The sequence below is a fragment of the Anarhichas minor genome, unplaced genomic scaffold (assembly GCF_050575085.1).
Source record: "Anarhichas minor isolate MPS153535 unplaced genomic scaffold, ASM5057508v1 ptg000059l, whole genome shotgun sequence".
Classification (NCBI taxonomy): Eukaryota; Metazoa; Chordata; class Actinopteri; order Perciformes; family Anarhichadidae; genus Anarhichas; species Anarhichas minor.
In genome coordinates, this window is record NW_027466505.1 from 645,503 (window position 1) to 717,591 (window position 72,089).

General features: G+C 41.2%; 2 protein-coding genes across 2 annotated transcripts; one reads left to right on the plus strand and one right to left on the minus strand.

Moving 5' to 3' along the window:
- Positions 1 to 14,143: 14,143 nt before the first annotated feature.
- On the minus strand, positions 14,144 to 19,014 carry inhbab (inhibin subunit beta Ab). The gene is made up of 2 exons (XM_076077485.1): positions 18,597 to 19,014; positions 14,144 to 14,919 (listed from the first exon to the last, which is right to left on the minus strand). The coding sequence occupies exons 1-2, from the start codon at positions 19,012 to 19,014 to the stop codon at positions 14,144 to 14,146; spliced, it is 1,194 nt and encodes a 397-aa protein (XP_075933600.1).
- An 8,264-nt stretch (positions 19,015 to 27,278) lies between these two features.
- Positions 27,279 to 53,822, plus strand: amph (amphiphysin). The gene is made up of 23 exons (XM_076077468.1): positions 27,279 to 27,361; positions 29,636 to 29,716; positions 30,712 to 30,766; positions 30,872 to 30,966; positions 32,106 to 32,201; positions 32,295 to 32,402; positions 32,719 to 32,804; positions 39,657 to 39,732; positions 39,907 to 39,989; positions 40,598 to 40,736; positions 43,729 to 43,848; positions 43,984 to 44,067; positions 44,580 to 44,606; positions 44,876 to 44,899; positions 45,709 to 45,877; positions 45,935 to 45,993; positions 48,650 to 48,679; positions 49,211 to 49,252; positions 50,996 to 51,445; positions 51,709 to 51,759; positions 52,138 to 52,326; positions 52,477 to 52,578; positions 52,703 to 53,822. Exons 1-23 carry the CDS (start codon positions 27,293 to 27,295, stop codon positions 52,805 to 52,807), a joined length of 2,340 nt encoding a protein of 779 aa, XP_075933583.1. The 5' UTR covers positions 27,279 to 27,292; the 3' UTR covers positions 52,808 to 53,822.
- The last annotated feature ends 18,267 nt before the right edge of the window (positions 53,823 to 72,089 follow it).

The window sequence follows — 72,089 nt, forward strand, 5'->3', positions numbered from 1 at the left end:
CGTTAACTGACACATGGTTTAGTTAATTTACTCACAGTTCGTTAACTGACACATCTTTAGTTGATTTACTCACAGCTCGTTAACTAACACATCGTTTAGTTAATTTACTCACAGTTCGTTAACTGACACATGGTCTAGTTGATTTACTCACAGCTCGTTAACTAACACATGATTTAGTTAATTTACTCACAGTTCGTTAACTGACACATGGTTTACTCACAGTTCGTTAACTGACACATGGTTTAGTTGATTTACTCACAGCTCGTTAACTGACAAATCTTTAGTTGATTTACTCACAGCTCGTTAACTAACACATCGTTTAGTTAATTTACTCACAGTTCGTTAACTGACAGATGGTCTAGTTGATTTACTCACAGCTCGTTAACTAACAAATGATTTAGTTAATTTACTCACAGTTCGTTAACTGACACATGGTTTACTCACAGTTCGTTAACTGACACATGGTTTAGTTGATTTACTCACAGCTCGTTAACTAACACATCGTTTAGTTAATTTACTAACAGCTCGCTAACTGACACATCGTTTAGTTGATTTACTCACAGCTCGTTAACTGACACATCGTTTAATAAATTTACTCATAGCTCGTTAACTGACACATCGTTTAGTTAATTTGCTCACAGCTCGTTAACTGACACATCGTTTAGTTGATTTACTCACAGCTCGTTAACTGACACATCGTTTAGTTGATTTACTCACAGCTCATTAACTGACACATTGTTTAATTAATTTACTCACAGCTCGTTAACTGACACATCGTTTAGTTAATTTACTGACATTTCGTTAACTGACACATGGTTTAGTTAATTTACTCAGTTCGTTTACTGACACATCGTTTAGTTCATTTCCTCACAGCTCATTAACTGACACATGGTTTAGTTGATTTACTCAGTTCGTTAACTGACACATGGTTTAGATAATTTACTGACAGTTCGTTAACTGACACATGGTTTAGTTAATTTACTCAGTTTGTTAACTGACACATGGTCTAGTTGATTTACTCACAGCTCGTTAACTAACACATGATTTAGTTAATTTACTCACAGTTCGTTAACTGACACATGGTTTACTCACAGTTCGTTAACTGACACATGGTTTAGTTGATTTACTCACAGCTCGTTAACTAACACATGATTTAGTTAATTTACTCACAGTTCGTTAACTGACACATGGTTTACTCACAGTTCGTTAACTGACACATGGTTTAGTTAATTTACTCACAGCTCGCTAACTGACACATCGTTTAGTTAATTTACTCACAGCTCGTTAACTGACACATCGTTTCATTAATTTACTCACAGCTCGTTAACTGACACATCGTTTAGTTGATTTACTCACAGCTCGTTAACTGACAAATCTTTAGTTGATTTACTCACAGCTCGTTAACTAACACATCGTTTAGTTAATTTACTCACAGTTCGTTAACTGACAGATGGTCTAGTTGATTTACTCACAGCTCGTTAACTAACAAATGATTTAGTTAATTTACTCACAGTTCGTTAACTGACACATGGTTTACTCACAGTTCGTTAACTGACACATGGTTTAGTTGATTTACTCACAGCTCGTTAACTAACACATCGTTTAGTTAATTTACTAACAGCTCGCTAACTGACACATCGTTTAGTTGATTTACTCACAGCTCGTTAACTGACACATCGTTTAATAAATTTACTCATAGCTCGTTAACTGACACATCGTTTAGTTAATTTGCTCACAGCTCGTTAACTGACACATCGTTTAGTTGATTTACTCACAGCTCGTTAACTGACACATCGTTTAGTTGATTTACTCACAGCTCATTAACTGACACATTGTTTAATTAATTTACTCACAGCTCGTTAACTGACACATCGTTTAGTTAATTTACTGACATTTCGTTAACTGACACATGGTTTAGTTAATTTACTCAGTTCGTTTACTGACACATCGTTTAGTTCATTTCCTCACAGCTCATTAACTGACACATGGTTTAGTTGATTTACTCAGTTCGTTAACTGACACATGGTTTTGATAATTTACTGACAGTTCGTTAACTGACACATGGTTTAGTTAATTTACTCACAGTTCGTTAACTGACACATCTTTAGTTGATTTACTCACAGCTCGTTAACTAACACATCGTTTAGTTAATTTACTCACAGTTCGTTAACTGACACATGGTCTAGTTGATTTACTCACAGCTCGTTAACTAACACATGATTTAGTTAATTTACTCACAGTTCATTAACTGACACATGGTTTACTCACAGCTCGTTAACTGACACATCGTTTAATAAATTTACTCACAGCTCGTTAACTGACACATCGTTTAGTTAATTTGCTCACAGCTCGTTAACTGACACATCGTTTAGTTGATTTACTCACAGCTCATTAACTGACACATTGTTTAATTAATTTACTCACAGCTCGTTAACTGACACATCGTTTAGTTAATTTACTGACATTTCGTTAACTGACACATGGTTTAGTTAATTTACTCAGTTCGTTTACTGACACATCGTTTAGTTCATTTCCTCACAGCTCATTAACTGACACATGGTTTAGTTGATTTACTCAGTTCGTTAACTGACACATGGTTTAGATAATTTACTGACAGTTCGTTAACTGACACATGGTTTAGTTAATTTACTCAGTTTGTTAACTGACACATGGTCTAGTTGATTTACTCACAGCTCGTTAACTAACACATGATTTAGTTAATTTACTCACAGTTCGTTAACTGACACATGGTTTACTCACAGTTCGTTAACTGACACATGGTTTAGTTGATTTACTCACAGCTCGTTAACTAACACATGATTTAGTTAATTTACTCACAGTTCGTTAACGGACACATGGTTTACTCACAGTTCGTTAACTGACACATGGTTTAGTTAATTTACTCACAGCTCGCTAACTGACACATCGTTTAGTTCATTTACTCACAGCTCGCTAACTGACACATCGTTTAGTTCATTTACTCACAGCTCATTAACTGACACATGGTTTAGTTGATTTACTCAGTTCGTTAACTGACACATGGTTTTGATAATTTACTGACAGTTCGTTAACTGACACATGGTTTAGTTAATTTACTCACAGTTCGTTAACTGACACATCTTTAGTTGATTTACTCACAGCTCGTTAACTAACACATCGTTTAGTTAATTTACTCACAGTTCGTTAACTGACACATGGTCTAGTTGATTTACTCACAGCTCGTTAACTAACACATGATTTAGTTAATTTACTCACAGTTCGTTAACTGACACATGGTTTACTCACAGTTCGTTAACTGACACATGGTTTAGTTGATTTACTCACAGCTCGTTAACTAACACATCGTTTAGTTAATTTACTAACAGCTCGCTAACTGACACATCGTTTAGTTGATTTACTCACAGCTCGTTAACTGACACATCGTTTAATAAATTTACTCATAGCTCGTTAACTGACACATCGTTTAGTTAATTTGCTCACAGCTCGTTAACTGACACATCGTTTAGTTGATTTACTCACAGCTCGTTAACTGACACATCGTTTAGTTGATTTACTCACAGCTCATTAACTGACACATTGTTTAATTAATTTACTCACAGCTCGTTAACTGACACATCGTTTAGTTAATTTACTGACATTTCGTTAACTGACACATGGTTTAGTTAATTTACTCAGTTCGTTTACTGACACATCGTTTAGTTCATTTCCTCACAGCTCATTAACTGACACATGGTTTAGTTGATTTACTCAGTTCGTTAACTGACACATGGTTTTGATAATTTACTGACAGTTCGTTAACTGACACATGGTTTAGTTAATTTACTCACAGTTCGTTAACTGACACATCTTTAGTTGATTTACTCACAGCTCGTTAACTAACACATCGTTTAGTTAATTTACTCACAGTTCGTTAACTGACACATGGTCTAGTTGATTTACTCACAGCTCGTTAACTAACACATGATTTAGTTAATTTACTCACAGTTCGTTAACTGACACATGGTTTACTCACAGTTCGTTAACTGACACATGGTTTAGTTGATTTACTCACAGCTCGTTAACTAACACATGATTTAGTTAATTTACTCACAGTTCATTAACTGACACATGGTTTACTCACAGCTCGTTAACTGACACATCGTTTAATCAATTTACTCACAGCTCGTTAACTGACACATCGTTTAGTTAATTTGCTCACAGCTCGTTAACTGACACATCGTTTAGTTGATTTACTCACAGCTCGTTAACTGACACATCGTTTAGTTGATTTACTCACAGCTCATTAACTGACACATTGTTTAATTAATTTACTCACAGCTCGTTAACTGACACATCGTTTAGTTAATTTACTGACATTTCGTTAACTGACACATGGTTTAGTTAATTTACTCAGTTTGTTTACTGACACATCGTTTAGTTCATTTCCTCACAGCTCATTAACTGACACATGGTTTAGTTGATTTACTCAGTTCGTTAACTGACACATGGTTTAGATAATTTACTGACAGTTCGTTAACTGACACATGGTTTAGTTAATTTACTCAGTTTGTTAACTGACACATGGTCTAGTTGATTTACTCACAGCTCGTTAACTAACACATGATTTAGTTAATTTACTCACAGTTCGTTAACTGACACATGGTTTACTCACAGTTCGTTAACTGACACATGGTTTAGTTGATTTACTCACAGCTCGTTAACTAACACATGATTTAGTTAATTTACTCACAGTTCGTTAACTGACACATGGTTTACTCACAGTTCGTTAACTGACACATGGTTTAGTTAATTTACTCACAGCTCGCTAACTGACACATCGTTTAGTTAATTTACTCACAGCTCGTTAACTGACACATCGTTTCATTAATTTACTCACAGCTCGTTAACTGACACATCGTTTAGTTAATTTACTCACAGCTCGTTAACTGACACATCGTTTAGTTGATTTACTCACAGCTCGTTAACTAACACATCGTTTAGTTAATTTACTCACAGCTCGTTAACTGACACATGGTTTAGTTAATGTACTCACTGCTCGTTAACTGACACATCGTTTAGTTGATTTACTCACAGCTCGTTAACTGACACATTGTTTAATTAATTTACTCACAGTTCGTTAACTGACACATTGTTTAGTTAATTTACTCACAGTTCGTTAACTGACACATCGTTTAGTTAATTTACTCACAGCTCGTTAACTGACACATCGTTTAGTTAATTTACTCACAGCTCGTTAACTGACACATCGTTTAGTTGATTTACTCACAGCTCGTTAACTGACAAATCTTTAGTTGATTTACTCACAGCTCGTTAACTAACACATCGTTTAGTTAATTTACTCACAGTTCGTTAACTGACAGATGGTCTAGTTGATTTACTCACAGCTCGTTAACTAACAAATGATTTAGTTAATTTACTCACAGTTCGTTAACTGACACATGGTTTACTCACAGTTCGTTAACTGACACATGGTTTAGTTGATTTACTCACAGCTCGTTAACTAACACATCGTTTAGTTAATTTACTAACAGCTCGCTAACTGACACATCGTTTAGTTGATTTACTCACAGCTCGTTAACTGACACATCGTTTAATAAATTTACTCATAGCTCGTTAACTGACACATCGTTTAGTTAATTTGCTCACAGCTCGTTAACTGACACATCGTTTAGTTGATTTACTCACAGCTCGTTAACTGACACATCGTTTAGTTGATTTACTCACAGCTCATTAACTGACACATTGTTTAATTAATTTACTCACAGCTCGTTAACTGACACATCGTTTAGTTAATTTACTGACATTTCGTTAACTGACACATGGTTTAGTTAATTTACTCAGTTCGTTTACTGACACATGGTTTAGATAATTTACTGACAGTTCGTTAACTGACACATGGTTTAGTTAATTTACTCAGTTTGTTAACTGACACATGGTCTAGTTGATTTACTCACAGCTCGTTAACTAACACATGATTTAGTTAATTTACTCACAGTTCGTTAACTGACACATGGTTTACTCACAGTTCGTTAACTGACACATGGTTTAGTTGATTTACTCACAGCTCGTTAACTAACACATGATTTAGTTAATTTACTCACAGTTCGTTAACTGACACATGGTTTACTCACAGTTCGTTAACTGACACATGGTTTAGTTAATTTACTCACAGCTCGCTAACTGACACATCGTTTAGTTAATTTACTCACAGCTCGTTAACTGACACATCGTTTCATTAATTTACTCACAGCTCGTTAACTGACACATCGTTTAGTTGATTTACTCACAGCTCGTTAACTGACAAATCTTTAGTTGATTTACTCACAGCTCGTTAACTAACACATCGTTTAGTTAATTTACTCACAGTTCGTTAACTGACAGATGGTCTAGTTGATTTACTCACAGCTCGTTAACTAACAAATGATTTAGTTAATTTACTCACAGTTCGTTAACTGACACATGGTTTACTCACAGTTCGTTAACTGACACATGGTTTAGTTGATTTACTCACAGCTCGTTAACTAACACATCGTTTAGTTAATTTACTAACAGCTCGCTAACTGACACATCGTTTAGTTGATTTACTCACAGCTCGTTAACTGACACATCGTTTAATAAATTTACTCATAGCTCGTTAACTGACACATCGTTTAGTTAATTTGCTCACAGCTCGTTAACTGACACATCGTTTAGTTGATTTACTCACAGCTCGTTAACTGACACATCGTTTAGTTGATTTACTCACAGCTCATTAACTGACACATTGTTTAATTAATTTACTCACAGCTCGTTAACTGACACATCGTTTAGTTAATTTACTGACATTTCGTTAACTGACACATGGTTTAGTTAATTTACTCAGTTCGTTTACTGACACATCGTTTAGTTCATTTCCTCACAGCTCATTAACTGACACATGGTTTAGTTGATTTACTCAGTTCGTTAACTGACACATGGTTTTGATAATTTACTGACAGTTCGTTAACTGACACATGGTTTAGTTAATTTACTCACAGTTCGTTAACTGACACATCTTTAGTTGATTTACTCACAGCTCGTTAACTAACACATCGTTTAGTTAATTTACTCACAGTTCGTTAACTGACACATGGTCTAGTTGATTTACTCACAGCTCGTTAACTAACACATGATTTAGTTAATTTACTCACAGTTCATTAACTGACACATGGTTTACTCACAGCTCGTTAACTGACACATCGTTTAATAAATTTACTCACAGCTCGTTAACTGACACATCGTTTAGTTAATTTGCTCACAGCTCGTTAACTGACACATCGTTTAGTTGATTTACTCACAGCTCGTTAACTGACACATCGTTTAGTTGATTTACTCACAGCTCATTAACTGACACATTGTTTAATTAATTTACTCACAGCTCGTTAACTGACACATCGTTTAGTTAATTTACTGACATTTCGTTAACTGACACATGGTTTAGTTAATTTACTCAGTTCGTTTACTGACACATCGTTTAGTTCATTTCCTCACAGCTCATTAACTGACACATGGTTTAGTTGATTTACTCAGTTCGTTAACTGACACATGGTTTAGATAATTTACTGACAGTTCGTTAACTGACACATGGTTTAGTTAATTTACTCAGTTTGTTAACTGACACATGGTCTAGTTGATTTACTCACAGCTCGTTAACTAACACATGATTTAGTTAATTTACTCACAGTTCGTTAACTGACACATGGTTTACTCACAGTTCGTTAACTGACACATGGTTTAGTTGATTTACTCACAGCTCGTTAACTAACACATGATTTAGTTAATTTACTCACAGTTCGTTAACTGACACATGGTTTACTCACAGTTCGTTAACTGACACATGGTTTAGTTAATTTACTCACAGCTCGCTAACTGACACATCGTTTAGTTAATTTACTCACAGCTCGTTAACTGACACATCGTTTCATTAATTTACTCACAGCTCGTTAACTGACACATCGTTTAGTTAATTTACTCACAGCTCGTTAACTGACACATTGTTTAGTTGATTTACTCACAGCTCGTTAACTAACACATCGTTTAGTTAATTTACTCACAGCTCGTTAACTGACACATGGTTTAGTTAATGTACTCACTGCTCGTTAACTGACACATCGTTTAGTTGATTTACTCACAGCTCGTTAACTGACACATTGTTTAATTAATTTACTCACAGTTCGTTAACTGACACATTGTTTAGTTAATTTACTCACAGTTCGTTAACTGACACATCGTTTAGTTAATTTACTCACAGCTCGTTAACTGACACATCGTTTAGTTAATTTACTCACAGCTCGTTAACTGACACATCGTTTAGTTGATTTACTCACAGCTCGTTAACTGACAAATCGTTTAGTTAATTTACTCACAGCTCGTTAACTGACACATCGTTTAGTTAATTTACTCACAGCTCGTTAACTGACACATAGTTTAGTTAATTTACTCACAGCTCGTTAACTGACACATCGTTTAGTTGATTTACTCACAGCTCGTTAACTGACACATCGTTTAGTTGATTTACTCACAGCTCGTTAACTGACAAATCGTTTAGTTAATTTACTCACAGCTCGTTAACTGACACATGGTCTAATTTACTCACAGATCGCTAACTGACACGTCGTTTAGTTGATATATTCTAAGCTCGTTAACTGACACATCGTTTAGTTGATTTACTCACGGCTCGTTAACTGACACATTGTTTAATTGATTTACTCTCGGCTCGTTAACTGACACATCGTTTAGTTGTTTTACTCACAACTCGTTAACTGACACATTGTTTAATTAATTTACTCACAGTTCGTTAACTGACACATTGTTTAGTTAATTTACTCACAGTTCGTTAACTGACACATCGTTTAGTTAATTTACTCACAGCTCGTTAACTGACACATCGTTTAGTTAATTTACTGACATTTCGTTAACTGACACATGGTTTAGTTAATTTACTCAGTTCGTTTACTGACACATCGTTTAGTTCATTTCCTCACAGCTCATTAACTGACACATGGTTTAGTTGATTTACTCAGTTCGTTAACTGACACATGGTTTAGATAATTTACTGACAGTTCGTTAACTGACACATGGTTTACTCACAGTTCGTTAACTGACACATGGTTTAGTTGATTCACTCACAGCTCGTTAACTAACACATGATTTAGTTAATTTACTCACAGTTCGTTAACTGACACATGGTTTACTCACAGTTCGTTAACTGACACATGGTTTAGTTAATTTACTCACAGCTCGCTAACTGACACATCGTTTAGTTAATTTACTCACAGCTCGTTAACTGACACATCGTTTCATTAATTTACTCACAGCTCGTTAACTGACACATCGTTTAGTTAATTTACTCACAGCTCGTTAACTGACACATCGTTTAGTTGATTTACTCACAGCTCGTTAACTGACAAATCGTTTAGTTAATTTACTCACAGCTCGTTAACTGACACATGGTCTAATTTACTCACAGATCGCTAACTGACACGTCGTTTAGTTGATATATTCTAAGCTCGTTAACTGACATCGTTTAGTTGATTTACTCACGGCTCGTTAACTGACACATTGTTTAATTGATTTACTCTCGGCTCGTTAACTGACACATCGTTTAGTTGTTTTACTCACAACTCGTTAACTGACACATTGTTTAATTAATTTACTCACAGTTCGTTAACTGACACATTGTTTAGTTAATTTACTCACAGTTCGTTAACTGACACATCGTTTAGTTAATTTACTCACAGCTCGTTAACTGACACATCGTTTAGTTAATTTACTCACAGCTCGTTAACTGACACATCGTTTAGTTGATTTACTCACAGCTCGTTAACTGACAAATCGTTTAGTTAATTTACTCACAGCTCGTTAACTGACACATGGTCTAATTTACTCACAGCTCGTTAACTGACACATCGTTTAGTTAATTTACTCACAGCTCGTTAACTGACACATCGTTTAGTTAATTTACTCACAGCTCGTTAACTGACACATCGTTTAGTTAATTTACTCACAGCTCGTTAACTGACACATCGTTTAGTTGATTTACTCACAGCTCGTTAACTGACACATCGTTTAGTTAATTTACTCACAGCTCGTTAACTGACACATAGTTTAGTTAATTTACTCACAGCTCGTTAACTGACACATGGTCTAATTTACTCACAGCTCGTTAACTGACACATTGTTTAATTAATTTACTCACAGCTCGTTAACTGACACATGGTCTAATTTACTCACAGATCGCTAACTGACACGTCGTTTAGTTGATATATTCTAAGCTCGTTAACTGACACATCGTTTAGTTGATTTACTCACGGCTCGTTAACTGACACATCGTTCAGTTAATTTACTCTCAGCTCGTTAACTGACACATCGTTTCATTAATTTACTCACAGCTCGTTAACTGACACATCGTTTAGTTAATTTACTCACAGCTCGTTAACTGACACATTGTTTAGTTGATTTACTCACAGCTCGTTAACTAACACATCGTTTAGTTAATTTACTCACAGCTCGTTAACTGACACATGGTTTAGTTAATGTACTCACTGCTCGTTAACTGACACATCGTTTAGTTGATTTACTCACAGCTCGTTAACTGACACATTGTTTAATTAATTTACTCACAGTTCGTTAACTGACACATTGTTTAGTTAATTTACTCACAGTTCGTTAACTGACACATCGTTTAGTTAATTTACTCACAGCTCGTTAACTGACACATCGTTTAGTTAATTTACTCACAGCTCGTTAACTGACACATCGTTTAGTTGATTTACTCACAGCTCGTTAACTGACAAATCGTTTAGTTAATTTACTCACAGCTCGTTAACTGACACATCGTTTAGTTAATTTACTCACAGCTCGTTAACTGACACATAGTTTAGTTAATTTACTCACAGCTCGTTAACTGACACATCGTTTAGTTGATTTACTCACAGCTCGTTAACTGACACATCGTTTAGTTGATTTACTCACAGCTCGTTAACTGACAAATCGTTTAGTTAATTTACTCACAGCTCGTTAACTGACACATGGTCTAATTTACTCACAGATCGCTAACTGACACGTCGTTTAGTTGATATATTCTAAGCTCGTTAACTGACACATCGTTTAGTTGATTTACTCACGGCTCGTTAACTGACACATTGTTTAATTGATTTACTCTCGGCTCGTTAACTGACACATCGTTTAGTTGTTTTACTCACAACTCGTTAACTGACACATTGTTTAATTAATTTACTCACAGTTCGTTAACTGACACATTGTTTAGTTAATTTACTCACAGTTCGTTAACTGACACATCGTTTAGTTAATTTACTCACAGCTCGTTAACTGACACATCGTTTAGTTAATTTACTGACATTTCGTTAACTGACACATGGTTTAGTTAATTTACTCAGTTCGTTTACTGACACATCGTTTAGTTCATTTCCTCACAGCTCATTAACTGACACATGGTTTAGTTGATTTACTCAGTTCGTTAACTGACACATGGTTTAGATAATTTACTGACAGTTCGTTAACTGACACATGGTTTACTCACAGTTCGTTAACTGACACATGGTTTAGTTGATTTACTCACAGCTCGTTAACTAACACATGATTTAGTTAATTTACTCACAGTTCGTTAACTGACACATGGTTTACTCACAGTTCGTTAACTGACACATGGTTTAGTTAATTTACTCACAGCTCGCTAACTGACACATCGTTTAGTTAATTTACTCACAGCTCGTTAACTGACACATCGTTTCATTAATTTACTCACAGCTCGTTAACTGACACATCGTTTAGTTAATTTACTCACAGCTCGTTAACTGACACATCGTTTAGTTGATTTACTCACAGCTCGTTAACTAACACATCGTTTAGTTAATTTACTCACAGCTCGTTAACTGACACATGGTTTAGTTAATGTACTCACTGCTCGTTAACTGACACATCGTTTAGTTGATTTACTCACAGCTCGTTAACTGACACATTGTTTAATTGATTTACTCTCGGCTCGTTAACTGACACATCGTTTAGTTGATTTACTCACAACTCGTTAACTGACACATTGTTTAATTAATTTACTCACAGTTCGTTAACTGACACATTGTTTAGTTAATTTACTCACAGTTCGTTAACTGACACATCGTTTAGTTAATTTACTCACAGCTCGTTAACTGACACATCGTTTAGTTAATTTACTCACAGCTCGTTAACTGACACATCGTTTAGTTGATTTACTCACAGCTCGTTAACTGACACATAGTTTAGTTAATTTACTCACAGCTCGTTAACTGACACATAGTTTAGTTAATTTACTCACAGCTCGTTCACTGACACATCGTTTAGTTGATTTACTCACAGCTCGTTAACTGACACATCGTTTAGTTGATTTACTCACAGCTCGTTAACTGACAAATCGTTTAGTTAATTTACTCACAGCTCGTTAACTGACACATGGTCTAATTTACTCACAGATCGCTAACTGACACGTCGTTTAGTTGATATATTCTAAGCTCGTTAACTGACATCGTTTAGTTGATTTACTCACGGCTCGTTAACTGACACATTGTTTAATTGATTTACTCTCGGCTCGTTAACTGACACATCGTTTAGTTGTTTTACTCACAACTCGTTAACTGACACATTGTTTAATTAATTTACTCACAGTTCGTTAACTGACACATTGTTTAGTTAATTTACTCACAGTTCGTTAACTGACACATCGTTTAGTTAATTTACTCACAGCTCGTTAACTGACACATCGTTTAGTTAATTTACTCACAGCTCGTTAACTGACACATCGTTTAGTTGATTTACTCACAGCTCGTTAACTGACAAATCGTTTAGTTAATTTACTCACAGCTCGTTAACTGACACATGGTCTAATTTACTCACAGCTCGTTAACTGACACATCGTTTAGTTAATTTACTCACAGCTCGTTAACTGACACATCGTTTAGTTAATTTACTCACAGCTCGTTAACTGACACATCGTTTAGTTAATTTACTCACAGCTCGTTAACTGACACATCGTTTAGTTGATTTACTCACAGCTCGTTAACTGACACATCGTTTAGTTAATTTACTCACAGCTCGTTAACTGACACATAGTTTAGTTAATTTACTCACAGCTCGTTAACTGACACATGGTCTAATTTACTCACAGCTCGTTAACTGACACATTGTTTAATTAATTTACTCACAGCTCGTTAACTGACACATGGTCTAATTTACTCACAGATCGCTAACTGACACGTCGTTTAGTTGATATATTCTAAGCTCGTTAACTGACACATCGTTTAGTTGATTTACTCACGGCTCGTTAACTGACACATCGTTCAGTTAATTTACTCTCAGCTCGTTAACTGACACATCGTTTAGTTGATTTACTCACAGTTCGTTAACTGACACATGGTTTAGTTGATTTACTCACAGCTCGTTAACTAACACATCGTTTAGTTAATTTACTCACAGCTCGTTAACTGACACATTGTTTAGTTAATTTACTCACAGTTCGTTAACTGACACATCGTTTAGTTAATTTACTCACAGCTCGTTAACTGACACATCGTTTAGTTAATGTACTCACAGCTCGTTAACTGACACATGGTTTAGTTAATTTATTCACAGCTCGTTAACTGACACATGGTCTAGTTGATTCACTCACAGATCGTTAACTGACACATCGTCTCATTTATACTTCAGTGAACCAAACTTTCATCATCCGTGTCTTTGGCTTCCTTCTGAGTCTAAATATCTTCCAGGAATGTGTGGAACTATCAACATTCAACTTATATAACAATAATATCATAATGATAATCATAATGTTTGGCTCCAGCAGCCGGTTGAACACATTTCTTTCAAGTATCTCAACAGCATCAGAAATCTTTACACAGACTGAACCTTAAAAATAAAAAACAATAAACAAACACACATATAAATGTAGACGAATAAGGTTTGACTTTGCAGGAGCTGTTGCATAGTATTCTCAGGTCGTTCCAATGTGGAAAAGAGTCTCTCCCAATAAGAAATACAATGGTCACTAAACATAAATACTTTATCTTTACTGGGAAAGTGCCTGGACTGATATTTTTCCTGCAGTAAGCAGGAAGTGTTTCTAACGTATTTATGTTTACGAGCAGCCGCACTCGTCCACGATCATGTCCTGGATGTCTTTTTTGATGATCTTCTGCTCTTCGTTGTAGTACAGCATCGACATCGCACGCAGCCTCGTCGGCACGCAGCACGACTTAATGTTCTGAAACGGGCCGTAGCCCCTCATACGATAATGATTGATGACCGTCGAATGGAAGGACAGGGATGAGCCGCTGAAGCTCGCCATGTGGTTTGGACAGTCGCCCTCGCAGTAGTTTGCATGGTAACCAGACGGAGCGATAATCCAGTCGTTCCAGCCAATATCTTTGAAATTCACGTAAAACTGTCGTTTGCAGCAGACGCGTATTTTCCCGTCACACTCCAGACCTCGTTTCACTCTTCGCTGAGCCGCTTCTTCTTCGGCTCTCAATGCCACCATGAGGAACGGACGGTGAGACTGATCTCTCCCACCGGCCGGCATCAGGATGGGCGAGGCTCCGGCTTCAGTGCACAGTGGGCAGGAAACCCGCAGGCTGAGCGAGCTGCTGCTGCCGTCCAGCAGATTCTGAACACTGCGGGACACGGCCAGGGTGTGCCAGCCGCTACGACGAGTGTCCACCATCTTCTCTGAAACACACTCTTCCTTCTCATCATCATCCTCATGATGAAGCTGCAGCAGTCGCAGCGTCACTTTGCCTTTCACTCGGTTTGCCACGGACTTCTTCAGGAAGATCCAGACGTTCGCTTGTTCCACCACCGACGAGCCGCTACCCTCCTTCGAAATGTCAAAGGCCACCGTGTTCAGAGAGTCTCCTGCAGCAGAGAGACATGTTAGCATGTTAGCATGCAATCAGACAAATGCATCAGAATGAACAGATCAATAAAACATTCACATGAATGTTGACAGAAGGTGTCTGCTAGACTGTAGTGGTCTCTACTGGTTTCTACTGTTCTATCACCATTTATTATTGTACATCCTAAATAAAGTTTCATTTTGTATATGACCTCTGACCTGGTCCTGCTGTTAGAGAACAAGAAGTTTTCTGAAGTCAAACCTGATGAACAAACAGGAACCTTCAGACATCAGGAAAAATTAAAGATGATTAAGATCTTTAACGAAGGTTTGAACGAAGACATAAATAAAAACATTATTTGAACGAGCTGTTTTTGTCTGAAGTAAATGATCGGCAACATAAAGAAACTGTGACCCTGCTGTCTGAACAGCCCCCCCCCCCCTTCTGTTCCTGTCTTCCTGTCATTTCAATGAATGAACAAAGAAAATGTCATTGACAATAAATGCATGAATGGAGCCACCACTAAATACCTCTAAATATACTCAATATGAGCAGAGACACTAAAAAAAGAAAAGGCCTGTTGAAGGCCAAACGCACACATGCACACACACACTCTCTTTGTTTCCTGCTGCAAAATAATTACTGAGGCCTAGATTTGTCTGAATGAAGAGATTATTTACGGCCTGAGACCACTTGGTATGCCCCCCCCCCCCCCCCCCCCTCGTTACTGTCCTCTAATTTCGGGCGGCCTTTGAGGGACATTTTAAATTAAAGATTCCTCTCAAAGAGAGGACTATTTATAGCACGAAGCCATTCTGTACATTTATGTAAGCAAACAAGCAGCGGGACAATGCAGTCGGCCACGAGCTGGTTCACTTTCATCAACACAAAACTTCACCAACACATTTAATGAGTGGATCTTAAAAACTGTGACAGGCTGAGACTCATTTTAGAATCAGATCATTTGTCTGACGTTTAGTTAGAGTTCACAACGTCTGATTATTCACCTGATTGATCAACAATGTTTTAACTCCAACGTCTAGTCGCTCGCTCAGCTGCACCGATGTGCTGCAAAAAACAACATGACGGGATGAATGAATGAAAGAATGAATTAAAGAATGAATGAAAGAATTTATGGACAAATGAATGGAGCTCGACTTGATCATTATTTCATCTGTCAGTATGTGGAAGATAACATTCACTCAGACACTGAGGAGAATCAATAGAACCTGTCTGTGACTGTGAAATCTGTAAACAAACTTTGAACTTTTTGGATTTTTGTGAATGAGCTGATAACAGAGCACACAGACAGACAGACAGACAGACGTCTCTAATGGAGCTGATGGCCAGTAGACCTCAGTGGAGTCTGACTCTACTGACTTTATCATATTCAGGCTGTATGTAGATTATCAGTTTGTTTCTTGTCTTTACAGATTTGGGGTAAAATGTTATGTTCCTCATCAACCAATCAGATTGCTTTGTGGTGGGATTTGGGAGGCGCGAGCATCGACATAAAACAATAGTGATGTGTCATAATAAATTGGCATTTAGAGATCTTAACCCGGATCCAGAGGCTTATGTTGACTTTATGATCCGTTTCTATTCAAAATAATCAACTTAAGACAACTGAGTCTGACTAGAATGAACCAAAAAAACAAAGAGTCTGCTAGAATTTTGATTATTATAGCTCTCAATCATGAATATATTCTCATAATTGTGCTTTTATATTGCATAGAATTATTACATTTTTTTAATTTTGCCTGAACTTAATAAGTAAGAACTGTCTTTAGTATTCTCAGTAACTAATATACTTCATTAAGCAATACCTCTTATATAGAAATCATACATAGATTCAGAATGGCCTGTGGGCAGGAAATTACAATCACACCTGCTGTAATATATTGATATAGTTATTTATGTCATAAATAGATTTTTCCCCACAGTTTGTTTTGATGATGAGAAGTTGATATCTTTTCAAAATGAGGACTTGTTTTTGTTGATAGAGTAAGTTTTTAAAGTAAGTTTCATTCTCATTGTAAGGTAACGTGATAGTCATTAACTTTACTATGAAAATAATGAGAAATCGTAGGAAGTTTTGCAAAATTGCAATCTTGACCTGAACTGCTGAAGTTCTGCTTTCCTTGACTGGATTAGTTCACCTGATCAAGACATGGAAGATTTATTATTTGCTAAACTTACATTAAAATTGTGTAAAGGCATGAGGTAAGCTGACAACAAGTCATTTTAAAGGTGCAATATAAATGATTCAGAGCATTAATGATTGTGTATGTAAAGATACATGTCAACCTGAAGTCTATCTGTGTGTGTTGTAATACAAGTGCATGTGAGTGCATGTGAGTGCATGTGAGCCTCACTGGTTGTGCCACAGCTGTTAACGTTTCCCCACAGGTAAACACTATTAGCACTGTTAAATAAATAACGTATATTTTTACAATCAACATTTAAAATGATGAAGGCACTTGCAAATGAAATGGTAGTATACTTTTAGCACTGTTGGCACTGTTAGCTGTGAATACTGTTAGCACTGTTAGCTGTGAGCACTGTTAGCTGTTAGCACTGTTAGCTGTGAGCAGCGTTAGCTGTAACTGTTATTCTTAAACTTAAAAAAAACAAACTTAATTGTAGTCATTATGCATGAGGTACATATATAAGAAATCTAACTTCTGCATTTAACCCATCCCTAGCTGGCTGCTGAGAAGCGGTGAGGGGTTCAGTGTCTTGCTCATGGACACTTCGGCACAAGACACGAAGCAGCCGAGGCTCGAACCGCCAACCTTGAGATTACCAGACGACCCTCTCTACCCAATGAGCCACTGTGACCTCAACTGTAACTCTGTGACATTATAACTAAAACTCTCAAGCTATAACTTGATGATGTGATGACTGTAACTCTGTAACTCTGTAGCTCTCTAACTATATAACTCTAACTCTGTAACTCTCTAGCTCTCTAACTCTGTAAATCTGTAACTCTGTAACTCTCTAGCTCTCTAACTTTATAACTCTCTAACTTTATAACTCTCTAACTCTGTAACTCTCTGACTTTATAACTCTGTAACTCTCTAACTTTATAACTCTCTAACTCTCTGACTTTATAACTCTGTAACTCTGTAACTCTCTAACTCTGTAACTCTCTAACTCTGTAACTCTCTAACTCTCTAGCTCTCTAACTCTGTAACTCTAACTCTCTAGCTCTCTAACTCTGTAACTCTAACTCTCTAGCTCTCTAACTTTATAACTCTGTAACTCTCTAACTCTAACTCTGTAACTCTCTAGCTCTCTAACTTTATAACTCTGTAACTCTGTAAATCTGTAACTCTGTGATCTTTTAACTGTAACTCTGTAACTCTGTAACTCTGTGATCTTTTAACTGTAACTCTGTAACTCTGTAAAACCATAACCGTGTAACCTTGTAACTTTAATTCTGTAACTTTTTAACTGTAACTCTCTCACATTGTATCTGTAACTCTGTAACGCTCTAGCCTTGTAACTGTACATTTATTTAAAAAACTTAAAGTCATAACTTTAGGTTTTTTAAATTGTCACAAAGTATTCATATATATAATTCGACCTCTGCACAAGTATTTAGGAGCAGTGACTGAAACTCTCTTACTTACTAACTCCTAACTGTTCAAACTAAAAGTAAACCTGACATCTCTGATTGGTTGTCAGACTCACCTGGCTCTGCAAAGGTGATCATTTCAGATGGTGGTTCAGGTGGTGTTAGGGCCCAGGGCCCCCGGCCCTCCTCCTGGATCTCCACGCTGCCATCTTCAGCCACGCGGCCGACGTGCAGCTTTTTGATGGCATTGAGCAGCGCTGCTCGAGGGATCGGCTGCGTCACGTTGGGACGAGTGCTCAGGTGCAGCATGTTGAGAATGTGACATTTCACAGCTTCCACCATGTCGCTCTGTCCTCCTGATGAAGATGAATTGGTCCTCATCTGAAGCAGAGAGCAGGACGGACAGTCTGAAGACGGTGCCCCCTCCTGAAGTCGAGATGTTACATCAACCTCCAGAGCAGGAGAGACTGTCGGAAAGGCGTCGACGAGAAGGCCGACGGCCATGAAGAAGAGCACCGAAAACTGAGAGGACATGATGCTCCAACAGTATCTGAGTGAGAGACAATATCAATACAGTTTGTAGAGTATCTGAGTGAGAGACAGCCGGTCTACATTCAGAAACAGGAAGCAGCTGGTGAACAGTTCAAGATCCTTTCGTTCAAGGCCTCTGACTAAGTAGAGTCCAGCAGTAGTGTCTTTAGTGGTCTTTAGTGAGGAGAAGTAACAGAAACACGAAGAAGTCAGCAGCTCACGTTGAACTTCAAAAATCCTCACAGATCAGCAGAGTTCACAGAGGAGCAGCAGACTGGTGTTCTGGTCCTCAGACTGGTCTTTCAATCTCTAAGGTGTTCCAGACCTGGTCCTTATGTATCCTGATGGTTCTGGTCCTGATGGTTCTGGTCCTGATAGTTTGGTGGTCCGAGCTGAATGAACACCGTGTGCAGGGTCACTCTACTCTCCCTCTCTGCTCTGTTACTGTAATTATACCTCTCTCTGTTTAATCCCTCCCCCATCCACAGAGGTATTCCCTGTGATTCACACACTCACACACATACACACACACACACCACACACACACACACACGCGCACAAACTGTGAGTAAAGTCTCTCAGAATATCTCAGGACTCTTTGTGGTGTTTCCTCCTGAATGAACGTCACGACAGAAGAGGAGGAGGAAGGAGAGAGGAGTAGGAAGAGAGAGTGTCCCTGATTCATTCATACCACACACACACACACACACACACACACACACACACACACACACTCGTGACTCAGTACAGAATCATCATCACCTCACGTGGAGGAGAAACTCTGTTGGTGTAAAATACATTTTTAAAGAAGTTTGTTGTTATAGTCCTGCACACAGCAGATGGAGCAAGCTCAGAACAGACGTGTCACACACACACACACACACACACTGTGACATCAGCATGCCCTCTGCTGGTGGAAGACAGGTGTTACAGTATTCTCACCTGAGCCTCTAAAACACATTTTGTCTTCTTATCTGACCCAGAAACATAAAGACACTAACTGGTTCCTATTAAACTGATTGTCCTGATAACCCAAAATTGCAGATATATGATTAGGAAATAATATATTCATATATGTATATAAACACGCACACACATATATAAAGTCATCGTCAGACCTTTGTTTTCTATAATAACCAATTTTTTAACTATTTTGAACAGTCTATAACTTTGACCTTTAAATAGTGTGTTTGTTTGTCGGCATCTAATGGTGAAGTTACATTACATACATTACAGTCATTTAGCAGACGCTTTTATCCAAAGAGACTTACATTTCAGATTCTATCACATTCATACACCGTAGGCACAGGAAGGGAGACATTTTTTGGGGTCAAGGACACATCGATATCAGAATAGCAGAGCCAGAGCCGGGGATGGAACCACCGATCCTCTGATTGAAGGACGGCCCTGCTCGCCACTTAGCCACAGTTATTATTTTTAACTGGTCTGGTCTTAGTGATTAGTGATTAGTGTTCCTGAGGAGTGTGTTTGTGTCACAGAGCAGTGATATGCTGGTGATGTTTGTGGAACAGAGTTCAGGTGGTCCTGTTTACATGGTGAGTAAACTATTGTTCTGTCAGTTAGGTTGAAGAGCGGATTCCCTTTGGAGTTTATTGGGGGTTTGATAGTGTGGTAATGAAAGTGGTTGGAGCAGTTGTCTCGGGGGCATATTTGAGGCTGCAGGTGGGTTACCAGTTCATGGTTGCTTTACCGGGTCTGTGGATTTTAGTGCGTAAGTACCCACCACAAGTAGCCCCTGCGACTAGGGGGGAGCTTACTTAGTTCTGGTTAGGCAGTCAGAGGGACGGGGCTGCAGTGATGTTAGCTGTGTGAGGGCTGCTGGTGTGTTAGTCTGATTAATTCTGTACGGATCAGTTTGGGTTTTGTGTTGGGGCAGTCAGTTTGTTTCCTCTGTTCTGGTTTATTTGGAGGATTTATTGGAGCTCTGCTTGTTAGGTGTCAGATTTAAGTTGGATGCTGTTGGTCTTCTAGTGTCTGAAGCATTTGATGTTCCTGGATTTACTGAGGAAAACGATAGTTTCTGGTTCCTGCTTTCCTGCTAACTGCATGTTGTGTATTCTGGTTTTTATGTGATCATGGTCGTGTTCTGGATGTTTCTGGGTAATTCTGGACTGAGAGCATTCTAGGTGTCTAAGTATTGCACCCAGTTACCTTGCAGGTGTTTAACCTGAGAACCTGAAGACTGCTGCACAGTGTGCAGTAGGTATGAATGGTTTATATGGTAAACAAGTCGGTAGATAAAGGAGGGATGTGGTGAACAGTATGTTGTTGTGACATACAAACTGTTAGCTTAGCCTGTTAGCTTTAGAACATGAGCGCTACAGTTCATACCTTGGTTAGTGTGAGCTGAGTTGTAATCTGGTTGCCTCTTTGTCGTCTGTGGACGACTTGGTTATCTAGTGAGCTTTTGTGTCAGAGGAACCTGTTGGATGCTACTTCAGATTAATGCTTACAGTGGTTTGGTTCTGTACTTTTTGTTAGCTGGTAATTATTTAAATTCTCAGCTCTTCCTTGTCTGACACAGCTGCTGATTTGAGGTTTGTTGATGTATTCTTTAAATAAATGTGTATTTATTACTTTGAACTCGTGTGGTCTCCCTCCATGTTGCAGCCTTTGAGCCGGGTTGTAACATATGACAGAAATGATTCATATAATGGGAGTAGTAAGCAGAATAATGATCGAAAATTATGACGCAGCAGTGGATATAGTATAATAATAATAATAATAATAATAATGATGATAAAAGAAGTAATCGTATCAGTAATAGAAATGTGACTAATAATGATAGTAACTGTGGGTGTCAGTCAGGACCAGGGTCAAGATAAAAGCAGGATCTATGTAAACCTGTGAGGAGAGAAAGCACAAAGACTCTGAGGAAGAAGAAAAGTTATTAATGTGCATTAATGAGACATGAATTGATATAGAAGAGAGAGGAGCTCAGTGTATCCTAGGAAGTCCTCTAGGTCTATAGCAGCTTATCTACAACATATACTTTCATATGTCAGTATGACTGTGAAAGGCTACTTTTCTCCAGCAATAGCAGACACTGTGTGTTTTGAGTCGTAATAAAACATGAACAACATACAGTTAGTTCATAGATTCTGGAAGCTGAAGACTACTTGCTTTCAGAACAGTACTATTCATATCTTCTATAAATAGACTTTCTTCCTTCGCAACTTTTTGCAACTAACATGGAGAAGTACCTTCAGTTTAATTATCTTACCCTTCCTCTGTCTCTCTCTCTCTCTGTCTCTCTCTCCCTTTCAAACACAAAAACACACATTTTCTGTCCTAGTCTCAGTCCTGATATTTGTGCTACTGTAAACCATAACGTTTGGGTCAGGATAACGCAGATTTTTGCATGTTGAGTGGTGCGGATTGGTTTCACACAAACTGACCTGCGCATCACTAATGTGCACAGTTTAGGACTAAGACTAAAGCTGCTTAATCATTCAACCTGTGTGTTACTGCCTGGCTCAAAGGCTGCAACACAAATTAGAGGCCAAACAAGTTAAAAGTAATGAACACATTTACTTAAAGAATATCAACAACTAAAAAACAAACAGAGAGTCAGAGTGACGTCAGTATGTGGGGATGTGTGAAATGTGTGGAGCAAACAAAACTGGACAGCAGCCGTGTTGGCAAAGGAAGAGAGTCCATGTTGAGTTGGAGAGACTGAAAGACAAAGAAGAGTCGGGAAACTGACCCCTAGTGGACAGGAGGGGTCATCACACTCGGATACTCAAACAATGAATATATAATCTTATGTGGAAGGAGTGAAATGACAAAATGATTGGTTTTGGCTCGACTAGATTCACTGAGAAGTTCAGTATAATCTGATGACTAAAAAGGAAACTTGACATAGGACGAAGACTAAATAAAAAAACAGCTGATATAATCAAGAGAGAAAGTTTTTGATTAAATGTAATGACTAAAAGGTGGTTAAAATGTCCATACACGGATATTTTATTACCCATACTATAGTGTCCTCATGCCTGTAATGCAGTGTTTTCATGTCCATAATACAGTGTTTTCATGTCCGTATTGTAGTGTTTTCATGTCCGTATTGTCCGTAATGCAGTGTTTTCATGTCCATAATGCAGTGTTTTCATGTCCGTATTGCAGTATTGGCATGTCCATAATGCAGTGTATTCATGTCCGTATTGCAGTGTTTTCATGTCCATAATGCAGTGTTTTCATGTCCGTATTGTCCATATTGCAGTATTGGCATGTCCGTATTGCAGTGTTTTCATGTCCGTATTGCAGTGTTTTCATGTCCGTATTGCCGTGTTTTCAAGTCCGTACTGTCCATATAGCAGTGTTTTCATATCCGTATTGCAGTGTTTTCATGTCAATAATGCAGTGTATTCATGTCCGTAGTGTCCGTATTGCAGTGTTTTCATGTCAATAATGCAGTGTTTTCATGTCCGTACTGTCCGTATTGCTGTGTTTTCATGTCCGTATTGCTGTGTTTTCATGTCCGTATTGCCGTGTTTTCATGTCCATAATGCAGCGTTTTCATGTCCGTATTGCAGTGTTTTCATGTCCGTATTGCAGTGTTTTCATGTCCGTATTGCCGTGTTTTCATGTACATAATGCAGTGTTTTCATGTCCGTATTGCAGTGATTTCATGTCTATAATGCCGTGTTTTCATGTCCGTACTGTCCATATAGCAGTGTTTTCATATCCGTATTGCAGTGTTTTCATGTCAATAATGCAGTGTATTCATGTCCGTAGTGTCCGTATTGCAGTGTTTTCATGTCCGTATTGCCGTGTTTTCAAGTCCGTATTGTCCGTATTGCAGTGTTTTCATGTCAATAATGCCGTGTTTTCATGTCCGTACTGTCCATATAGCAGTGTTTTCATATCCGTATTGCAGTGTTTTCATGTCAATAATGCAGTGTATTCATGTCCGTAGTGTCCGTATTGCAGTGTTTTCATGTCAATAATGCAGTGTTTTCATGTCCGTACTGTCCGTATTGCTGTGTTTTCATGTCCGTATTGCTGTGTTTTCATGTCCATAATGCAGTGTTTTCATGTCCGTATTGCCGTGTTTTCATGTCCATAATGCAGCGTTTTCATGTCCGTATTGCAGTGTTTTCATGTCCGTATTGCAGTGTTTTCATGTCCGTATTGCAGTGATTTCATGTCTATAATGCAGTGTTTTCATGTCCGTATTGCAGTGTTTTCATGGCTCCGTTCCTCGTACGTGGCTAACTTAGTTAGCCAGATACTTTTCAGGATAAGATGACGTAGATCAGGCTTTTCGGTTCCACGAAGCAAGTTCGGCAAAATCACCATGGCAACACATCCATAAGCTTGAACCTGCTCCGGGGCAGGCTAAGTGAGGGTAGCTGGATAAGCTGGTCACTCCCCCGGAAGAAATGGCAGCTCCTGTCATATACGGTAGTCTATTGTGCTTGCGCATATAATGGGGGTTATACGGGAGTTCCAGAAATGCATGTAAAGTGAGACACACGGTGATCCATAAAACCAGCTGAGCAAACTAAGAAGCCTCTATTGCATTAATGTACAGCTCCCTTCCTCAGAGATCCCACTGATGAAGGAACGATATTAGTTAGATTAGCATTTTATAGGGAGAGAGTTCTTCCACATCGCCAAGATCCGTTATCGCATCATGATGACTTCCTATACGAGCGCTATCCATTCTGCCGAGAAGGAATCATTTATTTACAGAACTTCTGGAGCCATACATTGAACACCACATGCTGCAGCCGAGCATTGACTGTCTCACACACTGCAATACGGACAATATGGACATGAAAACACTGCAATATGGACATGACAATACTGCAATACGGACAATACGGACATGAAAACACGGCAATACGGACATGAAAACACTGCAATACGGACAGTACGGACATGAATACACTGCATTATGGACATGCCAATACTGCAATACGGACAATACGGACATGAAAACACTGCATTATAGACATGAAATCACTGCAATACGGACATGAAAACACTGCAATATGGACATGAAAACACTGCATTATGTACATGAAAACACGGCAATACAGACATGGGCCCCATTCCTCGTACGTGGTTCAGCAAAGTCGATCAAATGTCCTATTAGCCAGCCTAAATTAACGAGATGATTGATGTCAGGCTATGTCGGTTTCTCCAAGGCTGATCCGCTCTCAAACAGTCTCGTTAATTCGACCCAGACGATCAGGATCAGGATAATTGCGCGTGCCCGTCCTACGTCAAAAGGGGGAAGCATCGATCACCGAAACCATGATTTTCTAACAGTACAATGTTAAATAAAGTCAAAGAAAGAGCCTCTTTTTACTCCGCTGACGAGCAGGAGATGATCATGAACGCATATGAGGAATTCAAGACCATAATCACGGCTAAATCTAACACCGCCACCGCTGCGAGGGCTAGACAAGAAGCACGCAAAATATCACAGACAGGTTAAATGCTGTAAGTGTTGGGAAATGTAACGGCTAATTTTAATGCCTCATCACCCCAATCAATCAGATTATATGTCTTTAAATGTGACTGCTGGCAGTAGGCTTAATGGCTCATTGGATGATTCTTATCATCCAATGAGATAATTATAAAATAATTATCTCAACTCTTTCAGAATAAGTAGATAAAACAAGCCCAAAGAGTATCTAATTGATACTCATTAATATGAGGATATATGTACTGTATGCGCGTATGTGTCATGTAGCCTACTATATATGTGTATATACATGTCTGTGTAGATTACCATATAGAACTAGGAGTTTGAATCTGTGTGTGAATCTGTGTATGGGCGGATCAGTGTGTATGTATTATTCATAATCAGAAATTCAATCAATTGAAGCAGTGAAAAGAAATAGTGTGTGATTCTCTCTATTCTTATCATAAGTCCACCTTAATCATTTTCTACAATAATGATATGCTGGTGTACTAATAACACTGTCATATAATTATGAGTGCTTTTAACCCCCATGTATGCAACGCAGCCATCAAGAGGACATGGGAGCAAGTAAACACTATAAGCACAAACACATTATTCAGAATGGTGAGTCAATATGTGCCATGGTAATGTATTGAACACATCCATAAGTTTATTAAGCGCCAAATAAACTTGACGAACAGCACGGCTGTTCGTAAAGTGGCGTAAAGCGGCTTTCCCGATGTTCTCCGCATCGCCGACACTGTACAAAAATGTACCACTCGCAAAAAAGCGCAAGGCTGCATCCAGTATTGGCATGTCCATAATGCAGTGTATTCATGTCCGTACTGTCCGTATTGCAGTGTTTTCATGTCCGTATTGCAGTGTTTTCATGTCCATAATGCAGTGTTTTCATGTCCGTATTGCAGTGTTTTCATACCCGTACTACAGTGTCCTCATGCATGTAATGCAGTGTTTTCATGTCCTTATTGAAGTGTTTTCATGTCCGTATTGCCGTGTTTTCATGTACATAATGCAGTGTTTTCATGTCCGTATTGCCGTGTTTCCGTGTTTTCATGTCTGTATTGCAGTGTTTTTATACCTGTACTACAGTGTCCTCATGCATGTAATGCAGTGTTTTCATGTCCTTATTGAAATGTTTTCATACTCATCGTATTGCAGTGTTTTCATGTCCATATTCCAGTGTTTTCATGTCCATAATGCAGTGTTTTCATGTCCGTATTGCCGTGTTTCCGTGTTTTCATGTCTGTATTGCAGTGTTTTTATACCTGTACTACAGTGTCCTCATGCATGTAATGCAGTGTTTTCATGTCCTTATTGAAATGTTTTCATATTCATCGTATTGCAGTGTTTTCATGTCCATATTGCAGTGTTTTCATCTCCGTATTTACATTTAAAGGGACAGTACAGACTGTATATTTTTCATAATGAATGTATTTACATTTAAAGGGACAATACAGATTGTATATTATTTATAATGAATGTATTTACATTTAAAGGGACAGTAAAGACTATATTTTTCATAATGAATGTATTTACATTCAAAGGGACAGTACAGACTGTATGTTATTCATAATGAATGCATTTACATTTAAAGGGACAGTAGAGACTGTATGTTATTTAAAACGACAGTGTTTGATACACAGTTTCCTTCAAACAAAATAAACTAGTTGACTGATAAAAACAATCCAATCAGCTGACTTGTCGTCGCTTTAAAACTCGCCCACTCAAAACACACACACACACACACGTACACAAACACACACCTCCCCCTCCTGTCAGGTCGTCTCTCTAGTTGTTAATCCGCCTCTCTCTGCAGTCATCATGGCGGAAATCAAAACGGGAATCTTTGCTAAAAACGTGCAGAAAAGGCTGAACCGCGCGCAGGAGAAGGTAAGATCTGCTGCTGATCATAATGAGGATGTGATGGTGAGGATGTGATGATGAGGATGAAGCAGGTGGTGACGGTGGGCGACAGATGGAGGACGTAGGAGATATGGAGGCTGCAGGCCCGCAGTGCTTCGTGATATTATTCGTCTTTTCCGATATTCACGTTTTTTTTCATGATCACATATTGATTCGCGCAGAGAGGGTGACGTCATGATGATTCCGTAAAAATCAGCCCATAAAACAGTGAAATCATCAAAGTGACGGAGAGTGTTTGATGGCTGAAGCAGACCGAGCGGATTAATGTTGATTGTAACACTTTGCTATGATGTCACATGTCACGCATGTATTTCACGTGTTTAATTAAATGACGGTGAGAAGGTGTTCTCCTGATCCAAGGTCGGCAGAAGGGGATGCCCTGTCTGTGGCGCGATGACGTCACTTCTGACGCAGGATCAACTACCTGCACGTTATTTATAGGAGAGGGCTTTTGGACTGCAGGTCCCGGAATTAATTGCGTATATACATATATAAGATGTATATATATGTATATATATATATATATATATATATATATATATATATATATGTATATGTATATGTATATGTATATGTATATGTATATATATATGTATATATATATATATATATATATATATATATATATATATATATATATATATGTATATGTATATGTATATATATATGTATATATATATATATGTATATGTATATATATATGTATATATATATATGTATATATATATATATATGTATATGTATATGTATATATATATATATATATAGTGATCAGTATGCGACATTACTGTTGTCCATGGGCATACAGCCAACCAATGAGATCACAGCAAGCTGACATTTGAGAATGAGTCCAACCAGGAGAAGAGAGTTTTTGTTGGTGATGGTTTCAACCAGCTGTCAGGAAGTTCTGTCACACTGTGTTGATCAAATCTGTTTCCTAAAGATGGAACATACACTCCTTTGTGTTGCGTTCAGGGACACATTAAGCAGGTTGATCTGAGGTGTTGCTGGGTTCCATACACTGGGCCTATTAAATATTAAACACTTAGCAGAGTCATGTTTTAAAGGTAGCTTTTTCTCGGATACTCAAACTACAACAAATTATCTTCCCACAAAATGACGTATGATAAACTGTATAAATATAGAGCACATTTACAGTTTATAAATGTTCATTGGACAGTGTAAAAACAAGTATGGTACGTCAAAAAGGCCACTGACAACAGAATGTATCAACACATAATATGTACTTTTAATTCATAAGGAATTAGTGCAAATTTACAATATTAGTTAGTCATGTTAGAGAATTCTAATGTAAAACAATTTGCATTGAACATTAAAGGAGCCATGGACCCAAAAATCTAAGTTCTGAACTTTGATCCATTTCTTCTCTTCCATATATATACTCTTAATTTGTATTGGTCATTTTAATAATTTAAATGATAATGTACCCCCCGCAAAATGTCTAGTTTGGTTTTGATCTGTAAAAGAATATTTTACAATTGTCTTTCTACAATAATTTACTCCTGAGTTTGTACAATTACTATTAATTACCTTTAAGAAAAATGAAAACAATTTTTATCAACATGTTTAAGGACCTGCAATTTGAAGGAAAAACCCCTTTGAATGACTACTGATTTCTGTAATTTTATATGCATTAGGTCATCATGTGTTGATTGTTTATTGTTAAATGTTACGCACCACCCGCCACGACAAATTCCTTGTAGGTGCAAACTTCCTTGACAATAAACGGTTCTGATTCTGATGAACAAGAAACATGAAATTACATTTAGAATCTCTCCAAATGCATTAAATTATAATATATATATGAATGTAATCTTAAATAATGTTTAATTACCTGTAATTTTGACAGCAAAGTTTTGAAATACTGCAAATATATGTAAATCTATGGACAATTTATTGTTTTGAATAAAAAAAGGAAAAAACCTTTGAATATTTCCTGTAAAATTAAAATGTTGTTTCTTGACTCCCTTTCTGTAAAGCTGCTGTCAGGTCTTTTAAAACAGTAGACAATAACAAAGTCATCAAGGTTTTCTGATGCTTATTGTTTTTACATTATCTTGCAATTAGTCACATGTATGTTGATGATGTTTAGGGGGAGCTGAGATACAATTGTATTGTGTCAAAATGTAACATATTGTTGTTAAAATGACTGTTTAATTAGAAAAGTGGCAGTATTTTATGTCAGCATTCATGAATCTGTATAATTTTGTCATTTCTCAGGTGCTGCAGAAACTGGGAAAAGCAGATGAGACCAAAGATGAGCAGTTTGAACAAGTGGTCGTAAACTTCAGGAGACAGGAGGTGAGAGATGTTTACAGACCAGCATTACAAAGTTTTTGACTAAATAAACTCACTGAAGCGGCTAACGATACAATACACATACAACTGTGTAGATTTCCAACCAAAACTCTGGTTAGCACGAAGACAGAAATGTGCGTGTGCATCATTTCCATCAGATGTATTTCCATTCATCATTTCCACTCAAACATTTGGTCATAAATGGATGCGTAAGTGCCCTAAAACACCTTATTGCATATCGATACATGTGCCAACCAGAAAAGGCCATTGAAATAATGGCTCAAATCTCTATCAATATAAAACGTCTGCAGTTTAGTTTGTATTAAAGTCGGTCTGCAGTTTAGTTTGTATTAAAGTCGGTCTGCAGGTTAGTTTGTATTAAAGTTGGTCTGCAGTTTAGTTTGTATTAAAGTCGGTCTGCAGTTTAGTTTGTATTAAAGTCGGTCTGCGGGTTAGTTTGTATTGAAGTCGGTCTGTGGGTTAGTTTGTATTGAAGTCGGTCTGCGGATTAGTTTGTATTGAAGTCGGTCTGCGGTTTAGTTTGTATTAAAGTCGGTCTGCGGTTTAGTTTGTATTAAAGTCGGTCCGTAGTTTAGTTTGTGTTGAAGTGGGTCTGTGGTTTAGTTTGTGTTGAAGTGGGTCCGTGGTTTAGTTTGTGTTGAAGTGGGTCCGTAGTTTAGTTTGTGTTGAAGTGGGTCTACGGTTTAGTTTGTGTTGAAGTGGGCCTGTGGTTTAGTTTGTGTTGAAGTGGGCCTGTGGTTTAGTTTGTATTAAAGTCGGTCTGTGGTGATGCTCAGCTCTCTATCACGGACGTTTCCTTCATTGTTGACATTAGCTCTGGCCTAGTTCAGTTCATCTTTGACAAACATGAACCTGACTTCAGATTCACCTATTAAACACACCAAAATACCAGAAAACTGGAGGCCGTCACAATTCACTAAAGTACAACGACTGATGTTTGTCCGTGTTATTAACCAGCTCGGTGTTTATTCTGTCAGTCTGAAGGTTCGCGGCTGCAGAGGGAGATGAAGGCCTACATGTCTGCCATTAAAGGTGAGAAAGAGTATTTATTGTTCAGTATATCATACATCATGTATAAAACATATATCAAAAATGAATGACTACGTCCATCAGCTCACTGTCTTTTTGACCCTGCAGGGATGCAGCAGGCCTCCATCAACCTGGCACAGTCTCTGCATGAAGTCTATGAACCAGACTGGCATGGAAAAGATGACATCATGGTCATTGGGAAGGTCAGAGTCATAAAATCACCCACATTACAGGACAGGTGTCCAGGTCTCACTGTAACACACAGGTATCCAGGTCTCACTGTAACACAAAGGTATCCAGGTCTCACTGTAACACACAGGTGTCCAGGTCTCACTGTAACACACAGGTGTCCAGGTCTCACTGTAACACAAAGGTGACCAGGTCTCACTGTAACACACAGGTATCCAGGTCTCACTGTAACACACAGGTGACCAGGTCTCACTGTAACACACAGGTACCCAGGTCTCACTGTAACACACAGGTACCCAGGTCTCACTGTAACACACAGGTACCCAGGTCTCACTGTAACACACAGTTGACCAGGTCTCACTGTAACACACAGGTGACCAGGTCTCACTTTAACACACAGGTATCCAGGTCTCACTGTAACACACAGGTGACCAGGTGTGCAAGTCTTCACCAGCTAAACTGAAACACTTGTGATTTTCAAACAAAGTTTTAAACAGATTTCTGCACCGGGAACAAACTAAAACTAAACTCTAAGACTTTCTTATTATCTAAGTTTACATGTTACCAGCTTGTTGTCAAGTACATACATAAATAAATATAACTTTGTCCCGGCCCTCAGTGACTGATACCGGTTCACAAGACACCCTTAAGCGTCTATACGAGATGCACCAGTCTTTCAAGTAACTACAATGTAAACCTATTCGCGTCATTATTAGATGCTCTGCGGGAAAGGGGAGAGGAGGTGGATGTATCAAACAAACACGGGACTTTCAACCAGGAGACCAGTGTTGAGTCCTTTTGAACTGATGTTTATGTTACGTTGTTACGTTTTACTTAGTATAGGCAGTTATTTTAAGCCCAACCACAATGTTTTTCCTTGTGACCCTGGGAGCTTTGTTGTTGGTGGCAACAGCTCCTCCTACAGGGTCTATTAAGTCAAAGTGGTCCGAGGTTACGGCCCAGAAAAGTTCTTCACTGAAGCTATGAATTGGCCACAACAGACCTGGAGTAGTGCTCTAGTCTCTCTGCTGGCCGGCTTTAACCCAAAGCCCAAACGAGGCATGCTGATCCCTGGCGTTGTAGATCTTACAGAATAATTTCAAAGTTTTGATGTGTTGCTATGCCAACATGAGTTGTTATGCGATTCCTGCAGGACTGTGATGCAATGTGGGAAGACTTTCATAACAAATTGGTGGACTCGACGTTGCTGAACCTGGATGAGTACCTGCTACAGTTTCCTGACCTCAAAGTAACAAACACTTTGTCTTTTGATTAAAAAATCAATCCCAGTGTTGATGTAGAAACTCATTCATCTAAAAACTGAAACTTTGTGACATTTCAGACTCGTGTGGCCAAACGAAGTCGGAAACTCATCGACTATGACAGTGCTCGTCATCACGTCGAAACCCTGCAGGTGTCAGGGATGAAGAACGACCGCAAGATGATGAAGGTGAGTCCTCGTGTGATTAAACAGGGAGATTAGAACTTCAGGGACCAGGTTCTGTATGTCACCTGTTCAGGTTCTGTGTGTCACCTGTTCAGGTTCTGTTTGTCACCTGTTCAGGTTCTGTGTGTAATCTGTTCAGGTGCTGAATGTCACCTGTGCAGGTGCTGTATGTCACCTGTGCAGGTGCTGAATGTCACCTGTGCAGGTGCTGTATGTCACCTGTGCAGGTGCTGTATGTCACCTGTGCAGGTTCTGAATGTCACCTGTGCAGGTGCTGTATGGAGTTAATTTTATTAAACAAACTTGTTATTGTTTGAAGGCAGAAGAAGAGTTGAAAAAGGCTCAGAAAGTGTTTGATGAGTTGAACGTCGGTCTGCAGGATGAACTGCCGAGTCTCTGGGACAGGTGAGTTAGATGTCATACACACCTGCCTGATAGCTGATGACGAAATTTTGCTTTGTGTATGTTAAACAGGAAGAAATAACTGGACATTACAGTCTGTGGAGTTTGATAACCTGTTTCTATGGAAACTGGGCCTCGAGAAAGAGGTGAAATTCAAATCTCAGACTAATAATCTAGCATCTCTTCTGCTGAAAACCATAAGCTTAGCACCTGCAAATAACAATAATATTTTTAAAATGTTATCAATAGTCCTAATTGTTCTATACTTATCCTGCTGTTATTGGTGTTACTACAGCTATTAAAGAAAATTAGTGTTGGTAAAAAATGTGAGAACGTGGAAATATATTTTCATAATTAGTTGTATGCCAATATACAGAAATGCGGGAGGTTTGGCCGATCCGATCACATCCATCTTCAATGCGTTTTGGGTGCATTTACACCTGTAAATTTCACAATTTTAGGGGCAGGGAGGTAGGAGGAGAATAATTCAGAATCCCAAATAAAAACATTGGTGTCTAAAAACCGTTTTGAAAGGAAAGAGGCAGTGAAGAAAACGGCTAAATCAGGCCGCCGTGGCTGCCGGTGAAATTCCTGCTCTGCCTATCACGCATTTGAATGCAAGGTGTGATGATAATAATAATAATTAAAGCTGCAAGCAGCGATGTACGGTCCCTCGCACCTTCCCGCGTCTCGGGGGTACTGGCGGGACGCCGGCGTGAATGTCTTTGACCATTGAACAACGCGTCCCGGAGTTCAATGTATTTTTCCAGCGTGGACTGTGTGACGCTGGAAATGATGTAGTGCAAATATTCCACCAGTTCCTGTATCCACTATGTGGCGCTAGAGAACACGTGCAAACATGCATTATGTTGCTCTACATCAAGTATAGACCACATCATGTAAATGTCATGTAAATCGGATGCCGTTTGTCACATAACGCTGTCTTCCTGTTGCCAGTAGGTGGCGCTATGACTTTGAGTGAAAATTGGCTTGTAGACATCCTCAGGCCATGACTGTTATCAAGTATGGCAAGTTTGGGACAGATTTGAGCAAGTCCAGTGGAGTTACATCAGCTTGTTATTTATCGGCGAATCACCTACAATGGCCACCACGCCACGGCTACAGCATTTCATCAAACGTAAAACTTTGAGTAACTTTTAATTGCAAAGGTCTTTAGATTATACTGACCAAATTTGAAAAGGATCTGACAAAGTCTCTAGGAGGAGTTTGTTAAAGTATAGCGACTAGAAATCAAGGGAAAATTCACACAAAAATAAAAATGGCCAACTTCCTGTTAATTTTAGAGCATTGTCCCAAAAGACTTTTTTAAAGTCTTCATGTGATACATGTTCCTACCAAATTACATACATGTAGGTCAAACGTAGCGATGGGGCTGCGTTTTAGAAAATTTGTAGGGGGCGCTATCGAGCAATTTTGTCATGCTTGAGCATTAGACCCATAAAATATCAAATTTTCCCGCAGTCCTGATATGCTCACCAAATATGGGAATGTTGGGGACATGATAAAGCCCCCAAAAAGGCGTTTCATTCAAGAGAAAAATGATAATATTAATAATAATTAAAGCTGCGAGTAGCGATGAACGGGCACCCGCACCTTCCCGCGTCTCGGGGGTACTGGCGGGACGCCGGCAGAAGCGGCCATAAATATCTGCGACCATCAGACAGCGTGCCCACAAGTTAGACATATTTTTAATGCTTGGACTGTGTGACGCTGGAAATTATGTAGTGCAAATATTCCACCAGTTCCTGTATCCACTTTGTGGCGCTAGAGAACACGCGCAAACATGCATTGTGTTGCTCTTCATCAAGTATAGACCACATCATGTAAATGTCATATAAATCGGATTCAGTTTGTCACATAACGCTGTCTTCCTGTTGCCAGTAGGTGGCGCTATGACTTTGAGTGAAAATTGGCTTGTAGACATCCTCAGGTCATGACTGTTATCAAATATGGCAAGTTTGGGACATATTTGAGCAAGTCCAGTGGAGTTACATCAGCTCTTGTTGTTTAATAGTGAATCACCTACAATGGCCGCCACGTCACGGCTACGCCATTCTATCAAACGTAAAGCTTTGAGTAACTTTTAATTGCAAAGGTCTTTAGATTATACTGACCAAATTTGAAAAGGATCTGACAAAGTCTCTAGGAGGAGTTCGTTAAAGTATAGCGACTAGCAATCATGGCAATATTCACACAAAAATCAAAATGGCCGACTTCCTGTTAATTTTAGAGCATTATCCCAAGACACTTTTTTTTAAGTCTTCATGTGATACATGTTCCTACCAAATTTCATACATGTAGGTCAAACGTAGTGCTGGGGCTGCGATTTTGAATATTTGTAGGGGGCGCTATCGAGGCAATTTGAAAGGGTCAAGCCAAAAAGCCATATGAAATATTTATTTCCATCACCTATGACACCTGTGCAAAGTTCCAAGGCTTGTTGAGCATCATAAATCACAGAAAAATAAGCTTCATTTTTCATGGCGAATGACGCGTTGCCACGGCAACAGCGTTTAACGACAACTCACAATATTCATGATGAAGCATTATCAATGTCTTACGGCTTAGCTTACCAAATTTGAGACTGATCTGGGCAACTTCCTAGTCAGAGTACATCAAAGTATAAAACTTGTCATTTTCTTTTGCCAGTAGGTGGCGCTATGACTTTGTGAAAATGTTGCCATGGAAATGTGCTCAGGCCTGGACCAGCATCATGCATAACAATTTTGGGGCAGATTGAATAAAGTACCTTGGAGTTACAACTTTTCCTCTTTCATGGCGAACAGCACAAAATGTGCGTGACATGGGCGCCACATAAAACGAAGGTCGTTCAATGTCAGTAGGCCATTTTAGTAACTTTTCATCATTAATGTCTTTAGATCATCTTGACCAAATTTTAAGTTGATCGTATAAATTATGTGGGAGGAGTTCGTTAAAGTACAATGCCTGAAAACGATGAAAAATGCTTAAAAATGCAAAGAAATGGGAGTATTACTGCATCGCCCCCTAGTGGTTGTATGGAATGAAAATTTGAGGGCATGTTACAGGACACAATGTGAACATATGCTGGAGATTTCGTGATGATAGGCCATATGATTTTGAAGGTATATATATATTGCTGTAGAAGGCCACACCCCTATTAAATTCATTGGTCCATATATTCTTAATGCAATAAGATATCAACAAGAGTTTCATAATTTCTGATGATATAGATCCAATAATGATTCACAGCAGATTTGGTACGAATCGGATCTAGGGTCTAGGAGAAGTGAATTTCTTTTTTTTTTTACAAAATTCAAAATGGTGGAAAATTTTGGGAGGCGGAGCTTAGGGTCCCAAGAGGATTTTTTGTAGAACTCATTCAGTTGCTCATGTCCATAACATTTTAAGTCATTTGGACATACGGGCTGTCGGGGCTTGCATTTCCAACTTCTAGGGGGCGCTAGCGAGCAATTTTGTCATGCTCGAGCATGGGACCAATAAAATATCAAATTTTCCCGCAGTCCTGATATGCTTGCCAAATATGGGGATGTTGAGGACATGATAAAGCCCCCAAAATGGCGTTTCATTCGAGAGAAAAATAATAATAATTAAAGCTGCGAGCAGCGATGAACGGGCCCTCGCACCTTCCCGCGTCTCGGGGGTACTGGCGGGACACCGGCAGAAGCGGCCATAAATATCTGCGACCATCAGACAGCGTGCCCACAAGTTAGACATATTTTTAATGCTTGGACTGTGTGACGCTGGAAATTATGTAGTGCAAATATTACACCAGTTCCTGTATCCACTATGTGGCGCAAGAGAACATGCGCAAACATGCATTACGTTGCTCTACATCAAGTATAGACCACATCATGTAAATGTCATGTAAATCGGATTCAGTTTGTCACATAACGCTGTCTTCCTGTTGCCAGTAGGTGGCGCTATGACTTTGAGTGAAAATTGGCTTGTAGACATCCTCAGGCCATGACTGTTATCAAGTATGGCAAGTTTGGGACAGATTTGAGCAAGTCCAGTGGAGTTACATCAACTTGTTGTTTAATGGCGAATCACGTACAATGGCCGTCACGTCACGGCTACACCATTCCATCAAACGTAAAGCTTTGAGTAACTTTTAATTGTAAAAGTCTTTAGATTATACTGACCAAATTTGAAGTGGATCTGACAAAATCCCTAGGAGGAGTTCGTTAAAGTATAGCGACTACAAATCATGGGAAAATTCACACAAAAATCAAAATGGCCGACTTCCGGTTGGTTTTAAAGCATGGTCCCAAGATACTTTCTTTTAAGCCTCCATTTGATACATGTCCCTACCAAATATCATATATGTACGTCAAACGTAGCTCTGGGGCTGCGTTTTTGAATATTTGTAGGGGGCGCTATCGAGGCAATTTTCACTGGTCAAGCCAAAAAGCCATATGAAATATTTATTTACATCACCTATGACACCTGTGCAAAGTTACAAGGCTTGCTGAACATCCTAAGCCACAGGAAAATAAGCTTAATTTTTCATGATGAATGACGCATTGCCACGGCAATGGGCGCCACATAAAATGAAGGTCGTTCAATGTCAGTAGACCATTTTAGTAACTTTTCATTATTAATATCTTTAGATCAGGGGTCACCAACCTTTTTTAAACTGAGAGCTACTTCAAGGGTACCAAGTACGAAGGGCTACTTGTTTGATACAAACTTCCTGAATAACAAAGTTGCACAGATCACCTTTTAATAACAATAATACATGTGAAGAGACTGATCACATGTCAATGTTAATTATTCCTCACAATAATTAACAATGATTGTGTATTTTGTTCAAAATCGCACCTGTTATATTTTTGTAAAAATGATCACTTCTTAAAAAAAAAAAAAAAAAAAAATTGTTTATACAAATTATCAGTTATGTAAGATAAAAAAATCAACTCTTTCACATTTTTAAATTAATCCTATTACATTAGTACTAATCACCACATTTTGGGAAATCTGGGTCAACTTTGCATTGCGCAATGAAGCCTGCATGCCAGTCTGTAGTCACCAGCTTTTTTTTGGGTACCTTTTTCTCCACGAAGAAACTAGTAAAAAGTCTCGTCTATAGCCGAGGGGGGGATCCAACCCTCCGAGGCACGCGAGCGTCTTTGGTCGCCTGCGTTCAAACCTCTAGTCTGGGCCTTTTCGATCGTACTGCGTTGCCTCGCCTCTACCCCCGCCACCGAGTTGTTGCCCCGCGGCCTGTTCCGAGGACTGACGGACCTGACGACGGTGTGCGATCGCGGCGGGGGCGGTGCGTCCGGTGCCAACGGGAAGCGCCCGCCATTCGGAACCTGAAAACCTAGTGCGGTGCGGCGGCCTCTTCCTTTTAAAATCTACATGAATGCAAGCGTTTTTGATTAAAAAAGAACAGAAACTACAATTTTTAGACGGAGCTCCATGGGGACCTAGTGCTATTTTTAGAACATGCCTTGCGGGCGACTCACATGGTCCCTGCGGGCGACCAGGTGCCCGCGGGCACCGTGTTGGCTACCTCTGCTTTAGATAATCCTAACAAAATTTGAAGTCGATCGCATGAATTCTGTGGGAGGAGTTCGTTAAAGTACGTCTGAAAACGATGAAAATTGACAAAAACTGTATCGCTCTCAAGTGGTTGAATGGAATGAAAATTGTAAGGTACGTAACAATATACGATGTGCACATATGAGACAAATTTTGCGATTATAGGTTAAATGGTTTTGAAGTTATGAGTATTGAAAAACAAAGCCACGCCTTATGAAGTTCATTGGTCCATATCTTCTAAACGTAATGAGATATCAAACATCTTTTGATACAATTTTATTATATAGATCCAATACTGATCCACAGCAAATTTTGTAGCAATCAGACTCAGCATGTAGGAGGTTGAAAAAATGGGTTTTTCACAAAATTCAAAATGGCGGAAAATTTTGGTAGGCGGAGCTTAAGGGTCCAAGAGGCTTTTTTGTAGACCTCATTTGGTGGCATGCCTGTGTACAATTTCAAGTTAATTGGACATACTAGATGAGGGGGCTAAATTCTAGGGGGCGCTAGCGAGCGATTTTTTTCATGTTCGAGCATGGGACCCATAAAATATCAAACTTTTCAGCAGTCCTGATATTCTCACCAAATATGGGGATGTTGTGGACATGATAAAGCCCCCAAAAAGGCGTTTCATTCGAGAGAAAAAGAATAATAAGAATAATAATAATAATAATAATTCCTACAGTTTCAATAGGGACCTCGCGGCCCGACGTTGTCGGTGCTCGGGCCCTAATAATAATACTTTTATTTGTAAAAATCATTTAAAAAGCAAAATAAGTGAAAAAGTGCTTGGTCCTCTTTATGTTTGTTGCCTCCAATCTGACTGCAATTATTCTCACATTTCAAACAGAAATGTAACTATGATCACAACATGTGGCTGAATCAAACAACCCTCCCTGATAATAGACCTGAGTCAGCTTCTAGTTACACTTATAGTACAATTAAAGCATTTCGTTGAAAGTCAAACATCTTTGATTGGCTTAGTTCGTTAAAACAAATGTTAGAAAAACATCCACTTGTAAAGATACTGCAGAAGATTCAGCTGCTGAGTCTCTCTTAATGGGAAGTCGTCCTGACTGTTTACATTAGATGTTCATGAGCTGACTGACTAACCAAATGCAAACCTTCTAGCACTGCTTCTTCCTGCACTATTGACACTTCCTCTGTTGTAAAATGTGTGTAGATCCACAGAAGAAGAGTTTAATCAACAATGTTTAGATCATCTGGAGAACAACAATGACATAAAATCACTAACAATTAAAAACTGTTTTTCTTTCACTTCTGTAGCCGGGTTGGTTTCTACATCAGCACCTATAAGAGTGTAACCAATTTGGAGGCCAAATTTCACCGCGAGATCTCTCAGGTGAGTAGGGGGAGTTAACTACTTTGTTTTTACGATTAGAACAATACGAACATTTTAAAGCTTATACTGTTCAGTCTGACTCATGACAGACAGTGTGTTTGGGCACTTTGTGACAGCACATGTTACATGGGGAGAGGTGAACTTGTTATTTTTCTTCTAACTGTTCCCCTTCAGGTATGTAGGCAGCTGTATGAGGTGATGACCCAACTGGCTGAGCAGCATTCTGACAAAATGTTCACCATCCAAGGAGCACCAAGGTCAGTTTTCATTTTTAAACATTATCGTAGTTTTGTAAAATATTTGATTTTATTTCACGGAAATGATCAAGTGTGTATTTTTCTGTGTGATCGAATCATCTTTCAGATTGTTATAATGCTTTGAGAATGTTCTTGATGAGACGATCTCAGGCGTTTTAAGTCCATTGATCTCAGTTAACTGGGTCACATCTGTGTGTTTTAATGTTATGTCTTCAGAGATGCTGTGAAGTTATAGTGATATGTGCCTCTAAAACGTTCATGTTTTGCTACTTAGAAACAGATACAATCACCATCTGAGTCTAACCTGTTAGATCTATTGTTGGAAACGTATGCACAACATCACAGAAAGATTTCCAGTTCATGTTTCCTTAAACAATGTTAAGTTTATGTTTGTGGGACATCTAAATAGTATTTTCCCAATAAACTTGTTCATTAAGTTGAAAGTATATAGGCACAGTTGGATAAGGAAAGCCAGTTGAACACTTTAGTCCACTTTATGGCATTACATTAAAACACCTGCTATACAGGTGTCTGTTTATAACATCTGACATTGGCCGTCAGAAGACTCTGACACTATGTGATCACATGAATTCTGTCTTGTCCCGCAGTGATTCAGGACCACTGCGACTCGCCAGAACCCCATCACCACCAGAAGATGAGAGTCCACCTGAGAGTCCAGACACCAGCTCTAATCACATGCTCCGCCCTATCTCACCTGGACCACCGCGGCCCAAATCCCCTATACAGGTAGATCTCATGCTTAATCATTCCAGATTCACAGCATAGGTAGATGTAATTGTAAATGGATCCAGATCCTCATCACAGTAGATCTAATCCTAACTGGATCCAGATCTTCATCATGGGTAGATCCAACCCTATCTTGATACAATTATTCAGCACAGGTTGATCAAATCCTAACTGGATCCAGATCTCTATCACAGGGAGATGTTACCATAACTGGATGCAGATCTCAGTAACAATTAGATCAAATCCTGACTGGATCCAGGTCTTCATCATGGATATATGTTATCCATACTTGATCCAGATCTCATCACAGGTAGATCCCACCCTATCTGGATCCAGATCTCATCACAGGTAGATCCCACCCTATCTGGATCCAGATCTCATCACAGGTACATCCCACCCTATCTGGATCCAGATCTCATCATGGATATATGTTATCTGTACTTGATCCAGATCTCTATCACAGGGAGATCTAATCCTAACTGGATCCAGATCTCTATCACAGGGAGATCTAATCTTAACCGGATCCAGATCTCCATTACAGGGAGATCTAATCCTAACTGGATCCAGATCTCCATCACAGGGAGACCTAATCGTATATAGATCCAGATCTTCATCGGAGGTTCAAAACAAATGTTATTGGTCTAGAAAAATGAAATATTTACTGAGAATATTTGTCTCATAATAAGACCATTTAACAGTGATTGATAGATAATTATATAGTGATATATATGTATAACAATGATTGGTTAATAAAAGTGATTGGTAGATTATTTAAGAGTGATTGATAAATAACTGTGTTGTAACCTCTGATATAACAGCAGATATAGTGTTTCTATATATTTTACTTTAATCAGATCTGTTTGTTGGTTCAGTCAACTGTTGGAACTTCACAGTAACTTTATGCGACTGTTTTTCTTTGCTGCCCTCTTTTTGTCTGTTAACTGGTGAGTGAACATGTAACATTTGTCTGTTTTACTGTATATGTTGAGTGAATTTATAACACCATAGGTTGATGGCTGAGATTAGAATAGTTAAGGTCACGAGACACTGACACTCAGTGTTAGCCTTCAATAGTGTTTACATGTTTGTCAAAGATATTTGGACAAATATGTGTGTGTATATATGTCATGTGCGTGTACATATGTGTATGTATATGTCATGCCACCACCCAATATGAAGGGGTGGTAAATTGGTGTTGCTTGGCTGAGGAAAACTTTTGAAATGTTGAAAGAAGTCAGTTGATGGGGAGGAGTACATGTTAAAAGGTGTAATGTACTAACCAAATTCAACAAAATGATGTTAAGCTGAAGCAACAAAAAACAAACTCCAACACATTAATGAAAGCTATAATAATAATATCAGTGGGTGTCAGCAGGGACATGGCAGAAGGCACGACCAGGGTCCAGGTAAAACCACATTCCATAGAAACCTGTAAGGAGAAAAAGCACAAAGACTCTGGGGAAGAAGCAAAATTAGTATTGTGCATTAATGGGACATGAATATAAAGTAGAGAGGAGGAGAGAGGAGCTCAGTGTATCAAAGCACGTCCTCCAGTAGTCTGGGTCTATTGCAGCATATCTAGTGCTCATCCAAGGCAAACCTGAACCAGCCCTAACTATATACCTGAACCAGCTCTAACTATATAACTGAACCAGCTCTAACTATATAACTGAACCAGCTCTAACTATATACCTGAACCAGCCCTGACTATATACCTGAACCAGCCCTAACTATATACCTGAACCAGCCCTGACTATATAACTGAGCCAGCTCTGACTATATAACTGAGCCAGCCCTGACTATATAACTGAGCCAGCTCTAACTATATACCTGAACCAGCCCTGACTATATACCTGAACCAGCCCTGACTATATACCTGAACCAGCCCTGACTATATACCTTAGCCAGCTCTAACTATATACCTGAACCAGCCCCGACTATATAACTGAGCCAGCTCTAACTATATACCTGAGCCAGCCCTAACTATATACCTGAACCAGCCCTAACTACAGTATATACCTGAACCAGCCCTAACTATATACCTGAGCCAGCCCTAACTATAAACCTGAACCAGCCCTAACTATATAACTGAGCCAGCTCTGACTATATACCTGAACCAGCCCTAACTATATAACTGAGCCAGCTCTGACTATATACCTGAACCAGCCCTGACTATATAACTGAGCCAGCTCTGACTATATACCTGAACCAGCCCTGACTATATAACTGAGCCAGCTCTAACTATATACCTGAGCCAGCCCTAACTATATACCTGAGCCAGCCCTAACTATATACCTGAACCAGCCCTAACTACAGTATATACCTGAACCAGCCCTAACTACAGTATATACCTGAGCCAGCCCTAACTATAAACCTGAACCAGCCCTAACTATAAACCTGAACCAGCCCTAACTATAAACCTGAACCAGCCCTAACTATATACCTGAGCCAGCCCTAACTATAAACCTGAACCAGCCCTAACTATATACCTGAGCCAGCCTTAACTGTAAGCGTTATCAAAAAGGAAAGTCTTAAGCCCTCCGGACTGATACTGGAATCTGGTTCCACAGAAGAGGAGCTTGATAGCTGAAAACTCTGGTTCTTGTTCTACTTTTTAAGATTCTAGGAACCACAAGTAACCCTGAATTTAGGGAGTGCAGCTCTCTAGTAGGATAATATGGTACTATAAGCTCCTTAAGATATGATGGTGCGTGACCAATTAGGGCTTTATAGGTAAACAGAAATATTTTAAATTATATTCTAGATTATACGGGGAGCCAGTGCAGAGAAGCTAATACAGGAGTAATATGATCTCTTCTCTTAGTGCTGCAGCATTCTGGATCAACTGAAGAGTCTTCAGACACCTGTTAGAGCAGCCTGATAATAAGCAATTGCAATAATTCTATTCAATTATAGCCCAAAATCATGAATCACAAATTAGCCTCAGAGGACTTTACAATTTATACAACATACATCTTTGTTTTTTTGGCAGCTTAAAAAGGGGCCGCCGGTGCCTCCACCACCAAAAGCCACACCTACCAAGGAGGTGGCAGAAGAGCAGATCATCGACCTGTTTGGAGGAGATTTTTTACCAGCACCTTCACCATCGCAGGTCTGTGGAGTCCTCTTCTGTGTTCATTAACATTTCCTAAAACAAACAGATGCAGATAATATGTACCTTGTGTGTTTTTATACACGTGCTTACCTCTTTGTGTGGTGGTGTTGTTGTTGTTGCTGCTGCCCACAGCCCAATGAAAGACCAGGAGAATCTCTTCTCGACATGGACTTTGATGCTTTTCAGCCAGATGAAAGTGTTTCTCCGATACCACAGGTTATCTTTAACTGACATTCACATTCCACTTGCAACAGTTTGAAGCAGAGTACTCAAGAACACTGGAATATGTTTGATTGGACAAAGCAATGCCAGAATGCCAAGTTGCACTAACAAAATGGTCTGGTGACTAAGAGACTGAAGTAGATCACTACAAAAGCTTGCTGATTTACATGATTTACCTGCTCTCAGCATATTTAATTTGACACAGTCTCAGGTAGACGGGTCACTGATCACCTGCTTATGGAATCTGTTGAGTTTTGTGTTCAAATGAGAGTTAATCCCTCGATACTGTAGCAAAATACAAAAAATAAGTAAAACATAGACAACAATCATGAATATATTATTTTCTAAATGTCTGTGGACTACATGAGTGAGTGAAGATGTGGTCAGAGTTAAAAGTACAGTTTATCATTCCAAATCCATCCCAGTTGATAATAATATGTTGATATGTATCTGGTATGTGTTTATAATATGAGCCACATGAACAACATGTGCTCTGCCTCTTTCAGACTGCTGTGCCCTGGGATATGTGGTCGGTAAGTAAAGTCTTCTGTCTTAATTGTAGTTGTTAAAAGATATGAATTTACACTGCACACTGAATAACATCTTTTAAATTTATGATGTGATCATTTTTAGAGTTAGATATATTTGGAGGTTGGGGTATGAATGTAAAAATAAAGTTAGTGTAGTAACTTTACAAATCAATACTTTTCTAAAAAGAAATCAATGAATACATTACATCAGTACACAGATCAGAGTAGATGTCTCTGAACCATCTTCTACGCTTTTCTGTTTTTGTTTTTAGGCAAACGCCCAAACAGCTCAACCTGTAAGTACACACAGTTACACACCAGTTACACACCGTTACACTGTTACACACCAGTTACACACCTGTTACACACCAGTTACACACTGTTACACACCAGTTACACACCAGTTACACACTTGTTACACATCTCTTACACACTGTTATGCACAGTTACACATCTGTTTATCGTCATCACTAAAACACGATGAATTATTAATGAAGAGTGAGTTTTAATTTCAACTCATTGTCCCCACGCAGATGATATTCACCATGTAGAACATCAATATTTTCACATGTTCACTTTAAAACATCAGCAAAATAACATGTTCACCCTGTAGAACATCAGGAAAATCACATGTTCACCCTGTAGAACATCAGTAAAATCACATGTTCACCCTGTAGAACATCAATAAAATCACATGTTCACCCTGTAGAACATCTGTAAAATCACATGTTCACCCTGTAGAACATCAGTAAAATCACATGTTCACCCTGTAGAACATCAGTAAAATCACATGTTCACCCTGTAGAACATCTGTAAAATCACATGTTCACCCTGTAGAACATCAGTAAAATTACATGTTCACTCTGTAGAACATCAGTCAGGAACTAACACAGATTTGTTAAGTAGAAAACTGAGTCATGCATCTCTTAGTTAGACAGTCTGATCATAGTTGTATTCTATGTGCAACCTGTCTAGATTCTCGCATCATTCCTGTCTTGGTCTTGAAAAACACACACACTGTGTATTTGCATCCAGTTTGACTCAGAACTGTGGGTTTAGAGCAGGAGGGTCAAACTTTAACACTACATTTCCTGCTTTTCCCAAGCAGCCTGCAGACACCAGCTTCGTCGTCAACTGGTCCGCTGACTTTGGTTCAGTGTCAGCAAATGAGGATGCTGCTCCAGGAGTGGAGGCCCCTGCTGTAGGGCTGGAGGGGGCACAGGGTGGGGCACATGGGGCTCAGGACTTGCCCCAGACAGACGGCTGGCAGCCTGGTGCAGACACAGCTTCACCTCCTCATGACTTGCCCCAGACAGACGGCTGGCAGCCAGATGCAGACACAGCTACACCTCCTCAGGACAGTGAGGTAGCCACAGCAGCTGAAGATGAGGTTAGCAGCTGGAACTCTCAAACTAACCCCGACCTTCATTCCTCTGCAGTTAGAGGTGATGAAGTTGAGACAAGGCTGTCAGACTCAGTGGGAGATGCAGGGAAGGAAGATCGCAGGAAGTCCACCCCAGGACTGATATTCACCAATGAGTATGGTGAACAGATTGAGGACAGTACAGAGGACATAGGGGACAAGTGGTCCAGGTCTCCAGATGGGTCTGGGTCTGAATATGAGACCGCTGAGGAGTGGGGAGATGGAGGTCAAGGGGGAGGCTGGGCGAGTGCCGATGATGAACTTTCATATGAAGATTTTCCCCCAGTGAATGTCTCAGAGAGGTTGGGTTGTGGATATGATGGTGTAGCAGCAGATCGTTCTCAATCAGTAGAACAAGATTCCCCAGAGAGCGATGCAGCAGAGCTGCCAGGAAAAGTAACTGATCTCAAATCAGTTTATAGAGATCCTTTTGCTGAAACACAGGGAGGAGGTGCGTTTGATTCAGACCCCTTTGTTGAAACACAGGGAGGAGGTGCATTTGATTCAGATCCTTTTGCTGAAACACAAGGAGGAGGTGCGTTTGATTCAGTTCACTCACCTGTAACACAGGCAGGAGGTGCATTTGATGCAGATCCCTTTGCTGAAACACAAGGAGCGTTTAATTCAGTTCCTTTTGCTGAAACACAAGGAGGAGGTGCGTTTGATTCAGTTCACTCACCTGTAACACAGGGAGGACGTGCGTTTGATGCAGATCCCTTTGCTGAAACACAGGGAGGAGGTGCATTTGATTCAGATACTTTTGCTGAAACACAGGGAGGAGGTCCGTTTGATTCAGTTCCCTCACCTGTAACACAGGGAGGAGGTCCGTTTGATTCAGTTCCCTCACCTGTAACACAGGGAGGAGGTCCGTTTGATTCAGTTCCCTCACCTGTAACACAGGGGGGAGGTCCGTTTGATTCAGTTCCCTCACCTGTAACACAGGGAGGAGGTCCGTTTGATTCAGTTCCCTCACCTGTAACACAGGGAGGAGGTCCGTTTGATTCAGTTCCCTCACCTGTAACACAGGGGGGAGGTCCGTTTGATTCAGTTCCCTCACCTGTAACACAGGGAGGAGGTCCGTTTGATTCAGTTCCCTCACCTGTAACACAGGGGGGAGGTCCGTTTGATTCAGTTCCCTCACCTGTAACACAGGGGGGAGGTCCGTTTGATTCAGTTCCCTCACCTGTAACACAGGGGGGAGGTCCGTTTGATTCAGTTCCCTCACCTGTAACACAGGGAGGAGGTCCGTTTGATTCAGTTCCCTCACCTGTAACACAGGGAGGAGGTCCGTTTGATTCAGTTCCCTCACCTGTAACACAGGGAGGAGGTCCGTTTGATTCAGTTCCCTCACCTGTAACACAGGGGGGAGGTCCGTTTGATTCAGTTCCCTCACCTGTAACACAGGGAGGAGGTCCGTTTGATTCAGTTCCCTCACCTGTAACACAGGGAGGAGGTCCGTTTGATTCAGTTCCCTCACCTGTAACACAGGGGGGAGGTCCGTTTGATTCAGTTCCCTCACCTGTAACACAGGGAGGAGGTCCGTTTGATTCAGTTCCCTCACCTGTAACACAGGGAGGAGGTCCGTTTGATTCAGTTCCCTCACCTGTAACACAGGGGGGAGGTCCGTTTGATTCAGTTCCCTCACCTGTAACACAGGGAGGAGGTCCGTTTGATTCAGTTCCCTCACCTGTAACACAGGGGGGAGGTCCGTTTGATTCAGTTCCCTCACCTGTAACACAGGGAGGAGGTCCGTTTGATTCAGTTCCCTCACCTGTAACACAGGGAGGAGGTGTGTTTCATGCAGATCCGTTTGCTGAAACACAGGGAGGAGGTGCGTTTGATTCAGTTCCCTCACCTGAAACACAGGGAGGTGTGTTTGATGCAGTTCCTTTTGCTGAAACACAGGGAGGAGGTGCGTTTGATTTAGATCCTTTTGCTCAGACACAGTTTGGAGACAAGGGGGGGGATTTTGAATTTGATCCATTTGCTGCGACCTCAGGAGAAGGTGGACTTGTGCCCACTTGGGATGGAAGAGGTGGGTGGGATACAGACCCTTTTGCCAGCACTTTCCCAGCAGCCTCTTCAGGGACCGAGGGTCCTGCCTCCAACGCCATGTCCTGGCAGGAAGTTAGTCACAACAGTGGCTTCGGCTCTTCTGTCACTCAACAAAACTTTGCTTTTGCTGCTTTCTCTGGAACAGCAGAGGGAATTAAAGATGTAATCCTTACCAGAATTCACAAAGAACCAGAAAATTCAGACATGTCCGAAGATGAGTCTGCAAACCGGAGATTTGGGAAGTTGTACCAAGAGATAGCCACAGAAAAGGAAGAGGTACTTGACTTCCTCCCGTCTTTATTGTGGTAGATTAGTATAGGGTAGAATAGAAAAAAATGAACCCATTTTCTGTCTTCTACCTTCCCACAGTTTGAGAACCGAAGTGAAAGTAGTTGTCCTGAAACCTGGATCCCAGCCTGAGCTCCTCCCACTTCTCCTCTTGCCTGCTTTGTCTGCTTGTTCATTTGATTCTTTCATTCACACATCGAGTCTATCGTTACAGCTCATCTTAGACTTATTTTACCTTGAAGCTTCAAACACTAATTTGTGTCTTTGCAATTCAATTTAGGTGACCAATGCATTTAATGGATTTTCACAGGTAATTTTTCAAACTAAACTTGAATTTGCACCCATTCTCCATCGAAACATTGAAATTAGTAGTTTGCAGAGATTAATTCAACTGTTCTGATTACAGTTTACACATATTTTAGTTGCAGATTGTTCAGAGCTATTTCAGTCAACAGGGACTTCTGATATTAGTTAATTGTAATTTTTGCTTTTACCATTCAGCCCTCCAGCTGTGAGTTTCAATCTTTCAGATGTTCGTTAACTGTCAGTGGCCAGGTCTAACTACTGAACTTATCTGTTTCGTCTTTGAGTGGAACAAATTGGTCAGAGCAGAGGTCAGAGGTTGCTGCTGATGTTAGTTACTTTAAAGTAGACATTGACCCTAACTGCATGCTTACATCATCAGACCCTCAGAAGCCTTATTCCCTGTACGTCCTGTATCTTCATATTCTCTAAAGACTCTTCTTCTCTTCTCTGAATGAAAAACAATCATGTATTTCCAGATTGTGATTGTCAGTTGTGACTCTTCTTCTTCTCTGCTTTTGACACATGCTCCCTGAAGGATGCCACTGCCCCATCATTCTTTGCTGATTTTGATAAGATGGTGAGTTTTAAATTTAAGTACATCTTGCGACTTGGAATGGTCTATTCATTTATTTTATGTACTCTTCTGTTCAGCAGTTCTATCCTTTAATCTGTTTTTTGCAATAGACATTGTACTTTTTGCCCACATTTGTGCCAAGTGTATCTCTTACTGTTTGATCCATAGTGCTTTGTAACCTCAAAAATATAATCTAATCGGTACTGCAGAAATTAAAACCAAATGCATACGGATCAATTAGTTTTCATTTATATAGAACAGACGGAAGTGAAAGTGTCAAAGACAGACACAATCCTCCTGCTGGGGCAACTTTGGTAAAGTATTTTTATTATAAAAACAAACACTTCTGTATTACTCTGTTTCCAAAAGGCAATAGGTCAAAATACGCTATAAAAGGATAATCTTTTATGCTATTAAACTAAAAATATGAAATAAGTAGAATAATAAAAAAATGAAATGAACCCATTAGGATCAGTATTTCAATTAGCTTAACCTTGAATAGATATTCAAAGCACCCAAACATTTATGTATTGCAGTGCGATAGTGTGACATAAATGTAACGTGACTAAAGCACACGGAGTAAATATTTGGAGTCATTAGTTCTGTTATATCTGAGCAGTACTATGGAATATGGCCATAACGCCAAGCCAATGTAAATGCAGATTGCTTCTGTAATTGGTGTATCCCGTTCGGTTTTTGCATCTAATGTGGTGATAAGGACGCGGTTTACTTTTTCCTCCTTGCAGCGATAGGCACATCTATGCGTTAGCTTGTTGTGTTAGCAACAAAATTATATGTGGCTAACGGCCTACAGCTAAAAGATTTCGGACAGAACTTGCACTTGTGGACTTTGGTTCTGTATTACGTGCATCAATCTAATATACCATTAGACCCCGTACCTAGACGGTTCTGCACAAATAGACAAATTGTTACAGCCAAAGCTAGAATATATGAAAAAATTATTAAGAAACGATTTACATTCTGTTTTTGCATCATTTATAAATAGTAAACTAGTTCTTATATCACCTATCCACCATTCTGCTGGCATTTCTATTTTTTGTAATAATGGTATCAGTGAACTGGTTGGTTTCATCTGGCTTGATCGATAGATATAATTGAGTATCATCTGCATAACAATGGAAGTTTATGAAGTGTTTTCTGATAATATTGCCTAAAGGAAGCCTATATAAGGTGAATAAAATTGGTCTAAGCACAGGACATTGTGGAACTCCATGACTAACGTTGGTGTTCATCGAGGTTTCATCGTTTACAAACTGAGATTGATCTGATAAATAGGACTTAAACCAGCTTAGTGCGTTTCCTTTAATGCCAATCAAATGATCTAGTCTCTGTAACAGAATGTAATGGCAGTAAAGACAGATTGATAATATCTAGTAACGAGGTGCTAACTACAGGTAAAACTTCTTTAAATAGCCTAGTCGGGATGGGGTCTAAGAGACGGGTAGAAGGTGTAGACGTAGAAATTGTTAAAGTCAGTTGGTGAAGGTCGATGGAAGAAAAGCTAGGTTTTTGCGGGTTTGCAAATTAAAGGTGTTGTCTACGGTATGGGCAGTACTTTCAACTTTTATGCATGTTGAGATGAACAACACAAGCAGAGATGAAAGCTGGATGAGTATTCATGAATGGTCCATTTAGACATGTAGAATTCTGAGCCTTACATTAAGTTTCATGCAAAGTGATTTCAGAAACAATTTTAGGGTTGACCATTATCTTTCTTTACAAAAGAATGAAGTTACCGCAGACTCAACCGACGCTCCAGAAGCCTCAGTGACAAAAGCTGCTGAGGAACAAGACAAGCCTTCATCTCCCCCTGCTAGTGAGAAGCTTCCAGCGCCACCTGCTGGTGAGGAGCTTCCAGCGCCACCTACTGGTGAGGAACCTCCAGCGCCACCTGCTGTTGAGGAGCTTCCAGCGCCACCTGCTGGTGAGGAGCTTCCATCGCCACCTGCTGGTGAGGAACCTCCAGCGCCACCTGCTGGTGAGGAGCTTCCAGCACCACCTGCTGGTGAGGAGCCTCCAGCACCACCTGCTGGTGAGGAGCTTCCAGCGCCAACTGCTGGTGAGCAACCTCCAGCAGGGGGAGCTGGAGGAGAGTTGGAGGAATTTAGAGCTTCCTCTGCTGGTGAGGAAGATACAGCAGAAGGTTCTGGCAGCCTGAAGGAAGACAAGCCTGATGTGAGTGGAAGTGTTTATCACAAACAGTAAATACTCACTAGCCATCATCCCTACCATCATCACCATCATCATCATTCTAACCCTGTCTAACATGGAAATTGTGGGAAATATTTTTATATTGCATGTTTGTCCAAAATACAAACTGATGTGTTCTGAGTAATATCAATATATTTGAATACATTTAAACTAATATGCAGCAGAATGTGTGTTAACTCCGTATGTGACTGTTCCTGTTTAATGAAAAAAATTCTGTTTGCAAACAGATTCCTCCTGCTGACGAAGCTAAAACATCTCCAGGTGAAGCAGCGCCATCGGTAACTATCACTCAACTTTCATTATGACTGGTAATCAAAACAAGCATTAAAAGCAATCAAGTTAATTATCATTGTGTTTCAATTGTGAATGGGTCTGTAATAATCAATAATAAATTTAAACCCACTGTCTGAAAGTATTAATCCTTGACCATTAACATTTACATGACCATTAATAGACTAACCCTAACCCAATCAGACACTACAACACGTTCTTCATTGAATTTTAAATTATGATCAGTAACGTGGAGATACAATACATAATTAATTTAGATGTAATTAAGTATAAAACATTTAGTTATGCTTCTTTATTTATTTATTATTATAACTCAGAGAAAGTGAAAGGTTACTAATGTGAGATTACATTTTTTTTGTCTTCAGGAAAAGATGCCAATCCCCTCCGTGGTGATCGAGCCAGCCTCCAGTAATGAAGGAGATGACGACCGTGATGCTGACATCATCTCTCCCACTCTCATCAGTGACAATGGTGTAACAGCTGAAAACCAGACTATCAAACACATGAGTCCATCTGGTGGAGTGTCGGGACTCCCTGATGACTTCCTCTACAAGGCAGGTCTTCCTCCAGAAACCAACTTCTAACGTTTAAAGCAGAAAATTCTAAAATACACAGTTGATGTGCTGTAATGTTTTTTCAACATAAATAGTTTACATGCTCAACCTGTTGTCAGCAGAGGGGTGATGATGTTTTTCTTCCTGCAGGTGGAGACAATGCATGACTTCGAGGCTGCAAATTCAGATGAGCTGGAACTTAAAAGAGGTGATGTGGTGTTGGTGGTTCCCACTGCTTCAGTAGAGGATCAGGTGAGAAGTGGTAGTGAGACATTTTGTTCTGGTAATTAAAAGCCACCAGCATACAGGAATGAAGGAATGAACATAATGTCAACAGTAATTCAGGCTGATAGTAATTTTGTGGTTGTTGTTGCAGGATGCCGGCTGGCTCACAGGAATCAAAGAAAGTGAGTGGTTAATACTTGGTGCTGGTGCTCACAAAGGACTATTCCCAGAAAACTTTATACAGCGTTTGGAGTAAGAAGTCTCTTCAGCTTGTGGAGAGAAATGAGCAGAAGTTTGAGACATCTGTGTCCAAGCTGTCCAGTCAGCATGTAGCCGACACCTAAAACACCTTGTAACCTGCTGCAGTGGTCTGCTGGACAACACAATGGTTTGAAACTCTACAATCTACAAAAACTAAAATTAATGGTCATAAAAAGTAGTACTATTCCTAGTATAACTGAAAATTACTAAGCATGATGTGATAGTATGGTCTACCCTTCTCTGGAATTGAGATGTTTTTTTGTTGCTTTTTAAAGAAAAAAAAATTATAATGTATAATGCATTGGGAATGTTGCAATTTCTACATGTTCCGGCAAACAAAAAGCTATTGTTTTTGAAGAAAGAAAAACCTTCTTTGCACCGAGTGTGTTGTACTTATTATGTTGCTCTGCTATTCAAGAATCTGTAGTGCTGTGTTCTATTTCAATGTTCTCAAGTGTAACATTCTTATTTTGAGACTTGTCATAACTGTAGCCCTTGAATCACTGAGTGCGTTTCTATTATATCATTGTTGAGCGTATGTGGTGATTTGTTCTTTGGCATATGTGGTGATGAGTTAAGTCAGTAACAAGTGTTGCTTTGTTCTTGACAAAAGAATGAGACATTTATCATCTGAGCATTGACAAAGAAAGCAGTGCACATCCAGCATGAAAATCTCAAATCTTTTATCAAAGTAAGTATTCCAAAAAAATATTCCCACAATTGCAAATATTAATGTTTAGCTGTATAAGTCACATGTGTTATTACAATTGTATTTGCAAGAAACAGAGGCAACCAGAAGACTATAAGTGTATGATCACAGGTAAGCTATTAACAAATGCAATATGCAATCTATGTTGTTGATATATTTAAGGTCTCATATTGCTATAGTTCTTTAGATGAACAAATATGATGTCACTTCCTTTGATATTAAAGTTTAATCTTAATTTAGACCTTTTTGTGATGCACATTCCATAAATATTTGTCATGGTCAATAAATAAGAGTTATTGAGATAGAAATTGTCAAATTTTTCTTTGGAATTAGGTGATTGGAGAATCATGCACTGTCCATGAAATCATTATTTTGTGTGCGTGGTTTAAGTTAGGGTGAAATCGTATACCCATAGATCTCCCCGCGTCGTCCATCGACTCCGCAGTTGAATAGATATCTAAGGCAAGGCACGGGCCAGCGCATGTCACTCAGCAGGTAAGGGGGTAATAACAACGATCATGAAATAGATGATCCTCCAATCGTCTAAAACTTTTTTTTTAATTTGTTGTGTTTGTTTGTCTTATGCCTGTGCTGATGTGTATTCAATTTAGAGACTGGGTTAGGGTTAGGGTTGGGTTGGGGTTAGGGTTGTTGAGCGTGGCCCTCCTAAGAGGGCCGCGAGGGGCACTGGCACAAGGGGGCTGTCCTTTAAAAAGGCTTTAATAAAAACCCGAAGGATAAAAAGCAATACAAACAATTTTATTAAAACCAGCTTGGCAGCAGAGCAACCGCCAGCGGGACAGGCGGAGAGGAAATGTTAAAAGAGGAAGGGGAATTAAAAAGCGGGCAAACATGGGGACAAAGGAATACAAAACACAATCATACACAACTCCCCAATGAATATATAAATAAAAAATATATAAATAAATTAATTTTATATATAAAAAAATAAATTAACATAAAATGTATATACACAAACACCACCTCAAAATTTTAGGGTTAGGGTTGGGTTGGGGTTTTGGGGAACAATGCTGTGAAAACAGCAAGGTCCCCCGATGCACGGTCCATCGCTGAGCTCCGACTCTGAGCCACCGGCGAGGCCACCATTACACCCTGGCCCCTCACACAGTTCGGTTTGTTCATTCTCCCACCGAGGTAAGTATCAATGTTCCACAAGCATCCACACACGCCCAAACATCCAACCGTTCCGTCCCGACATGTGAAAAAAATTGGTCATAGTGCGCTAAAATATCTGACTAATTGGTCTTGATATTGCGCTAAAAATTGTTATTATAAAAGCAGACTATATGGTCTTTACCCTGCGCTCATAGCAGACTGTATGGTCTTGGCCCTGCGCTCATAGCAGACTGTATGGTCGTAACCCTGCGCTCATAGCAGACTGTTTGGTCTTAGCCCTGCGCTCACGATTAAGCCTCTGTCGCAACGTTTCGGAGATGTTCCTCCTTCATCAGGCAACTGGCTTAATTTTCGCTCGTGAATTTCGTGACCGTTTTTTTGTCGCACTGTACCAAATTGCCTTATCCTACAGTGAGGTTATGTTTAGGGCAAAGGACAAGGGACAGAATACTTATAGAACTAACCCCAATACCTGCTTCTCCATTGAGGTTAGGGTTAGGGTTAGGGGTTAGGGTTAGGTAAAAACGTGACCACCTGGTGGAGGTCACGGGGGGCACGGGCGCAAGGGGAATATTTATCTAAAAAGATGTCACGTGTTCTTTTAAAACAGCATAAATATGCTTAAAAATCCCCCATAGCAAACAACCTTCTAAAAGAATCAGTTAAAAATGGGTAAAAGGTTTAAAAAGACATCAGAGCAGAGGCAAGGCAGGCAACAGGAGTCGACCATTAAAAGAAAGGGTTAGGGGTTAGGGGTTAGGGTTAGGGTTAGGGTTGGGTTAGGGTTAGGGTTAGGGTTAGGTTAGGTAAGGAGCGTGGCCCTCCTAAGAGGGCCACGAGGGGCACTGGCACAAGGGGGCTGTCCTTTAAAAAGGCTTTAATAAAACACCTAAAAAATAAAAAACAATCAAGACAATTTTATTAAAAACAGCCCGGCAGTAGAGCAACCAACAGCGGAACCGGCAGAGAGGAAATGTTAAAAAGGGAAGGGGAATTAAAAAACGGGCAAACATGGGGACAAAGGAATAAAAACCACAATCATACACAACAAATCCCCAATGAATATATAAATAAAATGTATAAATTAATTAATTTTATATAAAAAGATAAATTAACATATAAAGTGTATATACACAAACATCACCTCTAAAACTTTAAAAGGATAAATAGATAAATAAGTGCTTTTTTAAAAAAGAGAAAAAAGATAAATTAACATATAATAAATGTATATACACACACACACACACACCACCTCTAAAACTATAAAAACATAAATAAATACATAAGTACTTAAAAAGTGCATAAAAGTGAGATAATGTGTACAATTATGCCTAATACCCCCATCCCACGTCCGCCGTTGGATAAAAGAGTGGGCCTCGTCTGCCTGTGGGGAGAGGGGAGGACAAAGGGTGTGTCTCCACCAGGGGAAAGTTAAAATAGATAAATAAATTAAAAGATAAGATAAATAAACAGATAAATAAATAATTTAACAATAATATACAATTTAAAAAAGTTTAAAAGGGTGAATAAAACCATGCATAATATATTAAAACCACACGTGAGATAAATATAAATATATTAATAAATAAATAAATAAATACACACACACGTATATAAGGAAATCCCATGGTGGAGATATAATAGGGGGGGGGGGGAAAGTTTTTGAGAAAAGGCAAGGCAGGCGAGGCTCCAATAAAAACAGACTGGGAGTTAATATTTTTCATTAAGCCCATACGGGTCTATAGTTCCCAGTCTGTGGATCCATTTCCTCTCCGCTGCTTGCCGCTGCGCCCTGCTCCACTGCCCGCTGCTCTCCAGGCCCACACTCTGGAGACCGTGTGAGCCATGGAGTTTAAAATGTGCATATAGGACGCTCGTGCCATTCCCACTATTGATCATGTACAAGTGCTGTTTGACTCTGAGGTGCAACTCGTTCTTTGTCTCCCCCACGTATAGTTTGTGGCAGGCCCTGCATCTGAGAGCATAAACTACATTAGAGGCTGTGGATGGCAGGGCCTGCCCCAAGTTAAAACCGAGTCTGCTCTGGGGGTTAAAAACGTGGGGGAGACGCATAAAACCGATCTCCGAACCTCGAAGCGCCTCCCTCCTGGTCCCTTGCTTGTTAAGGTCAGTGTGGACCAGGATGTCTTTAAGATTTTTATTTCTACGAAAGGCGGAGATCACACGGCTATCCCCGAGGGCGGCACAATGTTCCCTCGTCCCCTGAAAATTGCTCTTGATAGTCCTCAGAAGGTTATGAGTAGCCTCTGAGAATGTTAAAATCAAGGGGACGAGGGACTGGGCAGGTGGTTGTGGGGTGCCAGTGCCACCTCTGAAGGTGTCGGCGACCTCCGCCTTAATCGTTCTCAGGAAGCGCTTCGAGTAACCCCTGAGTCTCAACGCGCCAAAAAGGGTGCTGGTTGCCTCCTCCACGTGGCCCGGGAGGGTACAGATCCTGTGGAACCGGATCAGCTGAGACTTGATGAGACCTCTGTAGGTGTGTTTGGGGTGATAGCTGGATTTATAGAGGAGGGCGTGGCGGTCTGTTTCCTTAAAATGGACTTTGGTGGCCAGGGTTTTGTTCTGGTCGCTGGATTCTTGGAAGAAGACCCTGGTGTCCAGGAACTCGACCGAAAGATGTTGAAGGTTATGTTTGAGTTTTATTTTCGGGTGATGTGCATTTAAAGTGTCCAAAAATGTGTGGAAGTGCTGTTCGGTGTGGTCCCAGAGGCCGAAGATGTCATCCAGGTACCGGAAGTAGAGGAGGGGTTTGTGCTGAAGTTTGAGAAAAGCCGTTCTCTCCCAATGGGCCAGGTAGATGTTAGCATACGCTGGAGAGTATTTCCGGCCCATTGCACACCCGCACAACTGGAGATAGTGTTTATTGTTAAATGTGAAGTCGTTCCGAGTCAAAGTGATGTTAAGGAGTTGAATAATTTCTTTGTCTGGTCTGTCTGGATCGGGGTATTTATTAAAAATGTCTTGAATGGCAATGAGGCCGAGTGGAGTTTCAATGTTGGTATACAGAGATTCAATGTCAATGGTAAAAAGAAAGGTATGACCGGGTACCTGGAAGTTTTTAATTTTATTGATGAAGTGATAAGTGTCCTGAAGATAACCGGGGTGAAGTTGAGAAAGCGGATTAATAAAGTGGTCAATATATTCTGTGATGTTGTAGGACTCGGAACCGCAATCGCTGACTATAGGACGGCCGACCGGAACCACAGAAGGGACCGTCCAGGTCTCCGGAGGCTTGTGTATCTTGGGGAGCAGGTAAAAGAGGCGAGGCCTGGGCTCATCAGGACCGTCCAGGTACTGTTTTTGTTTTGAATTGATGTATTGTTTGTCATGAAGGCTATGTGTGATGTCCCTAATAAGTTGTTGTGTTTCTAACTGTAATGATTGCGTGAGTGGTGCATAATATGTGTTGTTATTTAATTGTCTGTCTGCTTCTAATATGTAGTTGTGTCTGTCCTGTAAAACAATCTGGCCCCCTTTGTCAGCTGGTTTAATGACTATGTGTTTGTTATTACCCAATGTTTTAAGAATGTGTTTGTGTTGCTGACTAATGTTAGGCTGCGTGTGTGCAAGGGGGCGCCATCGTGTCAGTGCTGCTAGATTTTTCTGAATGAGTTGGGTGATCTGAGGTGAGAGGGTGTTTAAGCGTGGTTCCCAGCAGGACGGTCCAGTGAACGGGACAGGCTCTCGCCCCGGTGCTCCCCAGAAGTGGTCTAACAGTTTTAGCCTCCTGTGAAAGTTGTGGAGATCCCCTCTGAGCTCCGGTCGGGTGGGGGGTTTGGGTGTGGGGATGAAAGTGAGTCCTTTTTCCAGTATCTCCAGCTGTGTAGGCGTAAGGGAGAGAACGGAGCAGAGGTTAGTTATGTTAGATGAAGGGGGAGATGTGTGATCACATTCCTCCCCCGTTACAAGTTTAACTGCTGTTTCCAGTACCCGAACAACATCTCCGCCGTCCGGGGTGTCCAGTGAATTTTGTCCTTAGTGACCTGAAAAAGAAGAGGGCTGATTTCGGGTAGAAAATGAAATTTACTGGAAATGGTGGTGTTGAGAAAGTTAAGGAGTGACTGTTTCCGAGAGTTTAAGGAGGGGGAGAAATTAATGATGGGGATGTAGATGGTGGCGTTTGGAAAGGTGCGGTGAGCCGTTTTCCAGAGTGTATTTAACTGTTTACTGATGGTGGTGGGTTCGTGCTCTGAAAGGCAATTGTTCAGGCCTACTGATAAAATAACGTGAAGTGGTTGTGAGTGAGGAGTGAGTTTACTTAAAATTGCGTTTATGTGATGGAAGTTTGCACCGGGGTAACTGTCTACTTGAATGTGTGGGTCGATGAATGATGGGATGCGGGACAGGTTCGAGTCCCCAATCACCAGGGTCGTCTTCAGCACCTTCAGCGACCAGTCCTGGATCTTACGGTAAGTGTGGGGGTGAGAATGTGGTTCCGGGCGTCCTGGGGAGCCAGGTGGGGCCGCGGAGTTGCTGCTGGCCGCAGAAACGGGCAAATCAGATGGTGGGGGTAAAGTCAGCGTAACGCTTTTAATGTCCCCTGTTCTCCTCATGTTTTTATTGCCCGCCTCCGTGACTGCTGGGGTGTTAGCAGACTCCGTGGCCACCCGCTCTGGCTCCCTCTGCTGGTGGGGTGTGTCTATGGGGAAAGAGGAGGAGATGGTGTTACTACACGGGAGAGCAACATTACTGTAGTGCGTTTGTGGTGGGTGTGTTGCATCCGTGTGTGAGGGAGAGGGGGAAGAAGGCGCAGGGGAGACGACGGGCTGCTCCGCCCGACGGGCCCGCAACCGGTTACTTTCTCGGGGAGGAAGGGGATGGATCTCCGCCTTTATTGTAATTTCCGGGTTGCTTTCGGGCAGATGGATCGTGGGCGGAGCCGCCACGTCGGAAGCCCCCGCGCCCTCAATGGGGGTACAGAGGTCTCTATGGGGGGGAAAGAAGAGGAACAGAAGAAGGGTTAAGAGGGGGAGGAGATGAAGAAGTAGGATGAGTTTGAATATTAAGGACAGGAGTGGGAGAAGTAAGGAGCGGAGGAAAAGAGGAAGTGGTGGATGGGGTGGTAGTGAGAGGAGGAGAGATAGGACGGTGAGAGGGGTCCAACTGTTGAAACCGGGGGGGATTTACTGGGTTGGGGAGTGGGGGATAGTCAAGGGGGGAGAGTCGAGACGTGGAGGCCCCCTCCTCCGTCGGCGGGCTCTTAGACGTGATGTCCCGCAGTGTGTTGATGGAGGAGGAGGTGAGCTTCCTCCCATATCTCGATCTCCCCCACTGGGTCGCCTTATCAAATGGAATCTGGCTAAAGGTAGGGATGGTCTCCAATCCCACAGCGATAACCGAGTCGTAGTGCTCACGGAGGATGTGCATATTGTTAAGCATCCAGGTGTCAGTGTTTTGTTGTACTTTGAGTTGAGTTGTTTCATTGGGTGAGGAGGGCTTGATGAAGGAGGTGAGGCGAGTCACCTTCCTCATCATGCCCTGTGGGAATGTATGGTTGTTGAATGTAGTGTTGAGAATTTCTGAGTGGTGAATGGCCTGTAGTAATTTGAAATATGATTTGGCTTGTAGATAGATATGTGTGGGTAGACTATGTGGGTGTGGAGGTAGACTATGTGAGTGTGGAGGTTGTGTAATTCTCCCCGTGGGGAGGGGGGGACGAGAACGATGTGATACATTCCTGCCCCTCACCTCCCCAGGAGGAGAAGCCAGTGCTGAAAAACGGTTATTAAGTGGTATGGGCATGTTGGATCGCTGTGGGATCGGAGAGTCCATGAAGGAGTTGGAAAAGAGTAAAGAGAGAAGAGAAGGAGGAAGAGAGGAGTGAAAGTTCAGCTGATACCGGTGTTGGCCACAGGATGGTCTTTGTTCCTGCAAAGCCGGGGCCGGGCCGGGCAACCAGCCCCACCCTTGAGTAAAAAACAATTGTTGGTTAAAAATAAAAGAACAAAATGAAAAAGCAGGGTTTAAAAAAAGTTAAAAGATAAAAGGAAGAAAAGGGCAATTCCTTTCAGAGGCTTTCGTAGTATATAAAAAAAGAAGTTTTTAAAAACAAGGAAGTGACTGCAACCATATAAAAAATTCAACCACCGGGCACTCACGTTTTAGGGATCAGAGTGTTTGTAGTAGATCCCCTTGTATTCCAAAACATGCACAGCAGGGTGTAATGTTCAGCAGTTAAGGGTCCGAGTTTAGTGAATCCTGATAGATGTCTTCAGTGTGCACACTCTTGCTGTTAAAACTCAGGTGACTCACCCTCGGCCTTGTCCTGCTCCAAGCCTTCTTAGTTGCGACTTCCAAGCCGTGCAGCCATCATGTGGGTTTTAAGTTTAGGTGGCTAAAAAAGGCAATCACTGTCCCAGCTTTAAAAAGTACATACTTTAACGATAAAAGGTTTAAAATCTTGCCATAAAAAAATGTTTAAAAAGAGAGAGAGAGCGGTCTCCAGTCTCGACGTTTCGCCGTTGAGGCTTCTTCAGGAGAGTAGGTTAGGGTTAGGGTTAGGGTTAGGGTTAGGGGGTTAGGGGGTTAGGGTTAGGGTTAGGGTTAGGTAATAGCAAGGATACCAGACTTTTGGCGTGATGATCGTATATAGCTGTTGGCTACTTGGTGCTAGCCTCCTGAAACTTGGTGTGTGCATTCCTAGCACACCAGAGCACCTTTGTATTAAGTCTGGCATCTGTAGCTGCTTCCTGTGGTATGGCTGCCATAGAGCCCCATTGGATTATTTTGGTGATGATCGTATATAGCTCTTGGCTACTTGGTGCTAGCCTCCTGAAACTTGCAGTGTGTGTTGGTATTAAGCCAGAGCACGTGTGTGTCAAGTTTCTGTGGCTCTAGCTTGTTCCTTTAGTATAGCTGTCATAGACTCCCATTGCTTTAGGGTTAGGGTTAGGGTTAGGGTTAGGTTTAGGGTTAGGGTTAGGGTTAGGTAATAGCAAGGATACCAGACTTTTGGGTTAGGGTTAGGGGTTAGGGTTAGGGTTAGGGTTAGGGTTAGGGGAACAAAGAAGTCTGGCTGCACTTAGGCAGCCAGAATGCACGGGCTCACAAATTTCAAGCTTTAACACATTTGTTTCTCAGAAAAGGGTTTGTATTGTATCTTTTGTTTTGTATTTGACAGGTGCCCTGGAAGAGATCTCCCCACCCTCATCCGAGGGGGTAAGTATATTATTTAGGCGACTGGCTTTAGTTAATTTGGTTCAGACCATATGGATAAACTGTGTTAAGTTTATTAATCCACTGTCTTTCTTTTGCCAGTCGCTGTCTGTCTGACCACCAGGATCCTGACTCCAACCCCATGATGAGGAGATTTTCCCTCCCATGCTGTCTGAAGTGTTCGTACAGGTGAGTAACTTTATGAGTCTTATCAATCAAGTTCAAGTGTTGCTTCAGTCTTAGGATTAAACTGTTCTTGGTTTGCCCAATATACAGTTTTTTACAAACCACGCACTCGATACAATACACCAAATTCATTGACCCTGGCTTGGTCATATGCCACACAGGTGCACTCAGGTGAGTATATTGATTTACCATGAATTTAATATTTTTAAAGTGTCTGTTGTGCTTGTCTTTTTTATGTTTTCCGCCCAAGGAGGCATGTACTAGAAGATCTTTTATGTTTTTGTTTCTTCTAAACGCTGCTATGATTTTAAAATCCACAAGGGATTCCACGTGGTCCTGTACCCTCTTAAAATTACTTTTAACCTTGGTATTCAAGGTCCTGGAGGCAGGAGAAAAGGTGGAGACAAAGGGGACCAGATGATGGTTGTTGTCCTCCTCCCCCCTGGGTTTCAGGCCTAGTTGGTAGTCCCGCTGGACGTCCACCTTGATCCCCCGGAGGAAGGTCCTACTGTACCCCCGACGTCTCAGAGCCCGGAATAGGGTTCTTGTAGCCGACTCGACATCCCCCGCTACCGTACAGATCCTACGAAACCTTATTAATTGCGATTTCACAATTCCCCGGTAGGTGTGCTTCGGGTGGTAGCTAGACTTGTGTAACAGTGCGTGTGTGTCGGTCGGCTTAAAATACACCCTCGTTCCCAGGCTCCCCTCTCCATTTTCCCTCCTAACCAAAAAAACCTCGGTATCCAAGAATTCAATTTTCTCTTGTTGTAAATTATATTTAACTGAGATAGAGGGATGGTGGTTATTAAGGATTGCAATGAAATCAAAAAACTCAGCCTTGGAATGGTTCCAAATACCGAAAATATCATCCAGGTATCTTACATAGAAACTTGGGAGTTTGCTGCATTTAGGGAAGACGGTCCGCTCCCAGTCCGCCATATAAATATTAGCGTAGGCCGGGGCGAACTTCTTCCCCATCGCAGTTCCATGGACCTGGAGATACCATTCGGAGTTAAATTCAAAATCATTTTTCACAAGGCCTAATTCCAAAAGTGTGAGGAGGGCCTCATCCGGCCTAGTGGGGTCAGGATACTTCCTAAAGATGTCTCGCACCGCTTTTAGACCCAATTGAGTCTCTATATTAGTGTACAGGGAATCAATATCCACAGAGAAAAGCATTCCACCAGGAGGCACCATGATCTGTCTAAGTTTTGTCACAAACTCATAGGTGTCCTTGATATAGCTCTCATGTTTTTGCGACAAGGGGTTAATATAATGATCAATAAATTCAGCTATCCTGTACGATTCACTCCCACAATCAGACACAATGGGTCTGCCGGGAGGGACCTGATGTGGGACCGTCCAGGTCTCTGGATCCTTATGGATCTTGGGCAAAAGGTAGAATTTGCGTGGACGTGGAGGATCCTCACCAGACAGGTAATACTTTTGTTTGGCCGTAATGATCTTTTTCTCATACAGGCATCCCACAATCTCCCGAATTTTTGTCTGAGTTTCCAGTTGCAGGGAGCAGGTTAAAGGTAAGTAGTGTGTTGTGTTCTTTAGTTGTCTGTACGCTTCAGTTAAATATTGATGTTTATCCATTATAACAATTTTTGACCCCTTGTCTGCAGGTTTAATCACTATTTCCTGGTTTGATTTTAGTTGGTCAAGTGCTTCTCTTTCTCCTGTAGATAAATTATTTTCCCTCTCCCTATTACAGTGGATCCTGTCAAGATCCCGGACATCTCGCCTGATCAGTTTTTTCAAAAGTTCTGTGGTCGAAGCCCACTCAGGTTCCCAAGTGGAGGGGTTGATGAATGGCACTCGACAGAAATCCATACTGTAATTAAAATGGTCTAGAAGCCTCAATTGTCTGTGATACCTGTGTAGGTCTCTTCGCAGTTCCTGTCTATCCACCACTAGTGGAGTTGGAATAAAATAGAGGCCCTTCTCTAGCAGTCTTTCTTCGTCCTCCGTTAAGAAAAAAGAGGTGGAAAGATTTAAAATATTAGAGTGGGGCTGATTAGACACTCTAGGTCCCCCTATTCTTAGTTTAACTGCGACATCCACGATTTAAGGATTTTATTGGCAGTAGCTGGGGTCCAATGAATAGGATCTTTATGGTTGACCCGGAACTGGTCCTCTTCAATCCCTTTTAGGGTTCTACAATTGTCCTCCAAGAATCGGTTAAGTTCCCCCAGGAGGGTTCTGTGTTTCAACTGAAGCCGTGGGGAGAACTGGATTAGGGGAATCACAATCTCCGCTCGAGGAAAGGCTGTCCTAGCCCCTGACAGGAGTTGTTGCACCTGTTTCCTCATTGTCCCGAGCTGATTGCTCCTAAGGCAGTTGTTTAAGCCTACCGAGAGGACGACTTTCTGGGCTGTGTGGCAAGGGTCAAGCTTGCCCAGGATCTCCTTTAGATGATGTATTTGAGCCCCCGGGAAGCTATCTATCTGAATCGAGGGATATTGATGTTCTGAGATCCTAGCTAGGTTTGAATCCCCCATCACCACCACCGGTTGTTTGATCTCAAGGCTCCACTCCACCCCTTTGTAATACGTACTACCGTGGTGGGTGGTCTTTTGGGGAGTCCGGACTCGCCCCTCAAGAGGGTGACCCGTCCGTCCGGGGGGAGTCTCTCCCTCCAAGGTGGACTGACTCCCCTCCATCAGTTGTTGCGACTCCCGTAGGACCACCGCCACATTGGTGCGTGGAGCCTCGCCCTCTTCAAAACCAGGTAAGTCGCCACTCTCGTCCCCCCCAGACCCATTAAAATCCGAACTCCCTGTGATCTCGAGTTCAAAGTTGGGTTGGAACCCCAGGCTGCTATCTAGGCCACTGGTAGATGTTGCTTGGTGGATCTCCGCTAGGCAAACCTGAGGGCTCCCCGCCAATCCCAACACTGGATCAACCCGACTGGACTCCCCTAGAATGGGGATAAGTCCAGGGTCTGGGGCAGTTCTCGGAGAAACCCCCTCTGGGTGGCTATACCGATTACCACCCCCCTCCCCCTGACCAGGGTTGGTAATTCGGTTGGGGTTAGGGCTGGGCAATGGGTTGAGGTTAGGACTGGACAATGGGTTGAGGTCAGACCTGGGTAGTAGGTTGAGGTCAGGGCTAAGGCCGAGCCTGGGGTCAAGTGATAGATTGGGGTTTAAGCTGGGGCAGAAACCGAGGAGGGGAAGAGGGCCAAGGCCAGGGCCGAAGCCAATATTAGGGCCAGAGATGGAACGAGGCCCCAAGGGTGGGCGACGTGGCCCATCTGTCCGAGGTGGCCTGGGTGGTAAAGGTGTCTGCCCCCTTCTAGGTCCAGGGCCCATGCCCGGGATGGGGCCCGAGTGGTTACTCGGCCTGCCCTGGTCTGTTGGTGGCAAACTAGGCCACTCTCCCTCACTCAGCTCCCCAGCCACCGCCCCCAGTCCCCCCACCAGCGGGGGCCCCCCCACTAAAGTCGAGAGGGTGGCAATGGAGGTTTCGGTGAGGCGTCGTTTATATCTACCCCTACCGTATGCCATCGCTTTATTCCATGCCACCCTGTCGAACCCCGGGAGGTTTTCCAGGGCGAGGGCAATCACCGAATCGTAATGTTCTTTCAGGATGCTCATATTATTTCTCATCCATTGATCGGTATTAGCCCTCACCCTAGATGTTGTTGCTATGTTTGGGGACGATGGCTTAATGAATGCTGTTAGTTTGTTAACCTGTCTCAGCATGCCCACCGGGAAGTTGTCTGTCTGGTGAGTATTTCCAACTACTTCCGCATGATGTATAGCCTGAAGTAATTTGAAATACCGTTTCTCCATCCTCTCCGGCTGGTTCCCCAATGTCCCCTCCCTCTCCTCATACCCCCTTGCCCTGTTATTGTATTGGGGGGCTCTACCTCCCCTCTTCCCCCTTCTGACCACTGTGGTCCATTCCGCCATAACCCTATCAAATGTAAAATCTCGGATGTCAAGTTCAAAAGAAAGGGGGATAAAAAATTATGAAAAGCAATTTATTTTCTAAACCCACTGATCTATATTTTGTTATTCACTCCAAATGGTGGGTGAACAAGTTTATTTTGTAAACACCAGACCAGACGGACCCAGTCCAATATCTAAAAGAAATCCCGGGAATTTAACCCGCTGATTTTTGTCAGTTCATTCACCCTAAAAATCCCTTATTGCCAGGTTCTCCCACAACTGGCGGTCTAAAGAACCCTTCCTGAGGGCAGCCCGTCTAAAAAGGCACCTGTGCAGCTAGCACTGTGCAAACCACTGCAAACACGTGCAAAATATGTTTTTAAACCCTCCCAACTGGGAGGCACTCTGTGCAAAGTAAAACCTCCGCAAACCACCAAACACGTGCAATAATAAGAGCGGACTGCCAACCCTATGGGAAAGGGTTCCTCCACCAATATTATGTGAGGACCGTACAGGGACTTCTGCAAACCAGCTTTAAGAAAAGCTTTTTGTAATAAAAGAGGGTAAATGAATAAGTGTTTCTAAACACAATAGGATGGACTGAGACTGAACTCTGGTCTAAGAGAATCAGTGGGACTGATACAGTTTAAAAGGGCATAATCACACTTTAAAAGTGTTTAAAATTGGAGCTCCTAACGTTTCGGCATGTTGTGCCTTCCTCAGAGGAGAATAAGAAATGAAAAGAAAGTTGGAGGTATTTGTACCCTCCCTAGGCGGAGCAACAAGGGAGCTCCCGATAGGCTGTAGCTCCCTACAATCAGACGACCAAGTCATCTCAGCTGTTCAATATGAACACCTGGCAATCAGGGAAACACCTGTCTTAATTAGGCCCCAGAGGCCCAATCCCTATTAGGTGTAAGAAAACACCGATTTAGGGGCCCCATGACAAATAACAGAGGGAAACACAGGGTACAAACCCCAAGTAAATGAAATACACCTCTCCATGTCCCCCAAGGTGTATTATTATCCATAGATCCTTGGGTCCCTTGTCCTGGGACAAACGGGGGTCCCAAGGTGGATCAAAAAATTCACTTTACTGTGTTTCCATCTCCCCCAAATGAGTTTCTCAAAACAAAGTGAAAGCAGGTTTTATTGTGGCACTGGCAGGTTAGGTGCAAGGGGAACAAAGAAGTCTGGCTGCACTTAGGCAGCCAGAATGCACGGGCTCACAAATTTCAAGCTTTAACACATTTGTTTCTCAGAAAAGGGTTTGTATTGTATCTTTTGTTTTGTATTTGACAGGTGCCCTGGAAGAGATCTCCCCACCCTCATCCGAGGGGGTAAGTATATTATTTAGGCGACTGGCTTTAGTTAATTTGGTTCAGACCATATGGATAAACTGTGTTAAGTTTATTAATCCACTGTCTTTCTTTTGCCAGTCGCTGTCTGTCTGACCACCAGGATCCTGACTCCAACCCCATGATGAGGAGATTTTCCCTCCCATGCTGTCTGAAGTGTTCGTACAGGTGAGTAACTTTATGAGTCTTATCAATCAAGTTCAAGTGTTGCTTCAGTCTTAGGATTAAACTGTTCTTGGTTTGCCCAATATACAGTTTTTTACAAACCACGCACTCGATACAATACACCAAATTCATTGACCCTGGCTTGGTCATATGCCACACAGGTGCACTCAGGTGAGTATATTGATTTACCATGAATTTAATATTTTTAAAGTGTCTGTTGTGCTTGTCTTTTTTATGTTTTCCGCCCAAGGAGGCATGTACTAGAAGATCTTTTATGTTTTTGTTTCTTCTAAACGCTGCTATGATTTTAAAATCCACAAGGGATTCCACGTGGTCCTGTACCCTCTTAAAATTACTTTTAACCTTGGTATTCAAGGTCCTGGAGGCAGGAGAAAAGGTGGAGACAAAGGGGACCAGATGATGGTTGTTGTCCTCCTCCCCCCTGGGTTTCAGGCCTAGTTGGTAGTCCCGCTGGACGTCCACCTTGATCCCCCGGAGGAAGGTCCTACTGTACCCCCGACGTCTCAGAGCCCGGAATAGGGTTCTTGTAGCCGACTCGACATCCCCCGCTACCGTACAGATCCTACGAAACCTTATTAATTGCGATTTCACAATTCCCCGGTAGGTGTGCTTCGGGTGGTAGCTAGACTTGTGTAACAGTGCGTGTGTGTCGGTCGGCTTAAAATACACCCTCGTTCCCAGGCTCCCCTCTCCATTTTCCCTCCTAACCAAAAAAACCTCGGTATCCAAGAATTCAATTTTCTCTTGTTGTAAATTATATTTAACTGAGATAGAGGGATGGTGGTTATTAAGGATTGCAATGAAATCAAAAAACTCAGCCTTGGAATGGTTCCAAATACCGAAAATATCATCCAGGTATCTTACATAGAAACTTGGGAGTTTGCTGCATTTAGGGAAGACGGTCCGCTCCCAGTCCGCCATATAAATATTAGCGTAGGCCGGGGCGAACTTCTTCCCCATCGCAGTTCCATGGACCTGGAGATACCATTCGGAGTTAAATTCAAAATCATTTTTCACAAGGCCTAATTCCAAAAGTGTGAGGAGGGCCTCATCCGGCCTAGTGGGGTCAGGATACTTCCTAAAGATGTCTCGCACCGCTTTTAGACCCAATTGAGTCTCTATATTAGTGTACAGGGAATCAATATCCACAGAGAAAAGCATTCCACCAGGAGGCACCATGATCTGTCTAAGTTTTGTCACAAACTCATAGGTGTCCTTGATATAGCTCTCATGTTTTTGCGACAAGGGGTTAATATAATGATCAATAAATTCAGCTATCCTGTACGATTCACTCCCACAATCAGACACAATGGGTCTGCCGGGAGGGACCTGATGTGGGACCGTCCAGGTCTCTGGATCCTTATGGATCTTGGGCAAAAGGTAGAATTTGCGTGGACGTGGAGGATCCTCACCAGACAGGTAATACTTTTGTTTGGCCGTAATGATCTTTTTCTCATACAGGCATCCCACAATCTCCCGAATTTTTGTCTGAGTTTCCAGTTGCAGGGAGCAGGTTAAAGGTAAGTAGTGTGTTGTGTTCTTTAGTTGTCTGTACGCTTCAGTTAAATATTGATGTTTATCCATTATAACAATTTTTGACCCCTTGTCTGCAGGTTTAATCACTATTTCCTGGTTTGATTTTAGTTGGTCAAGTGCTTCTCTTTCTCCTGTAGATAAATTATTTTCCCTCTCCCTATTACAGTGGATCCTGTCAAGATCCCGGACATCTCGCCTGATCAGTTTTTTCAAAAGTTCTGTGGTCGAAGCCCACTCAGGTTCCCAAGTGGAGGGGTTGATGAATGGCACTCGACAGAAATCCATACTGTAATTAAAATGGTCTAGAAGCCTCAATTGTCTGTGATACCTGTGTAGGTCTCTTCGCAGTTCCTGTCTATCCACCACTAGTGGAGTTGGAATAAAATAGAGGCCCTTCTCTAGCAGTCTTTCTTCGTCCTCCGTTAAGAAAAAAGAGGTGGAAAGATTTAAAATATTAGAGTGGGGCTGATTAGACACTCTAGGTCCCCCTATTCTTAGTTTAACTGCGACATCCACGATTTAAGGATTTTATTGGCAGTAGCTGGGGTCCAATGAATAGGATCTTTATGGTTGACCCGGAACTGGTCCTCTTCAATCCCTTTTAGGGTTCTACAATTGTCCTCCAAGAATCGGTTAAGTTCCCCCAGGAGGGTTCTGTGTTTCAACTGAAGCCGTGGGGAGAACTGGATTAGGGGAATCACAATCTCCGCTCGAGGAAAGGCTGTCCTAGCCCCTGACAGGAGTTGTTGCACCTGTTTCCTCATTGTCCCGAGCTGATTGCTCCTAAGGCAGTTGTTTAAGCCTACCGAGAGGACGACTTTCTGGGCTGTGTGGCAAGGGTCAAGCTTGCCCAGGATCTCCTTTAGATGATGTATTTGAGCCCCCGGGAAGCTATCTATCTGAATCGAGGGATATTGATGTTCTGAGATCCTAGCTAGGTTTGAATCCCCCATCACCACCACCGGTTGTTTGATCTCAAGGCTCCACTCCACCCCTTTGTAATACGTACTACCGTGGTGGGTGGTCTTTTGGGGAGTCCGGACTCGCCCCTCAAGAGGGTGACCCGTCCGTCCGGGGGGAGTCTCTCCCTCCAAGGTGGACTGACTCCCCTCCATCAGTTGTTGCGACTCCCGTAGGACCACCGCCACATTGGTGCGTGGAGCCTCGCCCTCTTCAAAACCAGGTAAGTCGCCACTCTCGTCCCCCCCAGACCCATTAAAATCCGAACTCCCTGTGATCTCGAGTTCAAAGTTGGGTTGGAACCCCAGGCTGCTATCTAGGCCACTGGTAGATGTTGCTTGGTGGATCTCCGCTAGGCAAACCTGAGGGCTCCCCGCCAATCCCAACACTGGATCAACCCGACTGGACTCCCCTAGAATGGGGATAAGTCCAGGGTCTGGGGCAGTTCTCGGAGAAACCCCCTCTGGGTGGCTATACCGATTACCACCCCCCTCCCCCTGACCAGGGTTGGTAATTCGGTTGGGGTTAGGGCTGGGCAATGGGTTGAGGTTAGGACTGGACAATGGGTTGAGGTCAGACCTGGGTAGTAGGTTGAGGTCAGGGCTAAGGCCGAGCCTGGGGTCAAGTGATAGATTGGGGTTTAAGCTGGGGCAGAAACCGAGGAGGGGAAGAGGGCCAAGGCCAGGGCCGAAGCCAATATTAGGGCCAGAGATGGAACGAGGCCCCAAGGGTGGGCGACGTGGCCCATCTGTCCGAGGTGGCCTGGGTGGTAAAGGTGTCTGCCCCCTTCTAGGTCCAGGGCCCATGCCCGGGATGGGGCCCGAGTGGTTACTCGGCCTGCCCTGGTCTGTTGGTGGCAAACTAGGCCACTCTCCCTCACTCAGCTCCCCAGCCACCGCCCCCAGTCCCCCCACCAGCGGGGGCCCCCCCACTAAAGTCGAGAGGGTGGCAATGGAGGTTTCGGTGAGGCGTCGTTTATATCTACCCCTACCGTATGCCATCGCTTTATTCCATGCCACCCTGTCGAACCCCGGGAGGTTTTCCAGGGCGAGGGCAATCACCGAATCGTAATGTTCTTTCAGGATGCTCATATTATTTCTCATCCATTGATCGGTATTAGCCCTCACCCTAGATGTTGTTGCTATGTTTGGGGACGATGGCTTAATGAATGCTGTTAGTTTGTTAACCTGTCTCAGCATGCCCACCGGGAAGTTGTCTGTCTGGTGAGTATTTCCAACTACTTCCGCATGATGTATAGCCTGAAGTAATTTGAAATACCGTTTCTCCATCCTCTCCGGCTGGTTCCCCAATGTCCCCTCCCTCTCCTCATACCCCCTTGCCCTGTTATTGTATTGGGGGGCTCTACCTCCCCTCTTCCCCCTTCTGGCCACTGTGGTCCATTCCGCCATAACCCTATCAAATGTAAAATCTCGGATGTCAAGTTCAAAAGAAAGGGGGATAAAAAATTATGAAAAGCAATTTATTTTCTAAACCCACTGATCTATATTTTGTTATTCACTCCAAATGGTGGGTGAACAAGTTTATTTTGTAAACACCAGACCAGACGGACCCAGTCCAATATCTAAAAGAAATCCCGGGAATTTAACCCGCTGATTTTTGTCAGTTCATTCACCCTAAAAATCCCTTATTGCCAGGTTCTCCCACAACTGGCGGTCTAAAGAACCCTTCCTGAGGGCAGCCCGTCTAAAAAGGCACCTGTGCAGCTAGCACTGTGCAAACCACTGCAAACACGTGCAAAATATGTTTTTAAACCCTCCCAACTGGGAGGCACTCTGTGCAAAGTAAAACCTCCGCAAACCACCAAACACGTGCAATAATAAGAGCGGACTGCCAACCCTATGGGAAAGGGTTCCTCCACCAATATTATGTGAGGACCGTACAGGGACTTCTGCAAACCAGCTTTAAGAAAAGCTTTTTGTAATAAAAGAGGGTAAATGAATAAGTGTTTCTAAACACAATAGGATGGACTGAGACTGAACTCTGGTCTAAGAGAATCAGTGGGACTGATACAGTTTAAAAGGGCATAATCACACTTTAAAAGTGTTTAAAATTGGAGCTCCTAACGTTTCGGCATGTTGTGCCTTCCTCAGAGGAGAATAAGAA

Excerpts from the sequence above, each read along its gene's own strand:
- amph (XM_076077468.1), top strand. The coding sequence starts at position 27,293 with ATGGCGGAAATCAAAACGGGAATCTTTGCTAAAAACGTGCAGAAAAGG. Across the intron at positions 32,403-32,718 it reads ACGACCGCAAGATGATGAAG|GCAGAAGAAGAGTTGAAAAA; the intron begins GTGAGTCCTCGT and ends TATTGTTTGAAG. Across the intron at positions 39,990-40,597 it reads ACCATCCAAGGAGCACCAAG|TGATTCAGGACCACTGCGAC; the intron begins GTCAGTTTTCAT and ends CTTGTCCCGCAG.
- inhbab (XM_076077485.1), bottom strand. The coding sequence starts at position 19,014 with ATGTCCTCTCAGTTTTCGGTGCTCTTCTTCATGGCCGTCGGCCTTCTC. Across the intron at positions 14,920-18,596 it reads GATCACCTTTGCAGAGCCAG|GAGACTCTCTGAACACGGTG; the intron begins GTGAGTCTGACA and ends TCTCTGCTGCAG.